This window comes from Bidens hawaiensis, unplaced genomic scaffold (assembly GCF_021521415.1).
Source record: "Bidens hawaiensis isolate Kalapana, Puna unplaced genomic scaffold, B.hawaiensis_p1.1 tig00002977_1, whole genome shotgun sequence".
NCBI lineage: Eukaryota > Viridiplantae > Streptophyta > Magnoliopsida > Asterales > Asteraceae > Bidens > Bidens hawaiensis.
In genome coordinates, this window is record NW_027491160.1 from 331,967 (window position 1) to 404,055 (window position 72,089).

Genomic DNA, 72,089 nt, shown 5'->3' on the forward strand with positions numbered 1-72,089 from the left:
TGATATATATAGCTACAAAAGTGATGCATATACACACACAGGGTGGGATTATACTAAAAAGCCAATTGTATCTAAAAAGTGTAGGAAGCTGCTAGGAAGCGCCACATGTCCAAAGGGGGTAGGGGTATATGCATAAAAAAACGGGTACAATAAAAACATCATGTTGTAATAGTTAAAACACTTGGGTAGAAATACACCACCATGTTGAAAATTTAAATACCATTTGGCAATCACACCCAGTTCAACACACTTAAAAAAAGCTTTCTTTTATTTTATATAACAATAAGATACTCAAATTAAAGATAAAAATTGCTCGATTTTACGATATAAGTTTTTTTTAAATATATTAATGTATGAAAAAGTTACTAATGTATTCTTTAAGAAAAAGAGAACTTTATAAAAGTCAACAATTGTAGGCTATTCCAGGTTTAGCCCTCCATTCCTTTTGATTCGAGAAATTGCTGACGTGGCACCCTTAGATCATCTTAACCATTAATATCCTTTTATCAGTGGTCCACAACCTTCTCACACCTTTTAGGTTAAAAGTTAAAACTCCTTTTACCGGAAACCAAATCTACACACACAGATGTATGTATATATGTACATACATACATACATGTATGTATATATGTATATTCTTTAATGTACATTTATATCCAAATTTGCAAATTAGTATTTTTACCTGCATGGGAATATGCTCATCTTTTTTCCCATGGACCTGCTGTACTGGACCACCCTTAGTCACATTCATCAATGATTTAGTTCTCAAATCCGGGTTCCTTTCTTTCCTTTTATGCAACAAACCCCACCAAAGAAACAAGGAGGCCAATAAAATATACACCATCGCTACTGAAACTTCAATGCATCTTGCCTGCAAGGATTTTACAACTAAATCACTAAATCATAGTAGAAGGGTGTGTTTTGGAAGTAACTATTCGATATTCGATGTGAGAATCTGTTAACCAGATGTAATATACAAGTTGTAAAGTATAATACTTAGATGTTTGAGTGTATGGCATATCTGATTATCTAATGTATTCATAGATAAAATGATCAATTGGACATTATTGCAATTAATTATGATTTATGGTTAACCTCAAGTGTGCCAATCTTCACTGAACAAGAACCCTTTTCATGAAGCGGTTGAGGGGCAGAATTGGAACAAACAGGAGCAGAAGGACAATCACCACAAGAACAACCTAGTGACGTGTCACCACATGAATAAGTAGTGACATTCATAGGCTTCATTCCTACTGCCACATCAGCATCGGACCGAAAATTTATTGCATAGGGTGAACCTGGTAACTGAAGGCCTGCTTTTCGACCAATGAAAGCAAACCACTCTGCCACACAAGCATACAATCATGTTTGATGTATTCTGATTTATGTACATTATTTTGCATGAATCTATGTTTATAATAAAACGATAAATGTATTTCTTACCTTTAAAATTCTTGGCACCATTGCCAACAAACTCAATAGCCCGTGAATTTGTGGTACCAAACTTTACATCCTTACATGATTCGAATAAACCCTCTCCAAATGTGTCAGTTATATAGTAGTCAATCCCACCCACAGTCGAATTATTCTTCATCTGAAAGCAATATATGAAAAAAAATAATAATAAAAGAAAATTCATTTTGGAATTAAGATATGTGAGAATTGTACCTGAGAAATATAAGTGACATTGATGAATTGACTCTGATTTGGAGAGCATGAAAGTTCGCAAAATAGGTTCAAAAAATTTCTTAAGCATGCTGGACATCCAACCAGAAAGGGTATAGCCTGCAATAAAAGACAACATAACAATGTATGGAACATGATCTATGCATGTAAATGAACCAAACGGACACGGCACAATTAAATCAATAGGGTTTCTTGTTCGTGATTGTTCATTAAGAAAATGAACGGTTTACTAACGTAGACGAACAAAACTGAACAAAGATGAATGCATATTGACGAACATAACTAAGCAAACACCAATTAAAAGAAAACATGAACATCAGTATGTTGGACCTAAAATATCATAAAACTAGACTGAATTCTTACAGGCGATATTTTAATTTCATTAAATTAGACTAAATTGTAATGGACCAAAATTTTTCTAATGAATATATAAATAGACGAACTTAAACGAACGCAAACAAAAGAACATGAACGAAGGAGACATGTGTTCATGTCGTTCATTTATTAAATGAACAGACTTAATGCCAACGGTTCACTGAACGTTCGGTACGTTTACGGCCTAACAAGATCAAATCTTTAGAGTTGTTTTGTAATGATTCACTGTTTATAAGGTAGAACTGAAGCAAAACATCTTACTTGTTGGACTTGTGAACGCAACGTATCGAATTGAACCTCTGTACAACATATGTTTCCAGAAATAGTTGGACACAAACTTTGTATCTTAGATGATAATAAGTCATTTGGCTGTAAAACATATCAAACAAATACATTAGCTAGTAAACAGATTGTGCAATTTTAGTTCCAAATATGCTCCAGTATTTTGTTTGTGTGCTGATAATTATTGATACTATTTATATTATCTTGAATTTATTATGTACCTCAACAGATGGAGAGCCAAAAGGGCAGTTAACTACTTTCCCATCACTCCTTTCTCCGCATATATCATACATTGCGCAATAGTTTTCAGCATGTTTTTCCCTAAAACAGATGTAAGTTGTTCAAATTCACCAAATAAGTAAAAAATGACATGAAACAAAAATACATTGGTATCATGTGAACTTAAATTATGTCTGAGCACTATAAGAATGCACCATTGAAGAAAAATTCACCTCGGTAAGGCATTGGAAGTTGAAACCATTCTTGTATTGGGCCTTTCTGCACTGCCTATAGATATAAATAACAAGACCTGCAAGAATATATCAACAGTAAACTTGATTATCACAACATTAAATTAAATGATAGGAAATCAAGATATAATTTTTCATTTAAGATATAATTTTGTTTCTCATAAATAGCTGGTAACATTTAACGTAAACCTAAATATACAATTTTGTCTCATGCATTTTGATATAAATTATATTGAATCAAACATGAAGTTTTTTTTTTCTTTTGGATATTTTTAGTTTGGATATAATCAATCCATTTTTCAATAAAACTAACATATATAGATCAATATAATATTAAGTATTAAATATTACACGTTACCAGAGGAAAACAAAATAATATCTTACAAGAAAATTTGAAATTAAAAAGATAACGATTTTTATTTATTTATTTATTTATTTATTTATTATTATTATTATTATTTGCTTAAGAGATAACTCAGGCTTACAAACAGGGGTTACCACATTTTTAAAAACATAATAAAACAAAAAAAAATTATCTTGCTTTTTAAAATAAATAAAGAAATATATATACACACACACACTTTTAAATTCCAAATATACAGAAATCGACTAAAATAATAAATACCAACTATTCAACTCATTATTAGATAATTTTCTATAAGCGTTCTTATAAGAGGTCCAATGCTCATATCAAAATCAATATACCGAATTCTATCAAGACTTATTTGTTCAATAAATACCAAACAAGTTAATAAATCCAACTTGACTTAAAAAAATCCTAAACGTAAATACTATATTCCTGCTCCATACAGATGAAAGATGATAGAATAAGGTTCAACAAATGACAACTTTAAAAATTAAAATTATTTTAAAAACAAAATTAGATCATGCAGAGACAAAACAAAATTCGGTGGTTAACATGTAAATAAGCTTATATTCATTTTTTAATCAGATAAACATCATTTATTTTATTACTATTATTATTTAAAATTCTTTTACAGTCAACCAAATTCCCCTAACTGAGTGCAATCAAGTCAAAATTGACACTTCACACTAATGATGAATATGCAGGTAGACATTTACTGAAAAATTCACCAATAATATTATAAACCTAACGGTAAATTAAATGAAGAACGAGAGAAGGAGAAAACGAGCCTGAAGACATGCAACCGCCGTGTAAAGCCGTGAACGGAGCTTCATCGTTACGTTGCTACTGCCGCCGACCGGAGACGGTGAACAATTCCGGTGACCGGAGGGTTTTGGCGTGGAGAGAATCACTAGTTAGTTATATGTAGTAGTAAGTTACTAGTAAGACGGGGGTATTTATGTCAATTTATTGGAAGCCACAAGAGAAGGTGATCATCATCTTTTTATTGGGATTGCGAATTGTCCTTGCTTAGTTACTTTCGGTTATTTATGTCAATTCGGTTAAAGGAAACAACCAATGAACGTTACCTATTTGCCCTGTTTTACATCATCGTCTGGTGCTATCGAAATTAGATGAGAGAGACATGAATTAAACTTGAGTCACGTAAAACACCGAGTCTTTTTCTTATCACTCTATCACAATTTTTTTAACACTCAACCACAAGTTCATATTTTCGATTAATTTGTCTATTGTCGGTCTATATGATATAATTACCGAATTTTTTTAGTGTTTTAATAGAAAAGAAATATTGTACTTTATTTGCCAATAAATAATAATAGAGTTTTAAAATATTACATTGTTTGATGAATTTATTTATAAAGATTTTTTTGTTACTCAAAACCTATCTACCTATTTTATTAAAGTAAAAAAACTTGGACAGATGTTAATGGGAGATTCATTGTTAGCCAAAATTTCTCGCTCAAACTATTTTCCTATATTTAATAAAAACTTATTTTATATCAGTGTAATTAAAACATATCAATCAATCATTTAATCTAATAACTAATTACGTAAATTATAGAGATTAAAAATATACGAATATTTATGTCAGTATAATAAAAATATTTATATCTTTAATGAAATCATATATACCTTTTATATTAAATCAATTTATACATACTTTTAAGTGTAAAGGATGAATGTGATAAAACTTAATGAACGATATTTATATAAGATGATAATAACAAGATGAATTTATGAATGAATAATAATTTTACTCTCACGTATTCATTCAATCTTTATGGATCCATAGAGTTCTCATCCACTTCTTTCAAATTTGTAATACAAAAGTGTGTTTTAGGCATGCTAATTTAGATATGATTTTCTCTTTTATATCATCTTTTGTTAGAATTTGCTATCCCATTAAAAAAAATGTAATTACAACTTATAACATCACATCGCTATGCTCATATTTTTCATGATTAAGAAGAAATTGCGTGAAGTTAACCAGATATTCATATGAATATTCCATTATAAATATAATGTGAACTTATTAAACTATTTAATTTGATAAAATATAGGTTTTTTTTAATTTAATCATTTACTTTCTATAGTTTAATTGTATTCTATTGAGCTTCTAGTGCATCATACGGGCGCTAAAACTAGTACAATAATAAAAAGAAACTTTTTTTAACCCACCACATGCAAAAACCATTTACCAAATAAAACCAAAAGTTTTGAAAATATTATTTCTTTAGAGTTATTTTTCTACAAAAATAGTTATCTCAATTCTATTATGAAACTCCACTTTACCATAGGGGGCCAAAACGACGTGAAGATGTCATGTTATGTAGTGCAAGAGTTTAGGTATGCATTTTAAGCTAGCGCGATACCGTTCATTTTGGCGTGACCCTAATGTTTAATTATTGTTTTACTAAGATAATAACCCGTGTTACACACGGGTGAAAAATATATCAAGAAACAATAAAATGTAAAAAACATATTCAATCAACACAAATATTTGACATAAGTTTTTTACCAGCAGATATCACAAAAGATGTTAAAGTATGTCTATAACATAAAAAGAAAATATTTGATAAATAAATAATTCAGTAAATAAGGAATAATATAACATAAATGTACAATTATACCTGAAAAAATAAATAAAAAACATTAGTAACAGATTTTATAATATTATTTGAAATCTAAGCTTACAAATACATACCAGGTTTAAACTTATATTTTCATCCGTATAGAGTTTTCATTCAAAAATCTTTTGAAACAAAAAAATGTCGGGTTTAAAAACTGTAGCTTGCATTCGATCTCCTATCATGAAATAATAATAATAATAATAATAATAATAATAATAATAAGAAGAAGAAGAAGAAGAAGAAGAAGAAACATGTGTAGATAATTAATGAAAAGAGTAGTATAGATAAAGGAAAATATAAAACAATAAAAAACCTATAGATTGATCCATGAGGACCATCTCCATCAAGAAGTTCTCGTTTGGAGTGTTTGTTATCCTTGACAGTCCATACTCTCAAAACTCTAACCTTAACTGTAGATGAAGATGTTTTGAGAACATCAATTTCATCCAATATTGTAAAGCTTTGAACCTCCAATGTAATCTGTTTTAAATCAAACGATAAAAAACTTTACTAAAGTAATTCATTTAAATATAAAATTTATAATTAACAGTTGAAGAACTTACTTTGCAAAAGCTTCAAAGACAGAAGATTGTTTTAATGTGGAGAATGCATCTACGAGCGGATGTTATATACTATATATGGAGATGTTTATTTTTTATAAACACCATAAGTTCAGAAACCATTTTAATTAAATAATAAATACAATAAATCAAATTCAATATAATACAATATACATCCTATAAATAAAACCCTATAAATAAGCCTATGAATGCAACATATAATTTCTAATAAAATCAAGGGCTTATTTTTGGAACTACCAAAAATTAAACATCTAACTATAATAATAAACCAATTTGAGTTGTTGACTAATTTAGAAACCGTTTTAATTACCCATTTTCTTTTCTTTTATTTTATTGAAATGTTTGCCGAGGATCCATCCCCTTTAAAAAAATTCCTGGTGTGCATTTTGGAAGATTGTTTTAATTGTTTTTTTATAAGATTGTTGTTGCATGATTGTTTTAATTAAAAATAATAATTTTTGTAAGGCTGTGAATTTCTAGTCAATATATAACTAATTGATCAAAAATATTAAAAAAGATTTTGGTTTCAAAAAATAACAGTTTAATGTTACCAAAAATTAATTGTGAATATGTGGAAAATAATTATATGGAAATGTTATTATGTGGAGTCCTATGTGGACATCCTAGATTAATGACACGTGAATAGAATTGAGTTACTTTATTATATTAGTTAGATTATAACAGTTAGGTTTCTATCCATATATAGTAAGATTTTCAAATTTTAAATTGATCGGTCATAAAAATAAATTAATATTAGTGAAACTTGGAAAATAAGTTTTTAAAGAAGAAACAATGAACTATTTAAACCTAGTAAATATAATAAGTTTTTTACTTCTAACAATAGTTAGAATAATTAATATCATAATTACATTAATAAGTTACAAAAATATAAAAGTCAATATCATAAATTTATATTTTATTTATGACAAAAGTCATAAATAAAATAAATTGAAAGGTCTAGTGAATTACTTGTTTTCATTATTTGTCATAAGCTGGTTGTTAGCCCGCATTATAAATATCACTAGCTCTTGAACCCGTGTATTACACGAGAATGTCAAATAATAAAAATAAATAAGGTCTGTTATTTGAAAAAAAATAACAAAATTAAAGGTAAAAAGAAAATACAAAATATATAGTACAAATAATAAGAAGTCTATAATATTAAATTTACAAATTAGAAAAAATCTCTTCATATACAAGTATACAACATTTGCCAAAATTGTTTTTACCTATTACCCATGGATAGTTATGATTAATGAGATGAGAGTTAGAGAATTATAAGAGAAATTATAACTCATTTGTTAAAATTGTTTTGACCCATGACCCATGGATTTGTAAAACAAATAAGACGAGGAATTAGAGAATTATAAAGAAAATTATAACCCATTTGCCTAAATTATTTTGACCCACAACCCATGGAGAGATAGGATGAATGAGATGAAAGATTATAAAGGAAATTATAACCCATTTGTCAAAATGATTTTGCCCATAACCCATGGATATGCAGAATGAGTGAGAAAAGAGATTAGACCTAGAATGAATGTGAGATTGCCACATCATCTTCATTATTTTCTTTAATTAGTATTGTTAGATGTTAGATGTTAGATTTGTCAAAATGATTTTGCCCATAACCCATGGATATGTAGAATGAATGAGAAGAGATATTAGACCTAGAATGAATGTGAGATTGCCACATCATCTTCATTATTTTCTTTTATTAGCATTGTTAGATGCCGCCAATAAAAAGTTCATGATATCTGAAAAATAATAAGAACAAGTCAAATAATATATTTACAAAGTAAAACTATGATGAGGTAAAACAAAAATTAATTTTTTTCTTTATCATTCTTCGGCAAATCAACGTGTGCTTATTAATATATGTATCGGTTATGAGTCTAATGTTGGCTCAATTGTTGTGTTGGCCCAAGTGTAAGGCCTAACCCAAGAATTATTAGGGTTTTATTATATTTGGTAATGTCTTGGCTAGCAAGTTTGGTTAGTCTATATAAGTCGAGTTATGGTTAGACATTACAATAAGAAGTTGATGCAACCGTGCTAGCGTTCATCAAGAGTCAAATCGAGTTAGGGTTTGAGAGTTTATAATCAGTTTTTTGAGTTATATTTTCTGATTAATATAAACGAGATATATTCGTTTACTTGGTGTTTGATTATCGATCCGGGACTTGAATGCGTTTGACGAACGTCTACGAGGGAGAGAGCGCGCTTCAAATTCACAAGGTTAGTTACTTTTCAATCGATCAGAAAGTAGTTATAAAGGCATGTCATATGATCAGTCCGGTAGCCGAGGTAAGGGTTGGCCGAGTTCACAGGGACGTGGAAGAGGCCGTGAAACCGAAGGTTAAGACCGAGACGATGAGGACCAAGATGGTTGCGAAAACCGAGGTGGTCAAGATCGTGGGTCAAGTCATAAGGGACAAAAAAGAACCAATGATCGTCAAAGGGGAAGAAAGGATAGATCACATGTTCAGTGTTACCGTTGTGATGAGTTTGGTTACTTTGGTATATGTGCCCGAAACGTATGAAGAAAAAGGAAGAATCTAATTTGAACAAAGTTGATAATTTGATCCATCTTTATTTATGATAAAAGGTGATAAGAAGACAGTTTTACTAAATGAAGATGGGGTGATTTCAAAGCATTTTGAAACCGAGCCGATGGAGAAAGATGTTTGGTATCTTGACAACGGAGCATTGAATCACATGACGGGTAATAAAGTGTACTTTTATGAATTGAATGAACAAGCCACGGGAACGGTGAAGTTCAGAGATGAATCTTGCATTGATATTCGGGGAAAAGGGTCGGTCTTAATTGAAGGAAAAACAAGGGAGCAACGCCTGTTGACCGATGTCTACTGCATCCCAAGCCTACAGAGCAATATCATAAGTCTTGGTCAAGCAACGGAAGGTGGATGCAAGATTCACATGAAACACAATTTGCTAACCATTAAAGATGATACATGTAAGCCTTTGATGAAGGTGACAAGGACCAAGAACTGATTGTACAACCCCGGTAAACGAGCTAGTATTGGACTGAAGAATTTTGCAGGTCGGGATCTTCAAAGAGTTGGACTGAAAGAAGACAGGCTGGTTACGAGTCAGATTCCAATCAAAGATCCAAGTTCCAAAATTCAAAGTCCAAAGAAGAGTGTTCAAGAAACTAAACACGTGGTCAAGAAATTGATTCAAGCATAAGAGAAGGTGTCTAATGATCAAACGAAGCAAGTGTTACTTCAAGCTAAGTGGAGCCCAAAGAACATTGCAAGAGATCAAGAAATGTCTCGGGAGAATTAAGAGAATGATGACAAGCGTGAAGTTGAAGATCTGCCAATTTCGAGTAGGAAATTAGGGGGTGAGTCGGGTGAGTTTGATGCAACAATTGAGGGGGTGATTGTTGGCTCAATTGTTGTTTGACCCAAGTGTAAGGCCTAACCCAAGAATTATTAGGGTTTTATTATATTTGGTAATGTCTTGGCTAGCAAGTTTGGTTAATTTATATAAGCCGAGTTATGGTTAGACATTAGAATAAGAAGTTGATACAACCGTGTTAGGATTCATCAAGAGTCAAACCGAGTTAGAGATTGAGAGTTTGTAATCAGTTTTTTAAGTTATATTTTCTGATTATTATAAACAAGAGATATTTGTTTACTTGATGTTTGATCTTGGAGTAATATGTCAAGTTTGGAATGTAACAAGACACCAGAGTTGATGATGAAGTGTGAGTGGCGAGACCACTTTAGTTTGTGATAAGATTTGACGTGTTGGACATATGTACTAGAAGACAGTTGACTAACTGCTCACAGGTTGACCACCGCCTTCATATGCCCCCAAGCATTCTTACTTTCACACTTGTACATAGTTTTATTATTAATTTAAAACAAAGTGACGAATTAGTGTTTATTTATGACGTATGGTTTTTAACACTATATATATGATGTTAAGAGCTTAAGATTAAGTATTATTTCGTCAATTTTCCGTCATAAGCTTGTAGTTGTTTCGGTTGCTGTTCTTTTTTATTTTTCTTTTGTATTTCGGGCTCTTGTATCTTGTAGGCTGTCTTTTGTTTTTTCTCGCTTAATGAATTTGACATTTCAAAAAAAAAGTAGTATTTAAATTATAAAAAATGAGAGACATGGTTATGTGTAAATTTGAAAAAGTAAGGGTGAAATTTTAACCAACAATGAAATAGTTGCATGATTACTAACATGCATAATAGCTAATAAGCTAATATATAATCACAAAAGTTATGTGTTGTATGTATTTAGATCATATTATACAACATACAGTATCTGATAATATGCGTAGGAAGTAACTCGAGTCTAGATTCATGCTTGGCACAACCACATAACGGAGTGTGCGAGCCAGCAATCAATTGGATCAAAGTCCAAAAATTAAGGTAATTCTCTTCGATATCCATGGTTTTGGGTGACAATAGAAAGCATTAACAGTTTGAGGGTTAAAGGTGTAAGTTTCCTAAAGTGCAAAACACAAAAGGCATCGTCATGATTAGCACTCATATGACGTTATTATTAATCTATCTAAACCACGCCTTGATCATGTGAGATTGGTCACACCACCCCCCCCCCCCCCCCCCCCCCCACTCTTACCGTTTTGTTCCAAAAAAGTCACCCCCATAGATTCTTTATCCAACAATCTCTAATGTCTTAATAGTTTCAAGTGTTTAATAAAGTGCCTACTCTCAAGATCGATTGGATTATTTAGTAGCTTTTATTTCAGTATGATGAAACATAATTTCATTTAATATAAAGATAATAATTTTTAATATGTTTTTTTATCATTCAAATCGAGATTAAAAAACAAATCGATTCGAATTCCGGTTTTGAGTTTTCTGACATGGTTAACATCTTAATCGAACTATGAATTTGAGTTGGTGATTTTTAACAGATTCAATATGATTGTCAAACTCAAAACATATTGATTATATCATTTAGCCTTTTCTTATCCTTTGGTGAATTAACGATTTAACTCGAATCCAATTTGGTTTAGCATAGAATTTAGTCTTCCAACATCTTAAATTTGAATAACCTGAAACCTAATGACGTACACTCCTAAGTTATATATGTATCGAAGGGGTTATTGTACAAAACATTACGTTACGCTTTCACATGTGAAGTGTAGAGAGCAATTATATGTGATACACGTCCTCGGCACGAGAGTATACATCAATATAGATCCGCACCATAATCACGCACAAATTATACAACACATATAATTAACTACTCATAATACTATGCAACTTACATAAAAAATCACGCAACGTAGATAACAACTACACAGTAATGTATATAAACAAATTACGTATGCTGATACGATCCAGCCACCACCTTGACCCGACCCATGAAGAACCGTTGACCCATTAGAAGTTGCATGACATTATTTCTAGTTTCCACCTTTTTTTAATGCATATTATTAGGATAATTAGTTTTTCAATTCTGCATGTTATTCATGTTCTCTATGATAGCACGCTCTCCATCATGTTTTCCATTATGCAATTATAAGCCTATTTAAAAGCCATCTCCATTAATTAAAAGGTAGAGAAGATTGTTCCAAATTACTTGTCTTACTTTAATTTACATTCTTGTTATTTAGTTGCTTATTAGGAAGACCGTCGATCTCGAATCTGGTTTCTTATCACATGCATATTACAAATTTACAAACAGACCATATGCTTATAATCATTTAATCTATGTACATAAATTATGCACTGTCCATTGCCTTTAATTAATAGAAAGTCATTTTTTATTAAAAATAAAATACGAGACAATATTGTACACAAAAATGAGAAAATTCCAGAAAAACAAAAAATACCAACAATGAGGTTAACATTTTCTTTTTCATCCTTTCAGCTATTTGGTAGCTGTGGAAAATTTTCAAAATGTTTATTTAATAGAAAGATAATTTTTTTTACCACCATAAAACGAAGTTTCCAGAAATGTCTATCATAACCATGTCTTTCACGAAATGCTTTGTTTCAACGCGTCTTTCACGATAATGCCCATTTCACGACCTGTTTGACCACCAAATGCATATTTCATGACCTGTTAGTCTCCAGCACGTCTTTCACGACATGCTTGATCTCTTAATTGTTTTTTTGTTTTTTAATATTACATTATTATATTTAATTTTACTCATATTTGTTTTTTTAATAATTTTTAATGTATAAAGTTTTAAATATACCGTTGAGATGTGCTTGTTTTTATTTACGTGTTGGCATAAACTTTACTTAAAATCGCATTTGGTCAAGTTTTATTAAACGTTTCGATATAAATTTGGCATGGCTCGGTTTTAAGTAAATTTATGACATGTGGATAAAAATAAGCACGTCTCAACAGCATTTTCGAAATCATATACAGTATAACTTTATAATTTATATATTACAAATTATAAAAGAAAAACCAAATGTGAGTGGCATATCGTTAAATGCCTGTTGGAGACTAAAATGTCGTGAAAGACACGTTTGGTGGCCAAACATATTGTGTAAGACGCGTTGAGACAAAACATGTTGTAAAAGACGCATCGAGACCAAACATGTCGTCAAAGACATGCTTATAATGGACATTTTTAAAAACTTTTATTTATGAAAACAAAAATGAAATCTCTCTTTATTAATAGGGCATTTGGAAACTTTCCCGTTTGTAACTCTTGATTTTTAGATTTTTGTCTTCGACCCAATTTTAATAATTGAAAAGGTACGCTCCTGAGTTTATAGTACTTCACTTTGCCGAATAATTTCAATATTTATTTGATTCTACATGTTTATATATTGAAATCTTGTTAAAGCAAAAGCAGTTGGTCATTAATATTGGCATGTGACAGTTGGGAAGAAGGGTGTTATGATATGCTAAGAGAAACCTTGCATTCGCATGACGAATTTTTGTCGATTTGAATTCGTCTATTGTACCTTTTAACGTCATTTTCGTTGAAGCAATTAAATGATGAACTTGACTTTTTAATTAGGGTTGTACAACGGCTCAGAACCGCGAGAACCGAATCAGAACCGGAACCGAATCGGAACCGCTAAATGCTAAATATAAGAATCGGAACTGAGCCGTATTTTAACGGTTCCGGTTCTGTTCGGAACCGAGTTAAACGGTTTTTGTGTAAACGGTTCTTGCTAGAACCGGTTTTCAATTAAAATTCTAAATATGAAATATTAGAAGATACAAGAAACAAGCGACAACCTATAAAATAAAACATTATCATATCAACATATTATATTTTAATGAAAGGGATTGAAAATAGAATAGAATAACTCAAAATATTTCAGAAAATAATTATTTTTTAAAACAGATTTAGGGCCGTGGAATATGATTATTGTTTATGATATTGTAAGTGATTTAATGTAACCGGGAAAGTGAGAACGTGGATGGTTGCTCGTACATGGAAGTATGAAAGCCTACTAAATAAATAGGATTTTAAATATAATCTTCAAAGTTTAAATCTAACCCGGTTCTAGCGGTTCTATAACCAAAACCGTCGGTTCTAATCGGAACCGAACCGGGAACCGTTTTCAGCCAAATTTAAGAACCGGACCTGAAATACAATAATACGATTCAATCTAACGGTTCGGTTCCGGTTCTCCGGTTCTAGCGGTTTGGAACTGCGAATTGCTCACCCCTATTTTTAATATAAGTTTCCAAGAAGGTACATAAAGTGTTCCCGAGTTTCATTTAAATGAGGAAAATAAAGGAAAATGAGGGATGGGAAAATTTTGTTGTGTTCCTGAGTTTCATTTAAGAAAGGAAAAGGGAAGGAAGATATAAAAAGGGAGTTCCCAAATTTCATTAAAGGAAAGAAAAGGAGGGGAGGGGAAGAAAATAAGGAGTAAAATAAGAAAAAATGTATCTTTCTAAATTGGAAAGATTAGGAAGGAAAGAAAATTAAAAAGAAAATGGTGATTCCAAAAGAAAATATAAGAAGAGAAAATTTTCTTTTCATTCCTTTTTTTTTAATAAATGAACTTGGAAACACAAAGTCTGATGTAAATAGAACGATACAATTGTAACTAAATCCAGTCATTTATTAAAAGGAAAAATTAAAAAAATGTCTCCGTTTTAGAGAGAGATTCCAAATATGTCCCTTTAAAATTCATACTCCTCATTTGTCCCTTTACTAACTCGTTTTTGTATCTACGTTAGAAAATCGAGACGACATGTTTCTTAACTCGCCGCTTCCCCCCATGTTAGCTCATAAACTCTCCTCCATGTTAGCTCAAAACCCATCGGCTCCCCTCCATGCTGGCTCAAACCTTGTCGCCTCCCCGCTGTGTTAGCCAAAAAATTAAATCTAATATTAATATATCTTTTTATTTAAAAAATTATATCTAAACAAGTTACACAAAGAATGATTTGATAGTATGCATGAGTTTTCTAAATCATATTATCATTCAAAATCCAATACACAAGAACTTAAAAACCAATAAAATTTAAAATATTCAAATATTTTTTAATTAAGTTTTGGATACATGTTTTTAGTAAGGATAAGGTTAAAAAAATGTTAGCTAACACAACGATGAGGCGACGAGTTTTGAGCTAACATGGAGGGGAGACAATATGTTTTGAGCTAACATGACAGAGAGGCGACGGGTTATGAGCTAATATGGCGGGGAGACGACGATTTAAGAACATGTCTCGATTTTCTAACGTAGAGCTAAAGACGAGTTAGTAAAGGGACAGATGAGGAATTTGAATTTCAAAGGTAAATATTTGAAATCTCTCTTTAAAAATGAGACATTTTGGGAATTTTCCCTTTTAGTAAAGATAAAGTAGAATTTTTTTAGCTATCATAGCGGGGATGCGACGAGTTTTGAGCTAACATGGAGGGAAGACGATAGGTTTTGAGTAAACATGGCAAGGAGGCGACGGGTTATGAGCTAATATGGCGGGGAGGCGGCGAGTTAACAAACATGTCGGCTCGATTTTCTAACGTAGAGGCGAAGACGAGTAGTAAAAGGATAAATGGGGAATTTGAATTTTGAATCTCTCTCTAAAAATGGGACATTTTGAGAATTTTCTCTTTATTAAAATATAAATCAACCGTTAAAAAACCTAGATTAAAAAAAAAGTTACCTTAAGACATTACTAAAATGGCCAATGTTTCGATACATGTGACATCAAATGACAAAATAAGCGAGTTAGAAAATTTTGATAACGAGCTTAAACATATTAGGGTTTTTCAGTTTTTCAATGTTTCATACTAGAGCTAACTACGTGTTAAACATAAAACTAATTCACATATACAACATTCATTAAGTACACGTTCGTTTCATAGAATTCTTAGGAATTTAAAAAAATAAAAATTTAAATTATGAGATATGGTGTATTCAGTTCGATAAGAGTAATAGAAATTAGTCAAAGGACTTCGATATTATTATGTTTTCGAAAAGTAAATGAGAAACGTATTTTAATATACGGACTGGACTGCAATAGGAATTATTGGTGGCAATGATAATCGGCTTGCGTCGGGGTTTGAGGCGTGGTCCAGTGTGCGAATCCATCTCTATCACCCCAAATTATGAAAGTACACATTTATTTTTATTCTGCTTTCTTTAAAATATAAAAATCCTAAACAAATCACCATATTTTGTTTTCTTGTGGTCACTTATCATCAAGAATGATCGAAGCAATATAAAGTTAATATACACTGCAAATAAAATAAAGGGTTGTCGCTCCTGTCATATTTATAGTGAGGGTCGTTTAAACCGTTCGATGCTCGTTTGGAATTTGCTCGGAAAATGCTCGTTTGTTTTTTCGCTCGATTGTAAACGAGCCGTTCTGCTCGGTTCGGTTGGTAAACGAGCCAAGCAACGAGCAAAGGTCTGCTCGGTTCGGTTCGGCTTGAATATTTTCAATTTATTTTACATATAATTATATATGAATAAATATATATATAGGCAACATACATAAAATATAAGTATTCGATTTTTTAAACCCTTTTAAATTTTTCCTATTCCGTCAGATTTATAATTTTATTAGTTCAATTAAAGTTTTCAGAATACTAAAAGTATGTTTACATGTTCATTATATCTCACTTCAAAACTTCTTTCTCTTAAAAATTTACAACATATATTTGTCTAAAAACTACTGATTTGTTTACAAAATATATTATTTGCAACCTTCAAACTTGTTTTTCATTGAAAATTTTAAAGTGAAAAAGAAATTAAAAAAATGCTCGAAATCGCTCGATGTTCGATCGAAAAATGCTTGGTTCAATTTTGGCTCGTTTCATTTTTCGTTCAGTTTGAATTTCAACCGTTCGGTTGTAAACGAGCCAAGCTACGAGCAAGCCTTCGCTCAGTTCGGCTCGGCCTGTGAACAACCTATTTATAGTATGTTTCTTCTAGTAGTCATTTCTTTTATAAAACAAAAAATAATTATATTTTTTACTGTTTGACATTATGAGTGTAAATTAAATTCAATCATTATGAAACTATAATATCAAGGATCAAAACTAAAATATTGCATTCTTACAAGGCAAACTATAAATTTAGTGTTGTCACAAAGACACTAATCCTACGACATTTTGCCTCATGTTCACTTGTTTCATAAATAGGTTGTCACTGTTTGGATTCATCGTATTAATTATCTCATGTGTCGATTTCCTTAGTTATTTGTATAATTCATATCCCCATTTGTTTTATGATTTCTTTGGTTTGAATATATATGGTAAATTATGGGTTAGTGGTTTCATTGTCAGCTTTTGATGGTTTAAATCTCAGATTCATTTTAACGTTTGTTTATTTTATTTAAGAGTTTGAAATCTTGTAAGTTTTGGCTCTTTTTATGTTCGTTGAGAAGGTTGAGTACGAATCTTTTCTTCAAGTATCTCAAATTCGTTTTATAACGACAATGTATGGTGGTAGTAATAAACACATCCCATTCATTTTTTTGAACTGCTAATGTATTAAAAGACCCAAGACAACTAGCAAGGAGCTAGAGCCGAATTAATCACCAAAGTACATGTAATATGAAAGAAACTTCACATAATATAAAAAAGAAATGGTTTAAACTTTCACAAAAAGCCCTTTGATCTATAAGATCTTCTTCCTCCAAGAAATTGCCAGAAACCATTTGGTGGTTTCTCCTCAGTTGTCATTTTTTCTATCTTCTTCTCTTCTATATGTCCAAGACAACTCGTTATTCGTTGCATCTTGAAACTTCCATGACTTTGTGGTTATGAACACACATTACTGTGTTATTTATTTAAACCATGTTTTCAAATTTAAGGTTAAATGATGTTAATTTACATGTGGTTTAGTATTGACTAGAACTATACAAGATTTATAAATGTATTTATACATTGTTGGCTTGTTGTGCATGGTGTAAACTTTCTATGGTTATGGATTAAAGAATTTTGATGTTTGAACACGTAAAACACTTTATATTTCATAAAAGCATCGTCAACACCCGGTGTAGGTCTAGAATACTCCTTTGTTCCATAACCTTGATTTTCATAATTCACATGCACTGCATAATTTTGTAAATGAAAGAACGATTATTAAAAATTGTTCAGTTGATCGATCAGCACGTCCAACAGTATATATATATTTTTTAACAACTAGGATAATAACCCGTGTTACACACGGTGGAAAACATATCAAAAAACAATATAAAATATAAAAAACATATTTAATCAACACAAATATTTGACATAAGGTTTTTACCAGTGATATTACAAAAGATGTTAAACTATGTCTATCACATAAAAAGAAAATACTTTATAAATAAATAATTTAATAAATAAGGAATAATATAATATAGATGAACCATTATACCTGAAAAAAATAAAAAAAAACACATTAGTAACAGATTTTGTAATATTATTTGAAAACTAAGCTTACAAATACATACAAGGTTTAAACTTATATTTTCATCCGTGTAGAGTTTTCGTTCAAAAACCTTTTGAAACAAAAATGTCAGGTTTAAAAACCGTAGCTTACATTCGATTATCTTGTTATGAAATAATAATAATAATAATAATAATAATAATAATAAGAAGAAGAAGAAGAAGAAGAAGAAGAAGAAGAAGAAGAAGAAACATGTGTAGATAATTAATGAAAAGAGTAGTATAGAGAAAGGAAAATATAAAACAATAAAAAACCTATAGATTGATCCATGAGGACCATCTCCATCAAGAAGTCCTCGTTTGGAGTGTTTGTTATCCTTGACGGTCCATACTCTCAAAACTCTAACCTTAACTGTAGAAGAAGATATTTTGAGAACATCAATTTCATCCAACATTGTAAAGCTTTGAACCTCCAATGTAATCTGTTTTAAATCAATCGATAAAAGACTTTACTAAAGTAATTCATTTAAATATAAAATTTATAATCAACAGTTGAAGAACTTACTTTGTAAAAGCTTCAAAGACAGAAGATTGTTTTAATGTGGAGAATGCATCTATGAGCGGATGTTATGTATTACATATGGAGATGTTTATTTTTTATAAACACCATAAGTTCATAAACCATTTTAATTAAATAATAAATACAATAAATCGAATTCAATATAATACAATATACATCCTATAAATAAAACCCTATAAATAAGCCTATGAATGCAACATATAATTTCTAATAAAATCCAGGGCTTATTTTTGGAACTACCAAAAATTAAACATCTAACTATAATAATAAACCAATTTGAGTTGTTGACTAATTTAGAAACCGTTTTAATTAACCCATTTACTTTTATTTTACTTTATTGAAATGTTTGCCGAGGATCCATCCCCTTTAAAAAAATTCCTGGTGTGCATTTTGAAAGATTGTTTTAATTGTTTTTTATAAGATTGTTGTTGCAGGATTGTTTTAATTAAAAATAATAATTTTTGTAAGGTTGTGAATTTCTAGTCAATATATAACTAATTGATCAACTATATTGAAAAATATTTTAGTTTCTAAAAATAATAATTTTTGTAAGGTTGTGAATTTCTAGTCAATATATAACTAATTGATCAACTATATTAAAAAATATTTTAGTTTCTAAAAATAACAGTTTAATGATACCAAAAATTAATTGTGAATATGTGGAAAATAATTATATGAAAATGTGATAATATGGAGTCCTATGTGGACATCCTAGATTAATAACACGTAGATAGAATTGAGTTGCTTTATTAGATTAGCTAGATTATAACAGGTAGGTTCCTATCCATATATAATAAGATTTTCAAATTTTAAATTGATATGTCATAAAAATAAATTAATATTAGTGAAACTTGGAAAAAGGCGTATTATGAACAAAAAATCACATTATATAAACATAATTTTAAGTAACAAACATATTAAACATCATATCGATTAATCGATAATTTAAAAAAAAATCATACCTTTAAACACTAAATATATTAAAACATAAATCGATTAATAGGAATAGATTAAATATCAAATCTATTAACCGTTAGTTTAAAAAATCATGCAGTTAAACCCTAAATCTAATAACAGTGAATCAATTTGATGTTGTTATTCACAAAAATCGATTAAACACTAAAATAAATCATACCTGATAATTGCAAACGATGAGCATATTTAATGTTGTTTGGATTATGAAACCGAAAAATCATGATGAACCGGTTATAGATGAGGCGAAAAATCTGGTTACAAACGATGGAGAGCATTATGATTTTTGAACGAAGCATGTGCATTTTAAAGAAGAAACGATGAACAATTTAAACCTAGTAAATTTAATAATTTTTTGAGTTCTAACAATATTTAGAATAATTAATATCATAATTACATTAATAAGTTACAAAAATATAAAAGTCAATATCATTTATTCAAATTTTATTATGAATATGTGGAAATTAGATTTATGGAAGGTTGATAACATGGAAGCCTATGCGGACAACCTAGGTGATGGACATGTGGACAAAATTGTGTTGCTTTAATATATTGGTTAGATTGGATTATGAAACTGACAAATCATGAAGAACTGGTTATAGATGAGGCGAAGAATCTGGTTACAAACGATGGGGAGTGTTATGATTTTTGAACGAAGCATGTGCCTTTTAAAGAAGAAACGATGAACAATTTAAACCTAGTAAATTTAATAAGTTTTTTAATTCTAACAATAATTAGAATAATTAATATCATAATTACATTAATAAGTTACAAAAATATAAAAGTCCATATCATTGATTAAAATTTTATTCTGAATATGTGAAAAATAGATTTATGAAATGTTAATGACATGGAAGCCTATGTGGACCACCTAGGTAAAGGACATATGGACAAAATTGTGTTGTTTTAATATATTAGTTAGATTAAACCTAGTAAATTTGATAAGTTTTTGAATTCTAACAATAATTAGAATAATTAATATCATAATTACATTAATAGGTTACAAAAATATAAAAGTCAATATCATTGATTAAAATTTTATTGTGAATATTTGAAAATTAGATTTATGAAAGGTTGATGACATGAAAGCCTATTTGGATAACCTAGATGAAGGACATATGAACAAAATTGCGTTGCTTTAATATATTAATTAGATTAAAGACCATATACAACTTAGGTAATATTTAAACCATATAGTGTATTGTGAAATATTTGATGACCAAAAACAAAATAGGCACCTTTTTAATTATGAGTTTTGATTTAGTGACAGTTGGATTTAAATTAATTAAAAATAAATAACAATGATAAGAGTGGTCTAGAAATGATGGTATAAAATGATTACTTAAAGGGTCATTCGACACTCAATCATTCCAAAAGGGACGTTCATAACCAAGCTTGCTGTCTAAGGTTCAACTTTAGCCAAAATTCTTCTTCCATCATTTCAATTTTGAATGTCACAGTCTCTTGCGCCATCTGTTCAAGAAATACTAAAAGAAGAAAAAGAACAAATACACCCACTTAATCAAGTCGGGTTTTAATACATGTACTGAAAGTGATCATACACTTTTTTTTTTGACCTATTGACTAGTCATAACGAGATACAATACTATTACAGATATTTCGGGTGTTTTTGTTTGTTTGTTGTGTCTTTAACAAAACAAATTGACTAGCAAGGACACTTAAACAAACAAAATTTCTTATTAGTATTCGTACGCTAAGGAAATGAATATGGTGGGTGTTGGTTAATATTTTAAACGAATATAAATCATTAGATAATGTTAAGTCCCAATTGATTGATCGTTTTGTTAGGCTTTTATATTAGATGGGCTAATAATGTCCAGATCAAAGTTTTGACATGATTTGATAAGGTATAAGTAGTAAGCGACAAATAAAATTGAATGAATATATAAACGGACATAAATAAATGTTTACGAATAAATATGGTCATGGTGGTTCGCTTAATTAAATAAATAGGATTTGGTCAAAAAAAAATATAACAAATATGTGCATTATGTGGTAATTTTAGATAACATGGCATATCTTTTCCCTGTTTGAAGATAAAGCACTACATGCTATTGAACTTATAGTGCACGTTATTATTGAGTGTCCCCCGTCGACCGGTCCAACAACCAACAAGAGTGTAACGCTTTGAGTCATAATAGTTGGGTTTACATATGCAATATGGTCCTTAAACTTAGATGAAGTTAATAAGAAACAGTGGAAAAAAGGTTAATACAAAAACTTTGTCTAGCAATGGGTCATGGATCCTTAATTGAAATAATAGGCAAAAAAACATAAATATAATGGGATGCCAGCCTTGGATAGGTAGCACGCTCTAATGCCCGCCATGCCATAACGTCCTCCGAAAAGACCTACACTTTACCTGATATGCATATTAAAAGTCAACGTTGCTAAGCGAGTTCTAGCTATCAAACATAACATGTATAAAAAAGTATTTAACATAAACGTATCCTTACCACTATCAGTCAATTTAAAAACTTTGGCGCATACAACCGTCAACTACGACATTATCAATGTTCATGAAAAAACATTTAAAAGTCTAAGTTTGCAACTATAAAATACTATCTGGAATGATCACTATCAAACCATCAATCAGTGATACAGCTGTGGAAAAGCCACAAAGGCACTGCTATATTAATACGGACATGTAGGTAACCGACCTGTCTTAGACTTTCCCAAAGGAGACTACATAGTGTCCACTAGCAATGAGCTCGATATTCGTACTGAAAGTACCGAAAAAAAAAATCCAAGAATATACCGGCAGTGTCCCGAAAATACTTGGTACCAAAGGCAAAAATTCGAGAAAATACATGTACCGTACCGATCCTAAAACCTCAAAAAGTCAATCTGAATGGACAGTACCAGTATCATTTTCTGATCCTAGTGTCAACTATCATATTAGATTCTCCTCGAATGAAGCTATGAACATTAAAGATCAAACGCATCCTCGAGGGGATATAACAAAGTGTGACACTACTATCTTTGTAAAAATGTTTACCCCTTTTATTCATTTTCCAAAACTATCACTTTGACTGTCATGTAATACATGTTTAATTATCTAATCAAATTGTTCTTTGCTTTAAATTGAAACACTATTTAATGTTGCGTACCATGTGAAGTATGCACGCCGCCTTAAAAACATGTAAAGGGGGGGGGGGGGGGGGGTTCTAGAACTCACATGTCAGTGTTACTAATTATGCTTTTTATATGTTATCACTGTACCGATCTTCAAATTTGTGCAAGGGTTCATGTATGAATTTTGGCCAGTTTCTTTTAATATAAATGTACATGTTTTCTTACTTTCGCTTTGCTTAACAAACAAAACTTATATTTTGGGCTTAGACCTCTAATCCATGATAAACTATCTTACGTTCACTTAGCACATACTTTCGCTGAAAGGAGGCACACATAACTATGAAATCCCTAACAATAGTAGTCGAAACCTCGATAAATTCGAACATTTGAAGATTTTAACTTTAAAATGCGAAATGGGTTATAATCTTCATACAACATTGTTTCGAGTGTAAATCATCAATAATATGGGTTTTTTTTACATCGAAGAACTCATCTTTTCGGCTTAAAACCCAAACCGATCCCTCTATGTTAAGAAGATGATGCTTGGAGTGTTTTAGCTTGATTCCACCGGTGAATCGTCACCCAACACGTTCTTTGGAAACCTCACACTTGAATTCGATCTTGATATCGCGAGTTCGAGCTCTTACTCTCATTTTATCTCGCTCTTACTTTCATTTTATCTCTCTACTTTCTTTCTTTAGAGTTTTCATTGAAGGTGAAGTATGAGGATTAGGATGGTGGCTGTAACTTTTATTATGGTATACTCTAGGGCTGTCACTTTTATCCGAAACTCAAAACTCAACTCGAGAAAACCCATACCCGAACCCGAACTAACCCGAACCCGAGAAAAGGCTAAGCCAAACCAAAATAATTCGGATTGGTTCTTGGGTCCGAATTCTAGGTTTCGGGTCAACTATAAAAACCTGAATAAACTTTTAGCTTTAAAACCATATGTATTTTTAGGTATTTTAGGCTAAGCCTTAGCCGCTAACATTATAAGAATTTAGTCCAAATCGATTGTTCTCATTCCACCTGTTATGAATCAATTGTTTATTGTTTTTTAATGTTTCAATTTACAACTAAAAGCAACTATAACTAATCAGGGCATACTGAGACGATTACATCGGTCTTGTTTATTATAGTTGAACTTTGTTAAATTTTACTCTTTTCACTGTGTTTTATCTGTTTATTTTTGTTTTGTTATTGGTTTATTTACATACGAGTAAAGAAGAATATGCTACATATAAATTTAGTAATTTATTTATTTTTTCCTATGATACTCGAAATCCGATTAACCCAACCCAAAAAAACCTGTACCCGAATTACCCGAACCCAAAGAAACCGTGAGAGATTTGGGTTGGGTTTCGGGTCTGGATTTAAAACTTTGAAACCCGAAGAACCCGACCAGAAAAACCCGAAACCCGAAAAACACCCTGGTATACTCGTTAAGTTTAGGGGAAATTGGTCTCTAGGACCTCTAGCTTTCCATAATAATATTCATAATCCACCAACATTCATAAATATTCATATTATATTATTATATATAATAAACATCTTTATTCATTCCATTAAAACTCGTACAATTTTGAATGTTATAAGCCTACCTTCTTTACAAGAGTTTTCGTTCTCGAAACTTATTATATATCAAACAACAATGGATAAGACTTCTTCATTTCTTTTTGGGACTCCCAATATCCCTTTCGATGCTTACATAGCATTTTAACATGTCTGATAGCCTGCGTAACTGCTTTTCGTTCGGTCGATGATGGCTACCATTTCTTCAACATAATTTAGTATGTTACACAGTTCGATGTTTCCCAACAGTAGTTTGGTCATATCATTAGCTAGACACCTTTAAATGTGATACGTGAAATGTAGGATGAATTCCACTTAGTTTCTCGTGTATTTCTAACATGTAAGTAGTTTTTCCCTCTTGAGCCAATATCTTAAATAGTCTAATGAACCTCGGAGATAACTTTTCTTTTATTCCAAAACTGGATATTCCCTACTAGGGAGATACTTTTAGCATTAACTTGTTACCAATGGTGAACTCATTCGCTTTGCGTTGTTTATCCGTATACTATTCATGTCCATCTTGGGAGGCTTTCAATCAAGCCTTAACTTGGTAAAACTTCTCCGAAGTTTACTTCACAACCTTTAAACTCCCACATTCTTTTTGTCCGATTTCACCCAGACACACCAGAGTTTGACAACATCTTCCATAAAGCATCTCATAGGGCATACTTATGGTTGCATGGTAGCAAGTGCTGTAAAAGAACCCCACTAAAGGTTAGTTACTATCCCAACCACCGCCAAAGTCAATGACACAGACATGAAGCATATCATCGAGGGTTTGGATAGTCCTTTTGGATTGTCAATTGGTTTGATGATGATATGCCGTGCTGATGTTTAATCTCATAACCCTTGCTTCATGAAGTATGTTCCATGTATCCCAACCGAACACGATTGACGACGGTACATCGTGTCGAGCCCCTATCTCTTTGATGAACATTTTAGCCAACTTTGCTTATGCTAAAGTCTCACGAGGAACACTTTTTGTTAGATGGTCTACAATCACATAGATAGTGTCGTAAGTTTTAGCTATACGATGCAAGCCCAATAACCAACAAAGTGTAATTCAGAAAACCGATCCACTTGAACATAACCAGGCCCAAATAACGCCCTCACGACAAACAGGGAGTGTGATTCTGTAACCCGAACCCCAAACCACTCTTCCGCGTTTACGTTATTCTCTCCTCCGGCGGATACTCCGTCGCCGTCACAGCGGCGTAGCAATCTGAGTTACGTTTTATCTCCGGTGGACATTAATTTCTACACTGTACTGGTTAGCTTCAGTTTTGATCCCTTTGTAAACCCACTATATTTAGTATACCTTTGTTGTTACTGTTATTGTAGCTGTATATCTTAGTTTTTCTTAATTACGCTGCTTGTAACTTATTTAGAGCTAGATGACTCTAAATTACAGTGGATATGGAGTTTCTGGAACTCCAATTTTGCCCTAATTTTGTATATTTGAGGAAACTTTTGTTAATTCACTTGTAATATATTGTTTACAGCTCTTTGTATTATTTTAACACACATACTTGAATTTGAGACTAATATTGTTGATTTCTTCCATAAAGAAAAATGGAGGCAGTGGTGATTGATGCTGGCTCTAAGCTCTTGAAAGCCGGTTTTGCAATTCCGGATCAAGCTCCTTCCATGGTAATCTTATGCTTCACAACTTTTTACTGCTGTTTAAAGTTTAAACTGCATACTGGCTGCTCAGTTAGGGCTGTTCGAAAAGTTTGCTACTTGCTCGAGAAAAGCTTATATTTAAACGAGATGGCTTCAAAAAATCTTGTATCTAAACGATTCAGGCCGGTTTCTAAACGAGTCGAGCCTGAGCCACGATTTGCTCGTTGCTCAGTCGAGGCACGGCTCGTTGGCTTGTTTTGATTAATTTCCAAACTTTTTTTTTGTATATAATAAAACCTTCAAAAACATTAGAAAATAATGCATATAATGTTATAAATTATCTTGTTTATACATTTTGTATTAGATTTATGTAAACATAAGTTAATGAGCCAGCTTGACAAGCCACGAGTTGGCTCATTTAAGTGTGAGCTCGATCCCGAGCTCTCCCTGGCTCAGCTGTAGCTCTGTAATATGTAAATGTTTTTTTTTTTGTGTGTGTGTGTGTGTGTGTGTGTTTGTGTAATTTGCTGAATTCAGCTGCGTAACATGTTTGATATATGAATCAGATGATTCCGACTCAAATGAAAATCATGAATGAAGATGGCTCATTGCCCGATTCTCCAACACAGCAGGCTAACAATGTTGACCCAGTGGTCCGAGGTTTTATTAAGGATTGGGATGCTATGGAGGATCTACTGCACCATGTTCTTTACAATGGTCTAGGGTGGGAAATTGGCAATGAAGGACAAATCTTATTTGCAGATCCGCTTTTAACCCCTAAGGTTTGTCAAACCTTTCAATCTCCATTTATATGTCAAAGCTTTTTGTTAAGATTCTTTTCTTTCTCTTTCAAGCTCAATCAAGTTTTGTGCTTTCTCATAGGCTGTTAGAGAACAGCTGGTGCAGATGATGTTTGAAACATTTAATGTATCAGGCTTCTATGCTTCAGAGCAAGCAGTATTATCATTGTATGCAGTAGGACGTATTTCAGGGTGTACCGTTGATATTGGCCATGGAAAAATAGGTATTTAAGTTTTAGCATACTAGCTTGTAAGGATATATAAACTTTACTTTACTGATTGTTTTTGGGTGCTATTTCAGATATTGCTCCAGTAATTGAAGGTGCGGTTCAACATGTAGCATCTAAAAGATTAGAAATTGGTGGTGTTGATTTAACAAACCTGTTTGCACAAGAGCTTGCAATGTCAAATCCACTGGTCAAACTTGATATTTCAGAAGTTGAGAAGTTAAAAGAGCAGTATGCATGCTGTGCTGAAGATGATATAGCTTATGCCAAAACCCTACAATCATGCCCTGAGGAGAAGCATACCTTGCCTGATGGCCAGGTGGTCCCGCAACCCGTTAATCTTTTTTTCTTATGAGTGCGTGCGTATGCATGTTTATCTTATACTCCCTCCGTCCCATTAAAAATGTCCATATTTCCTTTTTTATTTGTCCCATTACAAATGTCCACTTTCAAAATTTATTAGCCAATTTCCAAGTTTACCCTTAAGCACACACAACTAGCATTAATAAACAATATGGTGGACCCATTTTCCAAGGGCATTATTGTCATTTGGTTAGCAAAAAAGGTAATCATTCAATCCACCTTAAACTTTGTGTTTTTCAAACTAAGACACTTTGACCGGGACGGAGGGAGTAATGCTTTGGGTTAGTCTTGTAAACAAACTGAACGAACACGAACAGAGCATGTTTGTGTTTGTTGTTTAACTTTAATCGAACAAACGATTGAACACAAACAATTAAACAAATGAGGTTTTCTTGTTCGTACTCGTTCGTTAAGAAAATGTAGGTGCAATGCTTGTTTATGTTCGTTCATTAACGGTAGAAACTAATGGTTAATGAATGTAAATGAACGAATGTAACCGGACATTCATGAATGAACATAACTGGGAAACCAATTAAACGTAAATGTAAACAACAATGTGCTGCGCAAAAAGTTATTAAAGCTAGACTAGATTGTAAAATATGAAATGAATATATAAACGAACTTAAACAAACGAACTCAAAATAAATGTAAACTAACAAACATAAATGAACATAAAGACCGAACATCAACTAACACAAATGAACGAACATAAACGTTTATGTTCCATTGTTTAACTAAATGAAAATAAAAGTAAAAATTTGTTTGTGTTTTTTTGTTTACTAAAAAAGTAAACATATATGAACTTCCTGCTGAACTGGTCACGAACGGTTTGACTGAAAGTCCAGTTTGTTTCAGGTGATTTCTATTAAAAGAGAAAGGTATACAGTTGGTGAGGCTTTGTTTCAACCATCTATATTGTTCCTAGAGGCCCATGGGCTTGTTGAACAGCTTGTTCGGATCATTTCAACCGTGTCATCTGAGAATCACCGTCAGTTGTTGGAGAACACGGTTCTCTGTGGCGGAACAGTTTCCATGCCATGTAATTTCTTTTTCTTTTACTTTTGTATTTTTTTTATCTAACCAGTATTTGTTCTGGTGCGTTTGCATATTTTGTTAACTATTGACAATTTACAGAAGTTTTTAAAATACACATGAACCCATGAAAAAATCTGAAGTTGAATATGCATACAGAAAAATATTCACGTTGATACGTTAATTAGATTGTCGAATAGGGTAAACGGCATAACAATGCAAAAAAATGTAAATTGTGCTGAAGTTATGATGACATGTGTGTTTGTGCTTCGAGCACTTGTAAGTTGTAAATTACCATTAACAGCTCAGTTTGAACAAAATTTGTACCGATAAAAATAAGCACGTTGCAAAGACATACTCGGAACTTACAAACATTGTATCTTAAAAGTTGTAAGAGAAAATAAATGTTAGTGGTCCATGTGGCATAATATGGCTGGCTTAGAAAAAAGAATAAAGTAACTTGTGCTTTTCACTCACAATCAAAGTTTGCCTTTTAATATATATAATATAATGTTGAGGTGGAAATTTTGACCTTCCTATAAACTGGTCATTTGGGTTATCAGTTATCTTTCTGATGGGTCAGATGGGTTAAAAGTTTTAACAGTATTAGCTAAAAAGGAAATGAGCCAAACATGTTGATACTCGCCCAATGTGTTTTTCTAAATTACAATCTAATAAAGTGCATTATTCAGAAGGTTAGATTATTATTGTAACAGTATATACTTTTTGACCCATTAACCGGCTGCACTGTAGGCTTTGAAGATAGGTTTCAGAAGGAAGCTAGTCTTTGTTCATCTGCCATACGCCCTTCTTTAGTAAAGGTAATAACACATATTTTATCTTTAAAATCAGGGGAAATTGCGAAGAGTACGTGACACACATAAATGCGATTATAATTTTTATTGTAAATAATATTATGAGGGATTGCAGGCACCAGAATACATGCCAGAGAACTTATCCTCGTATTCCGCATGGGTGGGAGGTGCGATACTTGCCAAGGTTGTGTTTCCTCAAAATCAACATATAACTAAGGGAGACTATGATGAATCTGGACCGTCTGTTGTGCATCGCAAATGTTTCTGAGATCATGTGTTGTGTAACAGTATATCTATCCTACTTGTTGATGATTGTTAGGTTAAACGTAGTATATAACAATGTTGATGACTGAACCCTCTCTTTTGTAGCATGATTTTTTTTATGTTCTGTTTGCTTCATTGATTTCTTTTCCTCAAGTGGTTATAGTTTAGGTTTAGTAATCTCTATGCCAATTGAAACTGCTAAATATATAGGGATGCAAACGGGCATGATAGGCTCGGTTTAATGCCTCAATGATTTTTAATGATGCAGACTTGGGCTTGAATTAAATTTGTCGAATAGCTCAAGAACATTCATTAGAAATCAGGCCCGACTTAAATTCAAACCCAAACATTTTGGACCAGTGGTTACATATAAGCATGTGTATTAGCTCTTGGCAAAACGAGAGGGTTGGGTGGTGCAATGGGTTGATGAGAACGGGTATTAGCAATACCTGTGAAGGTGGCAAGAGAAGGCGGCGATGTAGGTGACACTGGTGGTGACAGTGAACATGCTGAAAGACAGTGGTGATGGATATGCGGTTTGCAAGGTCATAATTATGATCTATTTTGTACCCAAATTTTAGTTACACAATATATGAAATTACACGGGTTAAATAGTATATGAAATATTAGTTTGAGGAGGCAATGCTATTCAATACAAACTATATTCTCGTGCGTATTGGATTTGTAATGAGTTATCTATATTTTAATCTACAAATACATATACATAATCAATAAATCAAACAACATATTTCACCCTTTGCAACGTTTAGGCTCTAATACCTCTAAATGGGCTATATCATTGAGTCTCTTTGGCAAATTGATTTAAACCATTTTCAGATTGGTTTCAATGCTACTTTAAAATGGCGCGTTGACCTTTTTGGTCAATATGATCTCACCGGCCAACCTTCCTATGGAGCGGAGATTGGTGGGCTGATTGATAATGTCGACGAACATGGCTCGGGCCTGTTTGTTGGGTTGTATGGACCTTAGCCTCCTTTGGTTTCGTTTCAATAGCACTGATCGCTCGTAAACTCACCAAAACTTCTTCCATTGAGGGGCGATTTTTCGGGTCTTGTTCTAGACAATGTAAGATGAGCTCAGCCACTTTACGTGCACCTTTTGAAGGGTAATCGTTTTCTAGCCCCGGGTCCATTATTTTTCGCAGTTTCTTTTGGTCAGGCAATGCAGGTCGAGCCCACTCCACCAAATTATGCTGTGAGCCCGGTCTATTAGTGTCAACCACACGTAGACCCGTTATTATTTCTAACAATACCACTCCAAAGCCATAGACATCACTCTTGACATATAAATGGCCTGCATTTAAATCATAACTTTTCCAATGACTTCTTGGGAATGAGACTTAATTTATATTAGAGATGGTAAAAAAACCGAATTTGACAGAAAAGCTCGAAAACCGAAACATTTTGGATGGATAATGGCATGAGTTTTCGGATATGGGATTGATTACCAAAAGGTTCATGAATTTAAGACAAGTTTGACATAAGGTTCTTTTTCTTATTTGAAAGGCACACCCTACTATTAATTACCCTTAACACCACCAAACTGGCACATTCAGGATTTAAATCCTTCACCCTTAGGTTAAAGGAATACAAAATTACAAGGACATGTCATGTATTATGTAATAGTTGTCTAGTTTATACATGAATTTTGAAACAAGAGTAGATAACTAACCGGTTGCTATGTATTCTGGAGCCGCATAACCGTATGTGCCTGCAACACGTGTTGATACATGAGAAGCTCCATTGGCGGGACCCAACTTTGCGAGTCCAAAATCAGAGAGCTTCGCGTTAAAATCCTGAAGAACAGTAAATGAATTAAGCCAAATAATTTCTAAAAGTAAAATTGAACTAATTTATAAAGTTTATAGTAAATATATACCGAGTCTAATAATATATTTGCAGACTTAAAATCCCTGTAAATTACAGTATTTTCTGTAGTATGCAAAAATGCGAGCCCTTGTGCTGCTCCAGTGGCTATTTTAATCCTCGTGGACCATGGAAGTGGTTCCCGACCTTTTGCAATATCAAATATATATAAATTAAATTAATTTGTTATAATACTAATTTAATATCAAAAAAATATTAATTGGTATGAATATAAAATAATTACTTTTAAAAAGATGATTTTCAAGACTGCCCTTTTGCATATATTCATACACAAGAAGAAATTCTCTGTCTTCAGAGCAATATCCTACTAGTTTAACAAGATTTGGATGGCTGATTTTTCCCAAAAAGTTCACTTCTGCCTGCACAAATTAAAACAATAAAAAAAAATTACTAGGAATAGTTGAGCATTTAATTTGATAACTTATTTAAGAATTATAAAACAATAAGTAATTATAACTGGGGATGAATTGATGTGTACATGCATTTTGAAGATGTCAAACCAAACTTTGCTATCCCAAATGTCTAAAGTCTAAAGTTCGAGAAAAAAAATGGCGAGACACTCTTTGACCAAAAACTAATTCGAAAGTATATACCAACACTACAATTATTAATAAGGAGGACCCAATGAAAATACTTATTAATTTGAAAAATGACATGTGTGGGGTTACAATTTTTCTACTTGACTATTAATTTATAATAAGTCTCTCAATAGCTAGCATACTTTCCTAAAAACCAAAAAAAAAAAATCTATATGAACTTGTACATTATCTAACATTAATTGTACACTAATGTGGATTTAAAAGTTTCAACAAAAATAAATTAGTGAGAGATTAGAATATTCGTTAAAAGTTATGCTATACCAATATATATCTAGCTAGCACGTATGAAAGTATTTCTATATTATAAACCTTGAATTATTGCAAATAAAATTAATCATCGTGTACGTAACGCATATTTGACATGCAACAATACATCATATTAACAATGAATACTTCAAATACTAATTAATAATGCAAAACAAAATTTGGAAGAAACAAACCTGCCACTCTTTGAGACCTTGAGCGCTGTCCGTATTTGATTTCTTGACGGCCACGGCTATCCCCATGCCGGGCTTGGACGGCGCATATGTTTCACTGTCCACCCATCCCTTGAAAACCCTCCCAAAACCGCCTTCTCCTAGCATGGTGTCTGGCCGAAAATTCTTTGTGGCGCTTCGCAGATCAGAATATGTGAAACACTTTAAATTTGGTGTAACTATTCTCCCACTAGCCGCGGGCATTGCTTCTTTGCCGTTACCACCATCACTGCCACCTTCGACATCCGTGGATGGGTGTTTTTGGATCATGGGTTCTTTCTTTATGTCATCAGTGACAAAAGCTGTTGAAAAAGTATAAAAAAAAGTGACATTTAATAAAAATAAAATAAATAAAAAAGGGTAATAATTAAAGAAAGTACCTGTTGGAATTTGATTGGTGGTTGAAAGATTATTGACAGGTTTTGGAAAGCAGCATCCCATATCTCTCTGTATATTTCACTGACACAACACAGTTAGTGAGTTAGGCATTGATCAATTAGGGTTTCAGAAATATATATTGTTTTTTTTTAGGAAAAAATGGTGATATTAGGGTTTCTTGGAAGGTGGAAAGAAAGGGAATGGAAATGAGATGAGATGGTGGCCAATATGATATTTTCTTTATGATATATATGGTGGAAGTGTATTATTATTATATTGCAAGATGAAGAAATTAAGAGACTTTGCTCTATGACTTTTTCTTGGTTTGAAACATGACCTCTAATGTTCTTTTATTTGAAACACTTTTTGTGGATAAGTTGTGTCACCCTTCATTTCTATAATGATACAAGATTACAAGTCCCCCCTCCCCCCTTTATATGGAGGTATGCTTTTCCTAGTTAAGATAAACTTCTATCAAAATCCATGTGCGTGTGTTAAAGCATAAAATGTCGTGAAAAAAGTTAATGTTGTAGAAGTTTTCTTAATAAAATCAAAACTTTTAAGTAAACCTCACGCTTACATTGTAGAGAGGGCGTTGGAGTGTGGAAAAATGTTAATGTCGAATATACGTACAACTCATGCATTAGCATGTACGCAAAACTTCGTTATGAACGAAATATACATTAAAACATAGATAAAAATATGTCGTAACACTAGCTATATACAGAATTCTATAAATTTCATATCTTAGAAGTTATAATAATAAAAAAACTTATTTGAGTTTTGAAAAAAGTCTAGGTTTAAATGTAACATTCAAAACCATTGCAATAAATACTTGTAAGCTATGCATAAAAATTTGTAAACATAAATAGTATAGTTTTTTGAAACACAAAACATACATTATTTGCTAATTATGATATATAACACTATAAAGCTGTTTGTGTGATGCGGCAGAATCACACATCGGTAATCTCGTAAAGCTATATAACAATATAACACTCAAATTAAAAAGAATAAAATATTTTTTTAAAACTTGAGCAAAGTTTTTATTATTATTATTATTATTTATTTATTTATTTATTTATTTATTTATTTCGGTTGGAGGGGGGGGGGGGTGTGGAGGAATTGTAAGTGACTTTTAGAATTTTAAAACTCGAGTAAAGACTAGGGCCGGGCAGTGTAAGTTATCGATTTGTCTGAAAAACATATATAGCATGCATGTCCTCTTAATTTCTTAAAGACATGCATCACACAGGTACCGCTACCATTAGAAATAACATTTGTATACTAAAATTTTAAGATTCATATTGAAATGCTTTATATATGGTGTAGATGCATGAAGGTATGTTGATTAGTTGCTCAGAGGCCAAGACAACTATTCAAAAACAAATGGTTGTGTTACTTTTATTTGATGTTTCATTTTTATTTTTGAACTTTCAAAAGCTTTTGGAAGACTCCCTAGCTTTTACCAAATAAATCCAATAAAAGAAATAAAAGGCATTCTAGATTTCTAATTTTCTTAGATTTATGTTATGGGAGTTTGCTATAAATTAATTTAAGTTTTTGTCTCGACCCTTAATTATGAGCTAATGTGTCCTAATACGTTCTAATTAACCTGATCCATTAGCTAATACGAGCGAAAAATCCTAGATACACTACCGTGTGTGTATATAAATTATTATTGAGTGAGAAATGGGCAATTCACTACAAGAAATTAACCCTATAGCAACGAAGGCTATATCGAGGACAAAAGTCGTCGTTATTACCAACCTTTTCTCGAAAACATTTCGTCAATATAGGGTTGGTTAAGCTTTTTTCACTTTTGGACCTTATCTCGACGATATGTCGTCAAGATATGTTGCAGCAAAATTTTGGAGGGACACGAAAAATAAGCGCGTCAAGTTGAAACCCTATTTCGACGACATGTTGTCGCCATAGCCTAAATTAACTTTTATTTTTATTTTTATTTTATTCCGGGTAGATAAATAAATGAAAAAAATCAATAAAATAAAATATACAAGCTATTGCGACGACATCTCCTCGCTATAGGCTAAATTAACTTAATATATTTATTTTTTTTATTGATGATAAAAAAATAACAAAAAGTATAAAATAAGTTTTTTTTAAAAAGAAAATTGCCAACTCTATATCGAGGACAAGTCGTCGATATAAGGTTAATTTAATTTTTTAGTTAATCTATATCGACGAGATGTCCTCGACATAGAGTAATTAAAAAAATTAATCATTTTTACTTTCTACTTTATTATATGTGTGTGTATTAATTTTTATTACTAATTATTTTCTTTTGGTATTGTATTCGCCTCGTACGTACGTATCTATGTATGTATGTGTTCATGTGTCTATGTATGCATGCATGTGTCTATGTATATATGTGTCTATGCGTGTATATATGTATCATGTATGCGTCTATATATGTATGTTTGTATGTATATATCTGTCTGTGTGTCTATGTATGTATATAGGTATGTATGTATGTGTCTATGTATGTATGTATGTAAGCATGTATGTATAAAGCTCTATATTTATGGTTATTTTGAGAACGCTTGTATAAGATGTATGTTCTTTTTGTCTTTTTATTATTTTGATACCTATTATACTTTTATTAGTTTTGGCAATTTTGATAATTTGGTTAAAAAAACCCGGTAAAGAATAATATATAATATATATATATTTTTATTTTGGTCACCCTATCTCGAAGACATATCGTCGAGATAGGGTTAATTTAATATTTTTATTACAAGGCTATATCAACGACAAGTCCTTGATATAGGATTAATTAAAAAAATAATTAAACCTTATCTCGACGACTTGTCCTCGAAATAGGGTGATTAAAAAACGATTAATCATTTTTTTAATCACCCTATCTCGATGACATGTCGTCGATATAGGTGACTCTATATCAACGACTCTATCTCGACGACAATTTTAAGCTATTATGACAATTATGTAGTGACGACGGAAATATGGACGACAAGTCGTGGACAAAGGCTATATTGAGGACAAGCAGGGCCTATCTTGACGACTTTTGTCTTCGCTAAAGCCTCTGTTTGTTGTAGTGCAAGAAGATTAGAACCTAATCAATAGTGGCGCTAGTATTTCCATAATTCCATATTCATCTATAAAATAAAAGGTTAATTTAAATAAAAAGCAAATATTTTTTTTTCTAATTTTATATAATTTTTAAACAACAACTCACATTCTTTATTTCTACTCACAGATTACTTTTTTTTTTACGATAGAACTTAAATCCACAGCCCTATAAAATGACAACCTTATTCAATTTCTTAACACCACTTAATACGCTTTGATTTTTTTCAATTATATATTTTGACCAGAACAAGTTATGGTTTTGTAAGAGTCAAAGTTTGACTATTGTACAAAATGTCAAATTCTACTATTTAATATGTTAAAACCGAGTCTTGGGAAAACTAAGTCGTGTTGGACTAATGCAAAATCAATACAAATCATAATAATTGCATCACACCACTATCAGTTTAGATTTAGATAATTAAACTGATCGATCAAAGCATCCAAGGTGTTAGATGACTGGAATTTTGATAATCGGTACGTTTATTTAATTAGTGGGTCCGGTTGAAATATTCTATCAAAGTTTTGACTTGAACCGGTTCAAAATGGGCAATTTAATGTAATACATCGAGCCATGCATCTTGGGTCCACAAAACCTTCGATCACTTGCTGTCACAATTAAAAACAAAGTGGACACAAATTCCACTATGGGAAAATTCCCAAAATAGTTATTTATGTAGTTATTTTCATAAATAAGTATTATTTGCAACAAATTTTAAAAATAGGTATTTGAAACTAGTCATAACGATTAGGTTCTTTGTGTTAATGAGTAGTTTACAAAACTAGTCGCGACAACTATTTTAGGCTAAGAAAATTTCAGAGACAAACATTTTGAAGCACTAAACTTGTCGGGATGACTATTTTAGGTAAAATAGTTTGGACGAGTTTTTTTTTTATAATTTTATAAGTTTTTTATACTTTTCTTAATATTATATTTATTATAATATTATACTCGCCCCAACAAGTTTTGTGCTTCAAAATATTCGTCCCTGAAATTTGCTTAGCCTAAAATAGTTGTCCCGACTAGTTTTGTAAACGACTCACTGACACCAAGAATCTAGTTGTTATAACTAGTTTAAAATACATGTTTCTAGAATTCATTGTAAACGATACCTAAAACTATAAAGTTATTTATGAAAATACTTATTTTGGGAATTTTCCCATTCCACTAATGTTCTATTTGTTTTAATTCAAATGATAGTCAATCCAATGATTGATTTCAATTTTCTAAGTTTCATTTACCACAATAATAATAATAATAATAAAAATAAAAAATCTAGGTTAGGCCAAAGGGTTTTCTCACATATTGTAAGTTTCCTTCGGATGATGAAATGGAGATGATCGGGTGAACCGGATCAATTGATCCAAATAATCGTTCAAAAAATATATTTTGTTAATGTTTTAACCTCATTTATTCATCATGTTAATTAAACAAAGTGAATGCGAGTCTTAATCTATTTGTTTGAGAGTTTGCTAAATTGAGAGTTTGATCACTTTTAATTTGCATTTTGAATCTCAAAACATATTGTAGAAGTATAATGGATCATTTAATCCATCTTTTATCAATTAGGTTAACTAGTTCACCAGATTAATATGTCTGAGCCAGTTTAACCAAATCATCAATATTCAATTAAATCTTTTTATTTTGATCCAAATCACATGGTGATTATAATTAAATACCATAAAATCACTTATATGATCAAAATATCTTAAAACATAGATTTCCATTAATTTATTTCTTAAGTCGGTTAAGTATATATAAAGTCAAAAGTCCACCTAAATTCCTAAACCATATTGAAAAATAACCCTTGTGTAGAATGTTGGCCATTGGATTGAGTTTTTGGTATAGATAAGAACTAGTGTTTTACCACGTGCCTGGACGTGCCTGTAAAAAACGGACGGCGATAAACCCAATTGTTGTCGGTTTCAAGCATTGAGACGATGAGTTACTGTGGTAAAACCTGAGCGTTAACACCCCCCCCCCCCCCCAAAAAAAAACACCATCAAAGTAACATATTAACATGTAAACAAATAAACTATTTGACGTTTATTTGGTATGGAAAACCGAGCGGCGGTAAAACTCAAGCGTTTTCGGTTCCGGACATTGAGGCAGTAACTCGACACGAGTTCGGTCGGTTTTGTTTACTTTTGTTATGGCACCGAAGCTAAAAAACGGATAAAATATAAAAATCGAGATGGACAAATAGGGTGTCGTTGGTTGGTAAAGTCGGCCATGGGTAAATTCCGGAGCGTTGTAGCACCTGGGCGTTGAGTTGTGAGTCTACGAAATTCGGACGATTTCTGTGATGTTCGTTAAGATACCGAAATTAAAGAAAAACAAAATGATAACGACCAATACGGTGCCGCCAAATGGCCCAATTCCCACTTAGCTGCACCAAACTTGTCATTTATTATATATGGTAATTACTTGAAATATTTGACACCAAGGTTATATAATTGCACTTTTAAATCCCAGCTAAAAACTTGTAATATTTATCAAATCATTGAAATTATAAAATTGAAAACATGTTAAAATGAGAATTAAAATAACTACCACTGCTACCGATGCAGTAGCCACCACCAAAGGAACAAAAGTCAGAGAAAGTTAGATGGAGGGTCAATATCGGATGTTATTGTCAGGAGATTATGATAGGCTAACTTGTTTTACAATTCATCCATGGGCCATATTCATTAATTGGTTATATGAAGAATGTTGGCCTAACCAACTAGTATGGGCCCAAATGCAATGCAAGCTTTTATTTAGAAAGAGATTATGGACTATTTACTATTTGGGATGGAGTTTAATATGATACATGTCTTTGCTCCAATAAAACAAAAATCGCTTAGTGGAATGGAATATATGAATATGATTACCTTTATCGATGACTTCTCGAGGTTGGTATGGGTGTTCTTCATGAAGGAGAAGTGTGTAAGATCTAGCCAAGTTCAAGGAATTTCGAACCAAATTCGAAGGAACCACGGGGAGAGCTATAAAAGTGTTAAGATCCGAACATGAGAGTTTGGTGAATTTTTGAAAGAACGTAAAATCGGACAACAGTTAACGTGACCTAATACACCAAAGCAAAACGAAGTTTCGGAGAGAAAGAGTAGGGATCTAGCTGAAGTCTTGGGAAGCCAAATCCATGACAAAAATGTTCCAAGAAGGCTTTGGGTGGAAGCAATGAAGTCATGAAGACCCCAGCCCATATCATAAATCATCTACCACAAGAAGGACACAATTTCATGTCACCACATGAACTTGCAACTTATATATAATCCGACGTGCCGCCCTACTCAATACTCAATAACCACACTTTTTACCACGGTCGCCTTTTAAGCAGCATTCCGTAATAAAATTTCTATAAGCGACCTTTGCAATAATCTTACAATACTAATAAAAGAAAATGTTGAAGCTTAGGTGTCAAGCCCACATTTCACCTAATTCCTAATCTCTCATCTCATTCATTCTAGCTATACATGGGTCATGGGTCAAAACTATTTTGTCAAATGGGTTATAACATAGTTTGGATTATATTCATTATTGAATCAAGTGTCATTTTCATACCTAATGTTTGACCAACTACACAACTTTAATACATTTTTTAAAATTTCTTGCAAATCAACATCTGATGTGTTTCAAAATCATGTTATTTTAGTATTTTTCATTAACCCTGTTTGTTTTTTTCCATTAAGTCTATAGTAAATTAGTTCACAAGTTTTTTGAGAATCACAAGTGACATAGCAGACTCTATTTATTTTAATCATTTGACAAAACCAGTGTAATACACGAGTTCAAAAGCTAGTTAATAATATTATTAATTAGTAGCATAACTACTAATTAATAATAATAATAATAATAATTATTATTATTGCAAAGGTCAATTTGAGTTTTATTAAGAAATTAGGATAATAACTCTTGTTACACGCGGGTGGAAAACATATCAAGAAACAATATAAAAACCCAAAAACATATTCAATCAATACACATATTTGACATAAGTTTTTTACCAACAGATATTACAAAAGATGTTAAACTATATCTATAACATAAAAAGAAAATACTTTATAAATAAATAATTCAGTAAATAAGGAATAATATAACATAAATGAACCATTATGCATGAAAAGAAATAAAAAAAACATATTATTAACAGATTTTGTAATATTATTTGAAAACTAAGCTTACAAATACATACCAGGTTTAAACTTATATTTTCACCCGTGTAGAGTTTTCGTTCAAAAACCTTTTGAAACAAAAAATGTCGGGTTTAAAAACCGTAGCTTGCATTCGATTCTCCTGTCATAAAATAATAACAACAACAACAATAATAATAATAAGAAGAAACATGTGTAGATAGTTAATGAAAAAGTAATATAGAGAAAGGAAAATATAAAATAATAAAAAACTTACAGATTGATCCATGAGGACCATCTCCATCAAGAAGTCCTCGTCTGGAGTGTTTGTTATCCTTGACGGTCCATACTCTCAAAACTCAAACCTTAACTGTGGATGGAGATGTTTTGAGAACATCAATTTCATCAAACATTGTAAAGTTTCGAACCTCCATTGTAATCTGTTTTAAATCAAACGATAAAAGACTTTACTAAAATAATTCGTTTAAACATAAAATTTATAATTAACAGTTGAAGAAATTACTTTGTAAAAGCTTCAAAGGCAGAAGATTGTTTTAATGTGGAGCGAGAATGCCTCTATGAGCGGATGTTATATACATATGGAGATGTTTATTTTTGATAAACACCGTAAGTTCAGAAACCGTTTTAATTAAATAATAAAGACAATAAATCGAATTCAATATTCTGCAATATACATCCTATAAATAAAACCATATAATAAGTCTATAAATGCAGCATATAATTTCTAATAAAAATCCAAGGCTTGATTTTTGAAACTATCAAAAATTAGACATCTAACTATAATAATAAACCAAGATAACCTTTTGATTAATTTAGAAACCGTTTTAATTAACCCATTTTCTTTTCTTTTATTTTTATTGAAATGTTTGCCGAGGATCCATCCCTTTTAAAAAAAATTCTTGGTGTGCATTTTGTAAGATTGTTTTAATTGTTTTTTTTTGTAAGATTGTTGTTGCATGATTGTTTTAATTAAACATAACAATTTTTGTAAGGTTGTGAATTTCTAGTCAATATATAACTAATTGATCAACTATATTAAAAAGATTTTAGTTTCCAAAAGTAACAGTTTAATGTTACAAAAAAATAATTGTGAATATGTGAAAAATAATTATATGAAAATGTGATGATGTGGAGTCCTATGTGGACATCCTAGATTAATGACACGTGGATAGAATTGAGTTGCTTTATTATATTAGTTAGATTATAACAGTTAGGTTTCTATCCATACATAATAAGATTTTCAAATTTTAAATTAATAGGCCATAAAAATAAATTAATATTAGTGAAACTTGGAAAAATGCGTATTATGAACAAAAAATCACAATATATAAACATAATTTTACGTAACAAACATATTAAACATCATATCGATTAACCGATAATTTAAAAAAAAAATCATACCTTTAAACCCTAAATAGATTAAAACATAAATCGATTAATAGGAATAGATTAAATATCAAATCTATTAACCGTTAGTATAAAAAATCATGCAGTTAAACCTTAAATCCAATAACAGTGAATCAATTTGATGTTGTTCTTCACAAAAATCAATTAAACACTAAAATATAAATCATACCTGATATTGCAAACGATTAACATATTTAATGTTGTTTGGATTATGAAACCGACAAATCATGAAGAACCGATTATAGATGAGGCGAAGAATCTGGTCTTAAACGATGGGGAGCTTTATGATTTTTGAACGAAGCATGCGACTTTTAAAAAGGAAACAATAAACAATTTAAACCTAGTAAATTTAATAAGTTTTTTAATTCTAACAATAGTTAAAATAATTAATATCATAATTATTACATTAATAAGTTACAAAAATATAAAAGTTAATATCATTGATTAAAATTTTATTGTGAATATGGGGAAATGAGATTTATGGAAGGTTGATGACATAAAATTCTATGTGAACAACCTAGGTGAAGAATATATGAACAAAATTATATTGTTTTAATATATTAGTTAGATTAGATGTTATTTAAAACATGGTTGTATTCTGAAGCGTGGTAGCGTAGTTGAATGGTGTGAGATTAAATATGATACAAGTTTTTCAAAACATGATAGTATAGGGTTGGCCCTACACACGCTTGATGAGTTGAGGATTACCCAAAGAGGCATGTGTTTGATACATTATTTATTTATATTTTAATTATATGTCAAATAATCCGTTCTTACTGTATTAAAAAGGGAAAATTCTTAAAATAGGACAAAAGTAGAGAGAAGATCAAAATAGTTCAAAAGTTGTTCAAATTCCAAATATAATCTATCGGAAATCATCGGCGCCAATGCATTTGGATTTCTGCCGATGGTTTTCATCTACCAAGAGAGACACATGTAAAGCATCTTACCCAACCCGATGGTTTTGTTATCAAATCTATCTTCTCCGATTCTTTTGGACTGAAAATCATCTCCACAAAAACCATGGTTTTCCAATGAAATCTTTCTGGCTCGTGAGTTTTCAAAAAACATTGAATTTCACGTTGTTTTTTTAAATTTATCTTCTCAGATAAATGTTAAGTGAATTTAGTCTTTTGACATAAAACCCACAACAATTTTCATCTTCATCTTCTTCATCTTCCAACCATAAACATAAAACCCACTTTCCGGCCACCGATACCACCACCGCCACTCCACCACCGGCAAAAACCCACCTCAAAAACTCACCACCACCACTCCATCCGCCGGCCAAAACCCACCACCACCACTCCACCGACAAAAACCCACAACCACTCCACACTTCAATATGATCACCTCTCTTAAATTTCATTCTAGTTGAGAGCAACCAACCTAAATTCTTGTTAGCTTATGAGAAATACAAGTAATCAAGAGGATTGTTAATAGAAGAGAGAAATAATAAGATAAATAATAGACCTGGTTGCATATTTTTTTGAAAATCATCTCGGAAGTCTAAATTGACTTGAACTTCATCTTAGAAGATGAATTTAAAAAAAATGTGGAATTCAATGCTTTTTGAAAACTCACTGCCCAGATAAATTTCAATGGAAAACCATGGTTTTCGTGGAGATGATTTTCTGTCCAAAAGAATCGGGCCAGGTAGATTTGAGAACAAACAATCGAGTTAGGTAAGATGCTTTACACTTGGCTTCTCTTATTTGTAGATGAAAACCATCGGCGGGAATCCAAATGCATCGGCACCGATGGTTTTCGATGGACTATATTTAGAATTTCAACAACTTTTGGATCAATTGGTAATTTCTCTTTTCTTTTGGCCTATTTTGAGAATTTTCCTTTATAGATTTATAGATATTATTCTATATGCAATACTGGTCAACTGAGAGGCCTCTTCGTGCTACTTTGGGACTAATATTTTTTGATGGCCTTATTATGTTTGTATCCAAGACTTTGTCATGTTGAATTCTAAGCATCCAAACATGTAATACATCCTCCGCCGCAACACCTTAAGTAGAGGTGCAAACGAGCCAAGCCGCTTGCGAGCTACTCGATCTCTGATCGATAAAAAGCTCAAATCAATCCGAGCTTTTTCAAGCTCGAACAAAGCCTAAGTCTTAAATAAAACTCGTTTATTTATCGAGCCTAAACTTAAGCCTTGTGCATTTTTATGTTTTACCTCTTTTAGACATCTATGTAATAATTTCACACCATACAACCGAGCTCGAGTGGAGCTTTGGCTCGTTTATGGTACTATGCGAGCTCGAGCCAAACTTACGCTCGTTTAAGTTTTTTCTCAAAAATCTAAAATTAACTAAAACATTTATAAACCAATTAATAAATAATAATCAATGAGTCAAGCCCAAGTTGAGCACAAGCTTGAAAAAACAACTCATCAAGCTCAAGCGTTAGAAAAAGAGCTCGAAACGAACTGAGCTCAAGCTCCCGTAAGGCAAAACAAGCTAAGCTTAAGGCTAGTCAAGCTCAGAACCAATCACAACCACTAGTCGAACGAATGTGGGGCAACAGCGGTACAATATTTGAAATAGCACCTAAGGGGAGTGGTGCCCCCTTAGCTTGATTTGTAACGGCACGTCAGCCCCCCTTCATGGTAACATGGCAGTGGGCGTCGTCTGCTTAACTTGGTTTCATGTCTAAAATCACCGAAATTAATCAATAACCGATCAAAACATGAACCTCGCGCAAAGAATTAAACAAACCATAAGCAAGATACAATACAAATGGCAAAAGTACCCTTTGTCCTCTAGATCAATAACAATCTACGTAATAAAATTTGTTTTCTACAAATAACAATAACAATAAATTTACAAGGCCAAAGCAAAAAACCCCAAAATACCCCCTCTTTTTTCTACTTATTTTCTAATTCATAGTCCGTTGTCACAAAGACAGTCATGTTTATCATTCCTACCCTATAAATTACCTTGTAAGCTCAACTCTTGACCAGCAGTACTTTATGCTTTAAATGCTGTAGATTCCCAAGTGACAACTCGAACGAGATAACCAACATTTAGGTTGGGTGGAGCCGTAGCCAGGCTAGGGTTAGAAGTCGGTTTTCCAGTTGACCATTGACTGTTGACCACTGACTTCACATACTATCATGTATTCTAACATGTTGAGACGGTGAGCCCATTGTTATACCAGAATCATGCACAATTTTCTCAACCTTCGGGTCGGGTCTTGGGTTCCCGAGTGGGAAAAACGAGGGTGGAGGGTCATTTTCACCAACTGATCCAGGGGCAAACTTTGTGCCAGGTGGCAAAACTTTTTCTATTTTTGTTGAAGCAATTTTCCAGACACCAGGCCCGAGGTTTGCAGCAAACCGAGCTAAGCTTCTCGCATAACCGTGCTCCGCGTGTAAACCAACCTGAATTCAGAGACATAAACTTAATAACCTTTATATAGTTTATTCTAAGGTGGTAAACATTAATGGGCTAAAACGGGCCAGCTCAGGTTAGCCCAAATAATTTTCATCCGAACTTTTTTTAAATACACCACACAAGTAAACATTAACTTAACTTTAAATCAGGGTAACGGGCCAAAAGAATAATTTTTTATGGGCCTGTAAACGGACCATATGCTTAGTGAACAGTTTGTGGACCGTTTACCTGATACTTTATTGTAATCAATCTGTTCATATAATGCAAATATTGACTATCTATTTGGCAGGAGGTTCATATACTTATCAGATGAACGAATATGAATACATGTCTTGTTTGTTCATTTATGTTCGTGAATGTTCATTCATTTTAATTCATTTATGTTCGTTAGTTTCCATTTAGAAATTTTTGGCATAACTTAGTCTAGTTTTAATAACTTATTACACTCAATGCCTTGTCCCTCACATTACTCTTAACTGGTTTAAACTTGGTTGTGTTCGTTCATCTATGTTCAGTTATGTTCATTCGTTTTACGAAGTGAACTGTTAACAAACATAAACAAACATGGACACGCTCATTTTCTAAAAAAACAAACACGAAAAAGAGAACTCCCTTCATTTAGTTGTTCGTGTTCGACGATTTGTTCGGTTAAAGTCAAACGAACGAACACTTTGTTCAGCTCGCTTACAAGCCTAATCTTTTATACAGAGCTAAACTGTTTGGTTTGGCATAGCTGATTTTCATTTTTTTGGTCAATTATTTACAAAGTTACAAAATTCTATGCTAGCATGTTGTTAAAAGAACATTCTAATTTTCGTTTTAACTGAAATATGTAAAAGAATTGAGAACATACCGATAATAACTGCTTTTTTTTGCCACCAAAGTTTGATAAAATAGAAGAATCAAAATTATAAACCGAAGGATGAAACTGCTTATACGTGTCACGCCTCGTTTCATCAATAATAAGATTTTTGTTCCCATATTTCATGTCAGCCCTTCAAATGCGCTCTGAAGGTTAATAATTATTTACAAAAAAACATTAAAAATAAGGCAAAATTGCATAAGTGCTAAAAGAAGTTAAATAACAGTTGAAAGAAACAGAAACCTGGAAACTCTTCGTTCCAATCTGTTAATAATTCAGAATAATGTTCACCATTGCGAGAACGTGAGCCGAGGAAACCATCAGCTTGAAATCTATACAACACAGGTGGTGCTTTTCTTAAGTTGTAAGGAGTAGATTCGTTTGTATTATCCTCCGTGGTTGCCAGGGTTGCACCTGAGGTAGACTCAGGACCAACACGATCCAATGGCGGTCTGCCAGGTGTTTTCTTCGCCTGCTTGCCAGGTGGCCTACCTCTCCTCACCACTTTCAGCTGTAACTCGCCATCTTCACCCTCTTGCTTCAGGTTTTCAAAGTCCCGTTTTGCCAACTCGTGAATAGACCTCGCCTATTAACATTAATAACAGAAATTAAAATTCAGCAAAGTAAAAAAGAGTAAATTACGGCTTTGGTCCCTGTGGTTTTCCCTCTTTAACCATTTTGGTCCAAAAAAAAATCTTTTTAGCAAATCAAAGCCTGAGGTTTATATTCTATAACCATTTTGATCCCTGGTCCTAAGTCCTATAATTTTTCAAAATGGGTTATAATTTTAAACCTCAGGCCTTGATTTGTTAAAAGATTCTTTTTGAATTGAAATGGATATTTAGAGGGCAAAAACCACAAAAGACCTAAACCGTAATCAGTGGCAGACCCAGGATTTTTTTCAATGGGGTCCCAATTTTTTCGGTTTACAAAATTTTTCGGGTCGGTCGTTATTCGGGTCGGGTCGAGGCGAGGAACATAATAAAACACGGAACTATGGTGTCATTGGAAACGAGTAAGTAGAAAGAATCTAAATTAGAAACTAGATGAAACATACACTTTTAATTCATACCCGAAAAACATGAACGTAATCTATATATATGGTCTTACATAATTGACCAAAACATGAAAAATAACTCTAACACAAATAAATGATTAATTATAATATACATACACAAGGTAAATAATAAAAGAATATGCAAAATCCATGTTAACATTATATATGTTGCATGGTGATAATGACTATATGAGAGAAATTAACAAAAAGCACAAATACCCTAACTGAATAACTAAGACTAGGATATTAAAAAAACAACAAAAAAGGAGTATGGTGGGGCTTGAACCTACAACCTCTCACAAGTAAAACAAGGGACTTTCCACTATACCAGTTCAATCCTAATAGTATGGGTTCCAAGTATTAATTTTTATGGGGTCCTTACAAAATTTAATATACCGTCTCTAAGTAATTTTTAAAAAACATCGGTGTCCCGGGACCCCGATCGGACCTATGTGGGTCCGCCCCTGACCGTAATGGTTATATGGTATTAGTGTGTAAATAAAATTAGCCCTACCTGCCGAAAGAATACGGTATCAGAAGAATTATACTGCATTGCATTTGAGCAAATCAAATAAACATCTGCCTGCAAACACAATAAATAAAATTAGCGAAATGCTTACATGCACACACATGTAAACAAAAGCATAATAAACCATTGCAAACCTCCAATTCTTCCAAATTTGAATAAAGACCCTGATCAAGTTTGCTTCTAACAGTACCAAAATCCATAGGCTGCTTGATAACTTCAAAGTAATCAGGTAGCTGCATAAAAACAAACCAACCAATTCATTTTAATGAAAAACTAAATTAAACACAACGAATGACAAATTGACACTATACAAACTTTCAAAACAGAGCACCTCATCAGGATCAACTGGCTCAGAAAAAACAGCATGAGTGTCCTTCCTGCAGACCAATTTAAATCAAAAAAACAGTACAAAAAACAAGATGCATTTTTATCAAGAATCAAAAATTAAGAAAGACTCACTTCTGAAGCCTGTCAAGAATGAATATTAACAACTTTTTGTCAGGCAAAGGTGTTGTTGTGGGTCCAGATTCAAATGGTGATCCTGCACAGGAATTAAAATGAAACATTAACAAACACTAATCCCACATCATTAATTTTCTTTTGATTAAAAGCTAAAACAAAAGGGTGTATGTGTATGATTAAGACCATGAAGAGTGTCCATTGCTTTCGAAACCTTTTCACCCTACAAACATAATCGATACAACAAAGAAGCACAAATTAGATAACAATAACATAATACACATACAACATTCATTAAGATTCACATGTACAGATATACTTGTAAAGGAACAACTGCAAACTTTATGTCAAAAACAGAATCTTATCTTAACAAAAGTAAAGCATTCAAATTCACAAAACACAAACAGTAAAAATATGCATATGCATAATATTATTATTATTAAGTCACCATACGTGTATGTCATATATTGACACATGTATCTATAATTCTATATACAGGTTTTGTAGTTATGACTGTGTTTACTAAAAACAAAAGGAGAAAAAAGCTGTTATCATGTACCCGCCAAAATCCAAATACAATTATTCAATTCCCCTCAATTAAAATGATATTATTTAATTACACCCTCACATTTATTTCCCTCAATTTTCTCTTATTTCAAACCTAAAACTGATAAAATAATTATAAATTATACCTGATGGTCAGATCCGGAATTAAGTTTCGGATTATCCACGTCAGCATCCGAATCGGATCCACCCGAATCTGACCTAATTAAATCATCCGATTGGGGCAAACGAACGACGAGTTTGACTTTCTTCTCTTCCCGTTCATCATCATCGTCGTCGGCGGAAGTGGAATTAGGGTTCCGGCGGTTGGATCTCCGGTGAAATTGTTGATCTAAAGAACGTTTGTGGAGATCTGAGAGAGACGGCCGGCCTACCTTCTTCTTCTTCTTCGCCGCCGTGGCTCCGCCGCCGGCTGCCTTACCCATGGCAATTTCACTTTCTATCTCTTCTCTGGATATCCTTTTGTTAATTGTTTTTGTGAATAATAAGGTCTTACCTTTTGGTCCTTTCGTTATTTACGTATTAACACTTTGTAAAGCAAGTTATTTTTTTAGGCGGCCGATCCTCCCACACCATCTTGGATCTTCACACACCATATTTTTTCCTATACGGCTCGTATTGGACTATACGATCGTATAGCACCTGAATAATGTCAGATTGTGTCGGAGATTGTTGTTCATTGTTTGTAGCGCCTCGTATAGCCCTATACGGTCGTATAGACCTATACGGGGCGTATAGAGCTATACGGTCGTATAGACAATTTTTTTGAAAATTTTAAATATTAATACGTTAATATGCCAGTATAGACCTATATGGGCGTATAGGGTTATATGGCCGTATAGGACTCGACGGACAGAAGCTAGGGTCACGTGGATGATGGATTGGATGATTCGCAAGGCGACGGAGGAGTGCATTCCAGTTCCCATGGTGCCGAATATACCTGGTTCACCACCGGCACCGGAGCCACAAGCGCAGGGGCTATTATGAACTTTAGTATGTGCACTATTATGAACTTTAGTATGTGCACTATTATGAACTTTATATATATGAACCACGTGTTAAAAACTTGATGTATTTTAGGGTGAACTGTTTACTTTTATGCATGTAGACCATGTGTTTGGAGCATGATGTATTTTGAGATGCACTTTGATTTTTATGTATGTGGACTGGATGTTTATCAGTATGTTTTGGCCAAAATCCTATACGGCAGTGGTTGGTCAAAAGCAGGCTGACTTTTTCTGCAAAAGTTTTCTATACGGTCGTATAGCCCTATACGACTGTATAGGTGTTATGGTGTGTCAGATAGCCCTATACGAGCCATTTAATACCTATACGGCTCGTATAGGTCTATACGGTCGTATAGGTTGAAAAAAGTTGTTTTTCTATACGGTCGTATAGCCCTATACGATACGACCGTATAGGTGTTCTGGTGTGTCAGATAGCCCTATACGAGCCATTTAATACCTATACGGCTCGTAAAGGTATATACGGTCGTATAGGTTGAAAAAAGCTGTTTTTATTGTCCCCCTGTCGGTAATGCGTAGCCTATACGACCGCATAGGCCTATATGAGCCGTATAAACATATGGGGGTGGTGTAGGAGGATCACATCCCTTTTTTTAACCTGAACTCAATGAGAAAACCGAAACATTTTAGATAGGCGGTAAGTTAAGTATTTGATGAAAAGTTACACTTTTGTAACTTATATTGAAAAGTTACAAGGAGTTTTGGAGATACAACTTGACTATTGGCACTTGTTTGTCAAGGCAAACTCAACAACTTATGTGGCCTAAAATGATGTTTAAAAATGACGTCTTGTTGGAAAAAAATTATCTTGCTTTAACTACAAATAAATCATGATGTTGTTGAAAATACATAAGTAATGCAATTCTTCACATTCTCATACCTAATTCAGTTTAAACGCTGCTCAAATCACACACATTACACCAAATCCTAAATTACAAATGTTTAATTATTAATTTTGATTTGAAAATTGGAGGTCTTAGAAAGTAAAGGACTTCAAGTGCTAGCTTCATTTCGCTGTCCCTAGTGACGGTTCCGTCGTTTACGTTTGCCAAGATCAAATATAATAATGTAATATATATTTTAAAAAGTATAATATATATTTTGTATGTTGATTTGTTAGAAACTTGAGATAAGGAATTGTTGTTTAGAGAAATATATATTTTGTATTTGAAGTTTCTTTTTTTTTTTTTACAGAAAGACTATACTCTATAACTGAGTAACTTGATATCCAAGACCTGATTGATATTGAATGCGGGTATCAACGAATACTATTAGGGCTGCAAACGAAATGAATGTCGGATGGAAAGTTTATTTATGTTCGTCTGTTAAAACAAAAGAATGAACATGGACCAAAAAAATTGTTGGGTAAACAAACACGAACAGAGGCCGCATTCGTTCAATAGTTTCCGTGAGCATTCGGTAATGTGTTCATTGATGTCCATTTACATCTGTCTGTTTACGTGCGTGCAGTTTGGTTCGTTTATGTCCATCTGGGGTTCAGTATTAACATTTTGATATTAATATTTTTATTATTTATTTGTTTACTATGTAAACTATTATGTTTTGATTACTATGTAAACTATTAGTTGCTTTTTTTTGGCGTAATTCCGAATTTGTGGCCGAATTAGTATGGATTTATGATTATTATTCTCGAATTAACATGTAATTGTTTATGCTTGTTTGTTTGTTTGGTAGCGTTGTTTATGTTCGTTTGCTCGTTGAGTTCTTTTATATTTGTCTGTCCATTAGCATCCAGTTATGTCCGATAGTGTTAATGCTTGCGTTCGCTAACAATATTAAGTAATGGACACAAACGAATACGAACAAACTCAATTTCTTAATGAGCGAACACGGACATAAATTTTCATATGGCAGAGTGTTCATGAATCGTACACTTGTCTAACAAAAGCTTAATGAACGAACACAAACAAGATCTCGTCCGGTCTAATTTGAATCGTTTCCCTAAATACCATACGGTATTTTATAATTAAGCATGTAAATGAAACTATTAGTACCCATATTTACCACCCATTGCCATCCCTACTGAAGAAACGTGGATCGGCTCACTGGTAGACGATCAACTTTCCTCGGGTATGAGTATGCTATTTCACCGATGGTTCTCCGGAGTATGAGTTCTTCCACCTACAAAACGAGCAGCACCGTGAACTTACCCCTCAGAAAGGGACAGATGGGTCCTTTTTGGGGTAACCCTCCGGTGTGAGAATAAGAGATTGTAGGAGAAGATAATAATAATCTGAGAGTGAGTAAGGAATTGGAATGTATTTTTTTGCTTACCTCCCCTTGTAAAGGTGGTGTGGTATTTATAGTGTTAGGGTTTCCAATGATTGGGCTCAGATCCCATTAGGGCCTTTTTGGCCTCCTCCTGTTGCTTTGCGCCACGTGTCCTTAGGACACCTGGTGCTTTTTCATTGATTATTCTCTGACCCAGGCATTTTACCTGACCCATGTGCAATCACGTGGTAGCACATGGGTTTTGCTGAGTTGTCCACCTTTCATTGGCAGCTGTCAACATCAGCATATTCTTATTCCTTAAAGGATACCTTCTGGAAGGTTGTCTGACGAGCACAATCAAGGTTGTCCTTATCCTGATTTGGATAAGGACGAGGTTGATTATGTGCACGTGTGATATGCGCCTATCCTGAGGATGCGCGAAGTCTTCTCTTTATTCTCACGCGCAGATGTTTCATGCGCAGATGTGATATGCGCAAGCATATGTAATATGCGCCACGCGCAGATGTGATATGCGTGAGCATATATGATGCGTGAGCATGCGATATGCGCCACGCGCAGATGCGCCACGCGCAGATGTGATATGAGTGAGCATATATGGTGCGCGAGCATGTGATATGCATGAGCATATGTGATATGCGCCGTGCGCATAGGTTTTGGCTTTGTGCATACATGATATCTTGATTTCAAGCCTCTTGTCTATATATTTAGGGTTGACCAGCCCCGCACGATGTTAAGGCGGGTACATACCTCTTCAAGCCCACCCAGTATAATGTGTGTCTTGTCTCGCGCGAGCGAGGTAAGATAGATATTAGACTTAATAGTTCTCTTTTAATAGGGTTTTGTCTTTTCCTTTTTTATTTCTCATCGTTGCGCGAAATTCTATCCTTATGGTTGAAATGAATCGTCCATGTACGTGGTTGGTTGGTGCTGACATGCGTCAGAGATGGAGACATGTGTCAGACTTTTCGTGTGCTCGAGGTGCTACAGTTGCCTTTCATGTCCCCTCACACAGTGTCAGGAACACGTGTCGCGCTCGCGTTGGCCTGCACCTGCGAGTGGGGGCGCGTGAACTTTGATCAGTACCTGCTTCGTTCCCCTTTTATGTCCCCTCACACAGTGTCAAGAACACGTGTCGCGCTCGCGTTGGCCTGCACCTGCGAGTGGGGGCGCGTGAACTCTGATCAGTAACTGTTTCTCTCTCTCCTGGGCCTATAAAAGCAAGCCTTTTGAGTTGTTATTCTTCATCTTCATTGTTACTTCAGAGCTTTTTCTTTCCTTCCATTTTCATTCCGATTAAGAGCTTGTCTTTTGCTTCCAGATTTCCGTTCTTGAAGTAACCTCTGTTTGATTCACAGTTGTATGTCTGATAACCCAGACGCCACAATCTCCCCCAGCAGACGCCGTGTAAAATCATTAGTCATGTCCACTTTGAAGAAGACCGGCAAGGGAAAACGGGCTGCTGAGGCCTTGTCGGAGGAGGTGGGGAAGGGCAAGACAGTGAAGAGGTGGGATGAGATTCCCTGCAAGTTGAGACAGTCTGATTTCGACAGTCTCATCGCCTCTCAGGGTTTTCTCCCTGAGTACGGCTGTATGCTCCCGGCGGCCGGGCAAACGGCTCTGTCGCGCTGGGCGCTGGGGAAGTTGGCATCCCCGATCGCTTCGCTGATATGTTCATCCCTGTTGATTTGGGATTTTGCTTTGACAGCGATGCGCCTGGTAGGCCTTTGTACTTATGTTTATGCCTTTAGAATACCAAATTTGGTTAACATTTCTGTTGCACGTATTGTAGATGCGCTTGAGAACTATGAGCTGGAGCTCGCGGAAGAAGAGGTGGAGGAGGAAGCTGAGGTGCCACAACTCAAGCGTAAAGCTAAAGGGAAAACTGGCGCAGGGGCCAGTAAAAAACAGAAGAAAAATGATGCCCCTGTTGCTCAGGATCCTCCTACTCAGGCGAATGGACTTAAGAAAACCAAGGGGTTTACCTCAAAGGTTTCCTTGTCTTCTTTGCCTCAAGGTGTGGGCAGTCCTCCTGTCCACACGAGGTATGGTGCCGCCACCTCCTCTCTTCGCGCGGCGGAAAAGGGAAGCGGCGCTGCGCCTGCTGTTTCCTCTTCAACAGGTATACTTTGTTTATACTTTATGGTTTTATGAGCGTGATTCCGATCGAGTTATTAATGAATCTTTGCTCACTCAAATGTTTGTAGAGCCGGCGACCTTGGTGGATCAACCTCAGGCGCAACAAGGTACCGAGGCTGCGCCGAAGGTTGCTTTGAAGTCCCCTGTTTTGCCCTCAAAAAGGGGGAAAATGGACTTCATGGCGATGTTTAACTCGCGAACGGCAGTGCGCCAAGGTATATATTGCGCTTTTATTTTCTGACTTTTTTCTTTTTAGATCAAGTCTTGAATCATTTCTCTTTGTTGGTTTTTTCATAGGCATTATAGCTGGCACACAAGCTGCTGGCGGCAATGCTGGAGCCGGCGCCAGCGCCGTTGGTTCTGCTCCTGCTCCTGCAAGCACTGAATCTCCCCTCATTGGGATTACTAAGGAGCAAGAGGCTGTTTTACGCGCTGATCTCGCGGCGTCGAGACCTCCCTCACCTCCTCCTGCGCGCAGCCCTCCTCGCGAGATTGGTTTTGATTTTTCCAGGTCGCAGGAGAAAAGGCCTGTTACAGAGGAAGATGAGGAGGTCCATTTTGAAGACTCCGATGGCGGCCGCGCAAGCCCTGTAGCGCCACGAGATTTCGTGGCGCAGTCTTCTCATGGGGCTGGCGCTGACTTTTCTGCTTGCTCCCCGCAGGTATAAGTTCGTTTTGCTCCGCTGCGCGGACTTCCATATTAGTGTTTAGATGACTAGAACGTTGCTTTGTGTTTGCAGGAAGCCGATCACATATACCGCCCGAGATGGAATATTACTGAGGATAGCTCATTTCAGTCCATGGGGGTGTGTGAAGACTTCTGGGCTCACTCCGTGCCTCCAGCTGAAAGGAGGTTTCAGGAGGAGCGCGCCCGCGTGGACTTGCTCAACGACCATCTTTTCGCTGGGTCAGCGTTCTTTGCTGCCTCCCAAGAGCTTCGATATGATTATGTAAAGGTGCGTGATGCTCTTGCGGAGGCCAATCAAAAGGCTAAGGTATCTGTTTGGAATCTTTCTGACGCTCGAGAGAGAGCTGAGAAACTCCAAGCAGAACTCAGCGAGAACCGAGCAAGTGCCAACGCTGCCTTCGTGAAGCGCGGGCATGAGCTGCAGGCTGCGCGGGAGAAGCTGCAGGCAGCAGAGGCGGACGCGGCCAAGTATGCGCGGCGAGTGCGCGACTTGGAGTTGGATGCAGAGGCGCGTGACCAAGCGCTTGTGCAGTCTATCACTGACAAATCTTCATTAGAGAGTGAGGTTGCGCGCCTGAAGAAGGAGCTTGAGGCCGCGCGGGCAGAGAAGGATGAAGCCCTCGCGACGGCAGCGTCTAGCCAAGAAGCGCTCGATGCTGCGCGAGCGGAAAGGAAAGAGGCCTTGGCGGCAGCAGCGTCCGACAGAGAGGAGCTGAAACAGACCAAGGAAACTGTTGAGTTGTTAAACTCTCAGATTCCTGCTCTTGAGACGTCTGTTTCTTCCCTCGCGCAAGATCGCCAATGGCTAGTCTCACAGGGTATGACTCGTTGCGCTTATGCGATGAAATACTCAGACGAGTTTCAGACCCTTGTGATGGATTGCAACGCTGCCTCGCGCTTGGTGGGTCGAGCTGAAGGGTTTAAGGATGGCTGTGAATATAGCATGCTGAAGAAGAACCCATCCGGCTACCCTTATCAGCTCGACGTTGTCTGCGCGGACATGGCCGAGGTGGGGGAGAAGTATTTGAATACTCCCATTCCCATCATTGAGCAGGTATTTTAACCTTAATGAGTTTACCTTGACTTATTTTCCTAGTCTTTTTGTACTCACACTTTTCCTTATGCTTTGCAGATAGCCTTGCTTGCTGATCAGCCCGATCTCGGCGCTCTAAAGAAATTACTTGACGAGTGTGAAGGGGCTGGTGGCGGCGATGATGGCGCGGGCAATGCTGCCTCTGCTAGCGGCTCTGGCGTGGCCAAAGGACCCGCTCCTGACACTATTGTGATAGAAGACGACTCCATTCAAGATGAACAGCTTGACTATGGCAAGTTTGGAGATGACGAGGAGCGGGCTGCGCCAGATGCTGAGGGAGGTAATGATGAGGGCGATGAAGAGGCTGACGTCGACATAGAGACTTGAGAAGCCCTTCATGTTTTTTTTTTATTTGCAGTTTGTATCTCATCATTTTGTAAATTTGTAACCTTCTATGTTTTGGAATGAAATTTTGTTTTTCCCTTATTCGCATCTTGCGCATTCCCCATTCATCTCTTTATATTGCATGTTTTCTTGTTGAATATAAGATATGCTTGCACGTTGAAATAAGAACAAGGTTGTAAGGAAATTATTTTACTTAATCCTTGTCATATTTTAAGTGATTTTGCAATATCCTGACTATGTTGACACGTGCCTTGGCGTTTCATTATTCCTCTTTTGCGCGACGTTATCGCGCATTTATTATAGGGAATTATGAGTTTTTTAGCCTTTACGTGTCAGTATGTGTTACTCTGATATCCATTACAATTCCATGCGCGACCTCGACCTGAGACCTTAACAACTATGTTTTGGCATGTGCTTTGCCTTAGTTGTGCTTAGGTATTTTTATGGTCTAGCTGCGCAGCATGTAGGATGGATCTTGTGAGTGATTTGAGCTAAGGCTCGTATTATTGGGCTAAGGCCCTGAGCTAAGGCTCATATTATTGGGCTAAGGCCCTGACGTTTTAGAGTTAAAACTCGTTAACGCGTTTGAGCTTGAAGCTCGCGCATGTATGTTTTACTTCGTTTTATTTTTGTTTTGATGTCAATACAATGTTGTCATATTGCTCAAAATTAATAAAGGGAAGTGTGAAACATGTATGCAAAAGGTAATAGAACACACATTAAGAGAAGATAGCGCGTATCATTATTCATAATGGCTTAAAAAGCCTTGATTACAAACTTGACAATTTTTACATGAAACATTTTCTAAGCTGTGCTGCGTTCCATGCGCGCGGGATCTTCTTTCCATTCAAATCTTTTAAAGCGTATGCGCCTTTTCCCAATTCTTCCGAGACTTGATAAGGTCCCTCCCAATTGGGGATCTTTCCCGGGGGTATCGCGCGGCTAGCTTCATTGTTTCGATGGACAAAATCATTCTTCTTGAAGTGGCATTCTTTCACGCGCTGATTGTAATACTTTTCTAGTTTTTTCTTGTATTTGGCTTCACTGATGATAGCCGCTTCTCTGCGCCCTTCAAGTAAGTTGAGATCCAACCTTCTTTCGCGCTCGTTATCAATCTTACTCATCATGAGCACTCTATGGGATGTGCATCCAATTTCTGCTGGAATCATAGCCTCCGTTCCATAGGTTAGGCTGAACGGGGATTCGCCATTGCTGGTTTTGCTTAATGTCCTGTGCGCCCACAGGACATTAGGTAGCTCCTCGACCCATGAATGGGATTCTCCCTCCAACCTTTTCTTCAGCCTATTTAGCAAGCTTTGGTTCGCGCGCTCCACTTGGCCATTCCCCTGAGGGTGGTATACTGAAGTGAAGATTTGGTTGATGCGCAATTCCTTGAGCCAGCTGGATATCTTCCTGTCGGTGAATTGTTTGCCATTGTCGCTCACAATTTCCATGGGCAGGCCAAAACGGCATATGATGTGGCTCCAAATAAATTGCTTCATCGCCTCGGCTGTGATTTTTGCTAGTGGCTTGGCTTCAACCCATTTTGTGAAATAGTCTACTGCCACTACCAAAAATTTTACTCGCCCTTGCGCTTGCGGTAGGGGACCCACAATATCGATTGCCCATTTGTGGAAAGGCCATGCGGAGGTCACCGGAATCAAGTTGTTCTTTGGCCGCATGGTGTTTGGCGCATAGCTCTGACACGCTTTGCATTTTTGGATCTCTTTTAACGCGTCCAAGTACATGCCTGGCCAATAGTAACCTGCGCTCATTGCCTTGGCAACCACCATGCGCGGGCCAGCATGTATTCCACAGATTCCTTCGTGTATCTCTCTAATCACATAGCTTGCTTCCTCAGCATCTAGGCATTTCATGAGCGGTCCAAGATAAGAGCGTCGATATAATGTACCATCAAGCAGTTCATAGTTCTGCGACTTGTGTCTTATCTTCCTCGCCTGTGCGCGATCGTCCGGTACCTTTCCCTCCTTCAAGAATTCCATTATTGGAGTTATCCATGATGAAGGGGTTGTATGAATTACAAGGACAGACTTCGCTCCCACCGACGGGTTGCTCATTACTTCTACCCTGACATCTTTGCCAAAGTGATCGAAGCTGGTTGATGCCATCTTACTCAGCGCGTCAGCAGACTTGTTTTCACTGCGCGGAATATGTATGATTCTGAAGAAGTCAAATTGCTCGATGAGCTTTTTCGCCTGCTCTAGATACAGAGGCATGGTGTTCTCCTTGGCATCATAAAGGCCATTGACCTGTGCTGCTACCAAGTATGAATCAACATGGGCCTCTAGCTTTTTAACTCCGAACTTGTGCGCGATGCGCAGACCAGCCAGCAGGGCTTCATACTCAGCTTCATTGTTGGTGCTCTTGAAATCCAATCTGATTGCGTAAGTATACTCATGACTTTCTGGATCCACCAGCTTGAGGCCTGCGCCGGACCCTTCATTGTTTGAAGCTCCATCAGTGAATAATCTCCAAACATTTTCTTCATTATTGGCTCGCGGAGGGTCTACCTCGCGCTGAGCCTCTTCAATTTTTCCTTCAGGGATTTCTGCGATGAAATCAGCTAAGACTTGTCCCTTTATTGCTGAACGGGGCTTATAGGCGATCGTGTGCTCTCCTAATTCCAGCGCCCATTTTGTCAGCCTTCCTGAGAGCGCGGGACGCCGCAAGACTTGCTGGATGTTGTAACCAGTCAGAACTTCAATAGGATGACCATTGAAATATCTATGAAGCTTGCGCGACGCGTGTGTTAGTGACAAAACTAACTTTTCCATGATGGAGTAGCGCGTCTCAGGATCTGTCAGCACCCGACTCACATAATAGATTGGTGTTTGGATTCCCTTGCGATCCACCAACAACACTGCGCCGATGGCGCGCTCTCCTGCTGACAGGTACAATGTTAAAGTTTCGCCAGGAAGTGGAGCTGTGAGCGCAGGCAGATTTATCAGACATTTTTTTATCTCACTGAAAGCTTGCTCGGCCTCAGGCGTCCACTTGAATTGGCTTTTCTTTAGGCAATTTCTCAATGTGTTAACGAATGGGGTAGATTTGCTTGCATGGTTCGCTAGGAACCTGTTGATTGATACCAATCTACCATTCAACTTTTGAACTTCTTTTATGGTGGATGGTGAGGGCATGTCAAGGATAGCCTCCACCTTCTCTGGGTTCACCTTGAAACCATCCTTGGTGACCATTACACCGAGAAATTTCCCTTCTTCTACGCCAAATGTGCATTTGCTCGGGTTGAGCTTCATGTTTACTTCCTTTAGGCGCCAAAGGGTTTCTTCGATGTCTTTGAGCATTTGTTTTTCCTCCCTGCTTTTGTTCACCAAATCATCCACGTAGACTTCTAGGTTTCTTCCAATTTGTTCGTTGAAAACCGCGTCCATGAGTCTTTGGTAGGTGGCTCCCGCGTTCTTCAAACCAAAGGGCATTTTTGTGTAACAAAAAATACCCTTGTCGGTTCTGAAGGCAGTCTTGTCCTCGTCATGTGGTGCCATTTGAATTTGGTGATAGCCCTTATAGGCATCCAGAAAACATTTGAGCTTAAATGGCGCCAAGGAGTCCACCTTCGCGTCAATGTTTGGGAGGGGGTAACAATCTTTTGGACATGCTTTGTTGAGGTCTTTGAAGTCAATGCACATCCTCCATGACCCGTTGCTCTTCTTTACCATCACAGGATTGGCTACCCATGTCTGGTATCGTATTGGGTGGATGATGTTTGCGCGCAGTAGATCCTCTACTTGCTCATTCATGGCCTTTGCCTTCTCATCCCCCATGATTCTCTTCTTTTGAGCAATTGGCTCAACGGACTTGAACGTGTTGAGAGAATGTTGCGCCAGGTCTCGCGGAACCCCAGTCATATCGGAATGTTGCCACGCGAAGACCGACATATACGTTGTGAGCAATCTTTTCATTCTCAACCTTGTGTCGTCTGATATCGTAGCTCCAATTGTGATTGTTTGCTCTGGGAATTTTGGGTTGAGAATCCATTCCTCTGGCGCGTTGTTTGCCATTGGAAGTTTCATTCTCCCTTCCCGCGGAATACTTGTCACTGCGCACAAATGATCTCGGTATACAAATGTTACATCTGTTGGTGTTGGGAACCCCAACGCGCCGTGCGCTGGCGACGGTATGGCGTTGAATTGGGCAATCGTTCCTCTACCCAAGATCATATTGTTCGTTTATGAGCCATTCTTTAGGGTCATTTGTTTCATCTTCTGGACCCATTGGTCCTTTTTGTTTCGCGCCGGTCAAATTTTGGAATGTGAGATCGTCTGGAGGAGTTTCAGTCTGGCTATGAGGAGTTGTGATGAAGGGATGGTTACTGGTGGTGCGCGCAGAATCACGCGGCACCCTCAGAAACTGCTGTCCCTCATTAACATCCTCACGCTCAATATCCTCCAGAACTTGATCGCTGTTTCGAACACCAGAAACCATGGTGAAGTTTTTCAGAGAGAACTGATGAGATTTTGTTGCCGTTGTAACAGGTGATGGCGCTAATGAAGAAACGTGGATCGGCTCACTGGTAGACGATCAACTTTCCTCGGGTATGAGTATGCTATTTCACCGATGGTTCTCCGGAGTATGAGTTCTTCCACCTACAAAACGAGCAGCACCGTGAACTTACCCCTCAGAAAGGGACAGAGGGGTCCTCTTTGGGGTAACCCTCCGGTGTGAGAATAAGAGATTGTAGGAGAAGATAATAATAATCTGAGAGTGAGTAAGGAATTGGAATGTATTTTTTTGCTTACCTCCCATTGTAGAGGTGGTGTGGTATTTATAGTGTTAGGGTTTCCAATGATTGGGCTCAGATCCCATTAGGGCCTTTTTGGCCTCCTCCTGTTGCTTTGCGCCACGTGTCCTTAGGACACCTGGTGCTTTTTCATTGATTATTCTCTGACCCAGGCATTTTACCTGACCCATGTGCAATCACGTGGTAGCACATGGGTTTTGCTGAGTTGTCCACCTTTCATTGGCAGCTGTCAACATCAGCATATTCTTATTCCTTAAAGGATACCTTCTGGAAGGTTGTCTGACGAGCACAATCAAGGTTGTCCTTATCCTGATTTGGATAAGGACGAGGTTGATTATGTGCACGTGTGATATGCGCCTATCCTGAGGATGCGCGAAGTCTTCTCTTTATTCTCACGCGCAGATGTTTCATGCGCAGATGTGATATGCGCAAGCATATGTAATATGCGCCACGCGCAGATGTGATATGCGTGAGCATATATGATGCGTGAGCATGCGATATGCGCCACGCGCAGATGCGCCACGCGCAGATGTGATATGCGTGAGCATATATGGTGCGCGAGCATGTGATATGCGTGAGCATATGTGATGCGTGAGCATATGTGATATGCGCCGTGCGCATAGGTTTTGGCTTTGTGCCTTCATGATATCTTGATTTCAAGCCTCTTGTCTATATCTTGTGGGTTGACCCGCCCCGCTCGATGTTAAGGCGGGTACATACCTCTTCACCTACAATTGAAAAGTTTTACGTTCTTGATTTTAGATTTTTTAGGTTAAAATATCCTTCTTTTCAAAATATAGTGTTCTTGAGTTTATGCTTCTTTATTTTGACTTACTTTCTCTATTAGCGTATGATTGGTATGACTTAGTGAAATGACGAAGCAATTTAATAGTCGGAATACAATAGACAAAGAAAAAAAATGAATTATTATTATTATTATTATTATTATTATTTCATTGTGCAATTTAATACCACATGAAAATAAAATGAATCAATAATTACTTTGTGAACGAATGAATTAATGAAAAACAGTTTACTACACATGACAAAAATACATATAACTCAAAATTAAAAAAAATTTACCAACTCTCTCTCTCTCTCTCTTGAATAAAAAATTAAAATGTTTACATATGTGTAGGTAACAAAAATAAAATTAGGTGTTTACATATTTATAAATAAGAAAAACCAAATGCAATTCATAACTAAAATCTATATTTACATAATTAAAATAAACTAGTCATTATCTTGCTTTCACCAACGATTAATATATATTTTTTTATAGCTAGGTCCTTTCTAATGTGATGTAGTAATAGGAAATTTAGGTTTCTCAACGGAGACTCAAGTTCAGTTTTCACTTACAACACTTTGGGGGGACATGAGTGGCTCAAGCGGTATAGTATAGTTAATGTATTGTAACTGAATGGACAAAATGTTGTGAATGAAAACTGAACTTGAGTCTCCATCAAACTATACTATCCCACACAGGTGATATTTTTGCATCCTACTGTACTTCACCCGCGCATTTATAGCAACGACCATATTTGCATCCTGCATTCAGTTTTCTCCTATCCCACCGAATTAAATAATGTCTGAGGTAACTAGCAAAGCTTAAGCTCGTATAATTACAATATGTAATGGGCTTTTTTGTTTAATATTCTTATATTATCTGCTATTATTTGTCAATTAGTGTACCTTTTGGAGTTAGCCGTCTTCGTTTGGGCACCGGCACACTGCACCACTGATCCAACCATCAGCAATTCAATATGAGATAATAATTTCTGATGTAGATATATAAATATTTGGTGATGTAACATTTTTGTGGTCATAGTTTTTGTCATGAAAATAGAACCAGATCTTCATCCTTTCACAAAACCAAAAACAAGATCTGATACAACTATATTATGAAGAAGAATACAGAGAAAGAAAAAACCAGAAAATATATTCCTTCTAGCCGAGTGCATAACAAATAGCATAACATAAACCTTGATGGGCGAAGAATAAATGGGCCATAACTTTATCAATTTCCAGCAACTCTAATGTAAGCCCAGGTCTTCTAAGCGAGCCCAAAAACCAGTAAACCGACCAGCTCAAAACTCGTAACAAACACAAACATACAAAAAAAACATTAGAAAATATAAAAGACTTTATACTAAAAAAGAATGAACTGTAGATAAATGCTACCTTTCACCCCCCGCCAATTCATTACTTGAACATGTCAATCATTTCCAATTTTTCACACAAGCAGTCATGTTGAATGGGAAATAACCCCTTAGTCAATACATCAACCAACTGGTCACCAACACTAGTCTTAATAACTTGAATGGTTCCAGCTGAAATCTTTTCGCGTAGATAAAAAAGATCAACCTCAAAATGTTTAGTTCGATCATGAAATACTGGATTTGCTGCTATTGATATAGCAGCTGAATTATCACAAAACATTTTGATTGGCAAAGAAACAACTTTTAGTTCTTTCAACAAATTCACCAACCATACAATTTCGCCAGTTGCATCACACATAGACCAGTATTCAGCTTCAGCTGAGGATCTGGACACAATTAACTGCTTTTTACTCTTCCAAGAAACTAGTGAGTTTGTTAGAAGAATGTAATACCCTGTTACGGATCTTCTACTATTCAAACACTTAGCCCAGTCGGAGCTTGCAAAGGCTTGTAACTCAAACTCCCCTCTTTATTTATCAATACACGCCGTCCAGGTGATTTCTTCAAATATCTTAACAGTCTTAATGCGAGTCGTAAATGTGAACGTTTTGGACTATGCATAATTGCATATATTGACTTAAGAATTGGACAGAATAAGAAATATCTGGACGAGCGTGTGACAAATAAATAAGCTTACCAATCAATTATACACTGAAATATTCTCCAAAGGAAAAGAATATTTTTCACAAAAGGAAGTAACAATATGATTCTGCTCTATAGGAGTATTAACATGTTCACTAGCTGTCAAACCAAACTCAGCAAGGAGTTCAACACAATACTTCATTTGATTTAAAATCACACCAGAATCAGAATAGAGAACTACTATTCCTAAAAAGTATTTGAGAAGACCCAAATCTTTAATAAGAAACTTGGTTTTCAACAACTCTTTTACATTACTTACTTCTTTTTCACTAATACCGGCGACGACAATGGCATCCACATAAACTAAAAGTATGATAATAGTATCACCTAAGGTTTTAACAAATAAAGAATGATCCAATTTGCTTTGTTCAAAACCAATTTCAAGTAAAATGCCAACTGATTTTTCATTCCACATCCTTGGAGCTTGTTTTAGCCCATATAAGGATCTGGTTAATTTGCACACCTTAGTATCTATCATGTTTAGAAAAATAACCCTCAAGTAATGTCATATACACATCTTCATCAAGATCACCATACAAAAAAGCATTGTTAACATCCAGTTGAAACAACGACCAATTATTTTTAACAGGTAAGGAAATTACTGTCCTTACAGTAATCATTTTTACTACAGGTGAAAAAGTTTCACCAAATCAATACCTTCTTTTTGATTAAAACCTTTTGTAATTAACCTAGCTTTATATCTTTCGATTTCACCATTAGACCTATATTTAATCTTATAAACCCATTTACACCCAATGGGCTTTCTTCCAACAGGTTGATCAACAATTTTCCAAGTATTATTTCTATTTAGTGCATTCATCTCTTCATTCATAGCATCAATCCAATTTTGATTTGTTGATGCTTCCTTAAAACTTCTAGGCTCAACACTCTTATTCAAAACAGAGGTAAAGCAAAAATTTTCTTTAGACAACTTAGAGTAATTAAGACTCTTTCTAATTCATACTTAACCTTTCCCTCAACAACATAATCATTCAAAGACTTAGGTAACCTCGACTCTCTAGATAATCTCCTCATATTTGTTTGACTAACATGACAAAAAATACCCTCAGGAGAGACATTCTCTTCATTTATATCCTTACTAGAACTAGAATCAAGATTGATAGGCTGCTGTTCCTCAACAGAATGTTGATCCATTGCCCCGCCTACAATCTGATTACTAGTACTACTAGGAGACTGTTCACTAGAAGAAGTATTTCTAGGCTCTCTCTCCTCATCATCGGGATTTGTCCTACTTAGAGTAACTTCAAGGTTGTCATAAAACAAATCAAAAAAATTCAAAGCATTTAAAGATTGATCATCAACATTATAAAAAAATTTAAGATTGTTACTATCCTTAAAAGGATAAACATTTTCATAAAACTTGACATCACGAGAAAAAAAATACTTGTTTAGTTCCAATATTCCATAACTTGTACCCCCTTTTTTTAAAAGAATACCCTAAAAAACACATTTATCAGTCCTTTTAGAAAATTTGTTTGTATTATTTAAAATTGTACTAAAACAAAGACAACCGAAGTTCCTCAAGTGGATAAGAGAGGGTTTAAAGTCAAACAAACACTCATATAGAGACTTACCGTCTAAGACAGATGAGGGAGTCCTCTTAATAAGATAGGTTGAAGTTAGGACACATTCAGACCAAAATTTTAACGAAACACCACTTTCAAACAATAAAGACCTAGCCACATTCAACAAATTCCTATGTTTTCTTTCAACTATGCCGTTTTGTTGAGGTGTATGAACACATGAAGTTTGATGTATTATTCCATTAGTATTGGAAAAATTTTAATGGTTTTGCCAAACTGATTTTTAATCATATTAAAATTTTTTACCAGATTTGAGAAAATTTCATCTTTGGTTTTTAATAGGTACACCCAAATGGCCCTAGTAAAATCATCAACAACAGTCAAGAAGGATTTATACCCTTCTTTACTACTGACCCTATAGGGACCCCACATATCTAAATGCACTAACTCTCCAAGCTCATATGTTTTATGGTCACTTAAAGGAAATGCTTCACGATGTTGTTTAGCCAAGTGACATATTTCACAAGGATTAGAGTCATTTTGAACCTTAATTTTCAAATCATCTTTTAGTACATCTAAAACTTGGAAAGAAGGGTGTCCTAACCTAGCATGCCAAAGATTAGCATGATCAACACAATTAAAACACACCTTAATAGGCTTAGTTGCATCTCCACAAAAATATAGACCATCTACTTAATTACCAGTCACTAGGATTCTCTTTGTGATTGAGTCTCGGATATAGCAACAATGTTCATTAAACGTGATAGATAACTTGTTATCACATGTAAGCTTATAGACAAAAAGCAAGTTGACACTGTATTCTGGAACTACAAGCACGTCATATAGAATGATATCATTGCTTAGCCTTACACTACCAATTTTTGTTACTAAGGCACTAGATCCATTTGGATGTTTGATTTTAATGTCAAATTCAGTTGCATCAACTTGATTAAAAACATTTTTTATCACTCCTAACCATGTGCTGATTAGCTCCAGAATCCACAACCCAGTTGCAATCAGATTGGAAAAACACATTACTCATCATCATCATCATCGTACTCAGTATATCCCACCAATAGCAATGCTATGGTAGGGTCTGAGGAGGGTAAGATGTAAACAGCCTTACCTCTATCCCATAGGGATAGAGAGGCTGCTTCCGGTGAGACCCCCGGCTCGATAGTAGTTTTGCATCAAGCTTTGGACATAAGGCACATAGCACTCAATCATCGGGACACCGGCTGATTGGTGCATGTGCCCTTGTCTTTCGGCTATCAACGCCACCACATGATGCCTGATTAACCTTCCGTCACTTTTAACGTTATTTTCACGAGATTAGTAAAATAACGTCAAAATTAGTGCAATTTTACTTTTGCCCACCCGAGGGTTCACACATATATACATTATATGCGCGCACCGCAAGCAGGGCTCAGAAAAACACATTACTAGAAAAACAAAAGATTTTTTTTACTAAAAAAACTTTCAGAAAAATTACACAAGTAACTACCTCCTAAGTTAGGAGTGTGATGCCTTCATCAGTTTTATCTCCAAGAAGACCTAACAATCTTGAATGTTGATCAAGTGCAAGGGAAAATACTATTAGAGTTGGATGATGTATGGATCTTACCAAAGTTAGAACAATTTGAATTATTTGAAAAAGATTTAGTCCATTGATTTCCAGCTTTACCAAATTTAGGTTAGAGTTTTGAGGATAACCAACAATCTCAAAACACCTCTCAATTGTGTGACCAATCTTGTTACAATGAGTGCAATTGAGATTGGGGTTTGGTACCCTATAAACTCCTTTCTTATTATCTTGAACCTAATTTACCTTGGCAACAAAGCCAACATTTTGAGTTTGAGTTTTTAATGAGCCATTAGCATTCTATGAGACTCTTCTCTAGAGATAACAGAGAAAGCAGTCTTAACAGTGGGTAATGGTTTCCTCGTTAAAAGATTAGTTCTAACTGGTTGACATACATCACCCAAAACTATAAGAAATTGCATCAACTTAATCAAAGTGTTAAAATCATTAAAGCTCTTTGAGGCTTGACAAGAACATGAAGGCAGTTGAAGCATAGCATCAAACTGCTTCCACATGGTTGACAACTTATGATAGTATTCAGATGATCCATTTTGATTTAACAAATTGATTTTCTGATAAAGACCGAAAATAACAGAACCATCAACCTTATCATAAGTGTCCCTAAGTTCTTCCCAAACTTCAACAGCAGACTCAGAATAGACTTGACCTATATATAGCTAGCTCATCACAAATAGAATTTAAAATCGAAGTAAGAACAACCGAGTTGCACCTATCCCACTTCATCATCAGTTGGTTTTAAAAGTTTACCATTAATGAAACCAATTTTATTTTTTGCTTGAAGAGCCAATTTCATTGCATTTGACCATACTCTATAATTTTCAGTCCCTTTTAGTTTCAAATTAATAATGGACAAAGCTTTTACTGTTTCCTATATCCAATTTACTAATAAGAGTGGCAGAACTACTAGATTCACTTTCATCAACCATTTTATCACAATGCTAAACCAAACAATCAAAATCATAATGATGCAAAGAAACCCTAGGATGCCTAATTCACAAAAGACCAGGCTATAAATCCACCAACTTATGCCTAAATGCATGAATACAGTAAGAAAATAAAGAGTAGGAACAATCTCATAGTGTTCTGCACCAATGATAATACACAAGAATATAAGAAATTGGACGGCTCGTAATCTTCTCTTAGGATTACGCAACCATTCTTCTGTGAATCTTAGTCAGCAATATAAGACTCCGTGATAAAATCCCCAAATAACCTGATCTAGGGTTTGTAATTTGAAAAACCCTAAATCAAGAACAATAGTAAAACCCGAGGAAGAAATCAGAGCCCGTGTGGCTCTAATACCATGTCATGAAAATAGAACCAGATCTTCATCCTTTCACAAAACCAAAAACAAGATCTGATACAACTATATTATGAAGAAGAATACAGAGAAAGAAAAAACCAGAAAATATAGCCGAGCGCACAGCAAATAGCGTCGTAACATAAACCTTGATGGGCCAAGAATAAATGGGCCATAACTTTATCAATTTCCAGCAACTCTAATGTAAGCCCAGGTCTTCTAAGCGAGCCCAAAAACCAGTAAACCAACCAGCTCAAAACTCGTAACAAACACAAACATACAAAAAAACATTAGAAAATATAAAAGACTTTATACTAAAAAAGTATGAATTGTAGATAAATGCTACCTTTCAACAGTTTTTATGTTTTAGTATGATGATAAATTTAAGTTTATTTGAAGATGCATTGAACTATAATTTAAGTTTTATTATACATGGTAAAATATAAACGATGACACTAATTTAAATTATCTCAATTTTCTTGTCTTAATACATAATTTTAATGAGATTCTGTTATCATAAAGTCATAACATACAATCCAGTTTTTAAGTTTAACATTCTTTACTGAAAATTGGAACACAATTTTGAGAAATTTGCCTTTTACACATAAGTTAAAGGAGCGGTTAAGGGCAGTGTAGAATTCGGTTCGAAGCAAGATTTACTAGTTGCACAAAAAGTTCAATACTAGCAAACGGTTCTAGGATCCAATAGATCGCCTAGGATCCGAACCAACTATAAGCATTATGGTTGGTTTGCGGGTCTAATTTTTTCCATTAATTGGGTCTGGGTTGGTTTTCACGGGTAAGACCCATTTGATCACCCCTAATGATTTGAATGAGTACTTTGAATATAATAAAAAGCCTGACTTGACTTTTTGATTTCTTTGACCTCTATACATTGGTTTTTTTGTAGATTGAAAATAAATTGGTTGTTTTGTAGTTTGAAAAGTAAACATGGTTATCAAGGAACTCGTCAAGGAAAAGAAAGAATAGAAACAGAAATGTTAAATGGAATTATTGAGGAGTTGCGACCAAAAAGGAAAAAAAAAATAAGGCGGAGAAAAATGCTATGCACAATAGGATGACAAAGATTGAAGTTATGCTAGCAAGTATGGTTAAAAGATAAACACTTAAATTTAAATCTTTGGATGTTTAATATGTTGTTTGACATTTTAATTTATAATTTTAAGTGGAAAATTTTTATATAAGTTTGAAACTTGAATAAATACTTGATTATAAAAATATGACATTATTAACAGTTGAAACAGAAAAAAATATATATATATTAAAAACACATTTTGGTCACAAATTTGCGACTGATTTTACGGTAGCAAGATTTGCGAATGCTTTTAAGATAGCAATTTTTGCGACCTCTTTTTAGGTAGCAATTTTTGCGACCTCTTTTTAGGTAGCAAATTTTGCAACCGTTTTTGTGACTGCATTTCTTGTAGCAGCTTTTGCGGACGCTCTCATAGTAGCAAAATTTAACAGATTTGCGACTGTTTATAAGGTAGCAAAATCTGGTCGTAAATGTGTAGAATAGGTCGTAAGTTGGTTGAATATGCCATTTGCAACGTGTGTTTTTCTAACCACAGTTTTGGTCACAAAATCGTCGTAATAGGGCAACTGATACCGTTTTGCGACTGCAAATGCCGCTGCAAAAGTTCATTTTTCTAGTAGTGCCACAAGAAGAATAATTTTAGGGAAATTGATCAAAATGTCATTTGTCCCGTTAAATTAAAAAAAAAATGTCTAGTTAACTAGCTTTTCCCATAATGTCACCCTCAATCTCATTGAACAGCATACTGTTTAATTATTAGTCGACGATATATATTATAACCAACAAGATTCTCTCACATGTCATAAAACTTAGTTAATTTTAGGCGTCCGATGTATTCTTTGGATTCCGACGATATGTTTTGGTCAAGTGACAAAATTTGGTTGGTTAAAAATTCAATTGAGTAACGATTAAATAGTGTGCGGGCCAATAAAATTGAGGTAGACATTATGAGAAAAAACCATTTTCTTAACTTTGACCGTCAAAATGGACATTTTCATTTTTCCCATGATTTAATATCCTCTAACAGCTAATCCTCTTGTATTAGCTTTGTGATTACATCTTCCTAGCTTTTCAAAAACTCTAAAAAGGTGATTAAATAAATGGTCAATTACACTTGCAAATTCAGTTCTTTGATGTTAGTACATATGATATTACTTTAAACTCTCTCTCTCTCTGTCTAATAAATATCCATAGTGGAGAGAGAACAAAAAGTTAGAAGTGCTGATCACTAAAATTATTATCTTTGCGCCCCGGGTAAGTGGTAACCAATTGCTTTATTTTAAAATGAAATTATATACAACATTTAGTTATAAATTTTTTGAAAAGTGACAGAGAACATCCTTCAATTAATATTACCAAGCTAGCTTTCTTCTTTCATTCCATTGATTTTTGTGTTGTACTACTTACAACTGGTCATCATTTTACAGGGATCTTCCACCAATGACAATGGCTCCTTCATCTTTAAATACCAATCACAGCTGGTCATATGATGTGTTTGTGAGTTTTGAACGTGACAAGTTCATTAAAAGATTTGTTGATCATCTGTTTAGCGATCTCAAACGCAAAGGGATTCGTGCTTTAAAAGAAGACGAGGACCTGCGGACAGGAGAAGATAGATCTCAGCAAGTCTATAGAGCCATTGAGCAATCAAGGTTTCTTGTGGTTATATTCTCTGAAACCTTTGGTTCCTCACCATCATGTTTAAGGGAGCTTGTGAAAATCCTAGTGTGCAAGGAGAACGAGCCGGACAAATATCAAATTTGTCCCCTTTTTTACAATGTGAAGCCAGGAAAGGTTGTTAATGCATCAAACTTTAGTGAATTACTAGAAGTTGCAGAGAAAAAGGAGGTGGATCAATGGAAGGAAGTTTTGACCAAAGCTGTAAACTTACCTGGATGGGATCTGGAAGATTTGGTCAATGGGTAATATATATTACTTACCGCTATTTCATCTCTTTCTATGTCCTCTTTTTATCAACTTAATTAGTAGTTGTTTCTAGAGATGTTTGCTAATTGATGAAGATCAAAATTCCGAGAAACTTAAACATATCCTTAAACAACCAACATAAATGGGTGAAACCGACTGAAATTTGCGACCTACAAAATGTGCAACGTTATGGTTAGGTGTGCTATTAACCTCGGTGTGAACTAATACAAGATGATTTTTTGAATCTGTATAGATTCAATGAAAGTTGATAATTTCCACTAGTCATTTTATTCATTGAAAAAAATGTTAAATCAGGTTAGAACCTACCCATAGAAAGAAAACAACTAATATTAAGAACATAAAAAAATACATAGTGGAATTAAAATTAATATCCAGCCAAGAATTATATATGCAACTTGCAATTTATTCAAATATGTTACTTAGCCAATATTGTCAAGAAAGGTACCATATGTGTTGTTTACTTCATTAGGAATCTCGACTTTAGAGGTCATGCAAATTTGGAATATTTAATTATTGTACTAGAAATATATGTTACTAGATTTTATCCCCCGTGTTACGGGGGTTGTTTTACATTATTCGTTTTTAATATTTATATATGTATATTTGGATTTTAATTTTATTTATTATAAGAAAGTTAATAATTAATATACTTGAGGTTTGATGATAAAATGGTCTCACAAATAAATGATATGTTATAATCCGGTTTAAAAGCTATCTGGGTTTGGTAATATTCATTACCCGTTTATTTTATTTATTATAAAATTGTTTCTTAATTATAAATAATATCTTTTTTTAAATAAAATAGGATATTAATTTTTAGTATATCCCAATTTTATAGGATTTTCATATCAAATATTTTATGAGATTAATTTTTAATATAATGAGATGTTATAACCCGTTTAAGAGCTATCTAGGCTTGGTGAGACGTTTACCCGTGAATTCGGGTCAAATGCGTGAGAAACCTTCATTT

General features: G+C 34.5%; 4 protein-coding genes and 1 pseudogene across 5 annotated transcripts in view; 2 read left to right on the forward strand and 3 right to left on the reverse strand.

The window, feature by feature from the left end:
* Nucleotides 1–2,891, reverse strand: part of LOC143621929 (uncharacterized) — an 11,232-nt gene extending 8,341 nt beyond the window's left edge. The window contains exons 1-7 of the mRNA XM_077093201.1: nt 2,796–2,891; nt 2,565–2,664; nt 2,323–2,430; nt 1,669–1,785; nt 1,444–1,594; nt 1,096–1,343; nt 683–871 (exon numbers count right to left, since the gene is read on the reverse strand). Of these exons, the coding sequence (XP_076949316.1) occupies nt 683–871; nt 1,096–1,343; nt 1,444–1,594; nt 1,669–1,785; nt 2,323–2,430; nt 2,565–2,664; nt 2,796–2,824 (942 nt within the window). The 5' untranslated portion in view covers nt 2,825–2,891. The remainder of the gene's footprint in view (nt 1–682; nt 872–1,095; nt 1,344–1,443; nt 1,595–1,668; nt 1,786–2,322; nt 2,431–2,564; nt 2,665–2,795) is intronic.
* A 23,133-nt stretch (nt 2,892–26,024) lies between these two features.
* On the forward strand, nt 26,025–29,612 carry LOC143621797 (actin-related protein 7-like). Its single transcript, XM_077093114.1, has 7 exons — nt 26,025–26,105; nt 26,645–26,860; nt 26,961–27,102; nt 27,180–27,424; nt 28,324–28,507; nt 29,254–29,321; nt 29,431–29,612. The coding sequence occupies exons 1-7, from the start codon at nt 26,028–26,030 to the stop codon at nt 29,581–29,583; spliced, it is 1,086 nt and encodes a 361-aa protein (XP_076949229.1). The 5' UTR covers nt 26,025–26,027; the 3' UTR covers nt 29,584–29,612.
* A 670-nt stretch (nt 29,613–30,282) lies between these two features.
* Nucleotides 30,283–32,860, reverse strand: LOC143621798 (putative serine/threonine-protein kinase PIX13). Its single transcript, XM_077093115.1, has 5 exons — nt 32,526–32,860; nt 31,710–31,845; nt 31,479–31,612; nt 31,272–31,395; nt 30,283–30,893 (listed from the first exon to the last, which is right to left on the reverse strand). The coding sequence occupies exons 1-5, from the start codon at nt 32,829–32,831 to the stop codon at nt 30,472–30,474; spliced, it is 1,122 nt and encodes a 373-aa protein (XP_076949230.1). The 5' UTR covers nt 32,832–32,860; the 3' UTR covers nt 30,283–30,471.
* An 11,766-nt stretch (nt 32,861–44,626) lies between these two features.
* LOC143621799 (uncharacterized) lies at nt 44,627–48,915 on the reverse strand (annotated as a pseudogene). Its single transcript, XR_013151598.1, has 9 exons — nt 48,619–48,915; nt 48,113–48,149; nt 47,927–48,008; nt 47,799–47,844; nt 47,602–47,700; nt 47,453–47,521; nt 46,125–46,467; nt 45,873–46,027; nt 44,627–45,006 (listed from the first exon to the last, which is right to left on the reverse strand). The product of XR_013151598.1 is annotated as an uncharacterized LOC143621799 (transcript).
* Nucleotides 48,916–70,618: 21,703 nt separating this feature from the next.
* Nucleotides 70,619–71,098, forward strand: LOC143621867 (toll/interleukin-1 receptor-like protein). Its single transcript, XM_077093161.1, has one exon. The coding sequence runs from the start codon at nt 70,619–70,621 to the stop codon at nt 71,096–71,098; it is 480 nt and encodes a 159-aa protein (XP_076949276.1).
* Nucleotides 71,099–72,089: the final 991 nt, after the last annotated feature.

What these genes read in the sequence shown, in the direction of transcription:
- LOC143621867 (XM_077093161.1), top strand. Translation starts at nt 70,619, where the DNA reads ATGGCTCCTTCATCTTTAAATACCAATCACAGCTGGTCATATGATGTG.
- LOC143621798 (XM_077093115.1), bottom strand. Translation starts at nt 32,831, where the DNA reads ATGATCCAAAAACACCCATCCACGGATGTCGAAGGTGGCAGTGATGGT. An exon ending in AAGGTCTCAAAGAGTGGCAG is followed by an intron (nt 31,846 to 32,525) that starts GTTTGTTTCTTC and finishes TAATTTGTGCAG; the next exon opens with GCAGAAGTGAACTTTTTGGG. An exon ending in TGAAAATCATCTTTTTAAAA is followed by an intron (nt 31,613 to 31,709) that starts GTAATTATTTTA and finishes ATATTGCAAAAG; the next exon opens with GTCGGGAACCACTTCCATGG.
- LOC143621797 (XM_077093114.1), top strand. Translation starts at nt 26,028, where the DNA reads ATGGAGGCAGTGGTGATTGATGCTGGCTCTAAGCTCTTGAAAGCCGGT. An exon ending in CGGATCAAGCTCCTTCCATG is followed by an intron (nt 26,106 to 26,644) that starts GTAATCTTATGC and finishes TATATGAATCAG; the next exon opens with ATGATTCCGACTCAAATGAA. An exon ending in ATACCTTGCCTGATGGCCAG is followed by an intron (nt 27,425 to 28,323) that starts GTGGTCCCGCAA and finishes AGTTTGTTTCAG; the next exon opens with GTGATTTCTATTAAAAGAGA.